At 32.3% G+C, this 72,089-nt stretch overlaps 4 protein-coding genes across 6 annotated transcripts in view; 3 read left to right on the forward strand and 1 right to left on the reverse strand.

The window, feature by feature from the left end:
* Positions 1-935: 935 nt before the first annotated feature.
* On the reverse strand, positions 936-4,561 carry LOC114195982 (protein CPR-5). 2 transcript variants are annotated; one of them, XM_028086442.1, is made up of 6 exons: positions 4,471-4,561; positions 4,063-4,338; positions 3,705-3,761; positions 3,149-3,184; positions 2,204-3,028; positions 936-1,678 (listed from the first exon to the last, which is right to left on the reverse strand). In XM_028086442.1, the coding sequence occupies exons 2-6, from the start codon at positions 4,318-4,320 to the stop codon at positions 1,145-1,147; spliced, it is 1,710 nt and encodes a 569-aa protein (XP_027942243.1). In that variant the 5' UTR covers positions 4,321-4,338; positions 4,471-4,561; the 3' UTR covers positions 936-1,144. The 2 variants fall into 2 exon arrangements, with proteins under 2 accessions (XP_027942243.1, XP_027942245.1); XM_028086444.1 differs by lacking the exon at positions 4,471-4,561 and adding an exon at positions 4,431-4,456.
* A 6,255-nt stretch (positions 4,562-10,816) lies between these two features.
* Positions 10,817-23,672, forward strand: LOC114164065 (protein ACTIVITY OF BC1 COMPLEX KINASE 8, chloroplastic). Of its 2 annotated transcripts, none has more exons than XM_028048545.1 (21): positions 10,817-11,439; positions 11,526-11,661; positions 13,745-13,911; positions 15,026-15,146; positions 15,242-15,342; positions 16,121-16,219; positions 16,997-17,107; positions 17,201-17,280; positions 17,410-17,479; positions 17,748-17,821; positions 17,938-18,007; positions 18,107-18,195; positions 18,997-19,121; positions 20,047-20,127; positions 20,206-20,266; positions 20,367-20,421; positions 20,499-20,597; positions 20,693-20,782; positions 21,909-21,968; positions 22,045-22,172; positions 23,056-23,672. In XM_028048545.1, the coding sequence occupies exons 1-20, from the start codon at positions 10,978-10,980 to the stop codon at positions 22,159-22,161; spliced, it is 2,268 nt and encodes a 755-aa protein (XP_027904346.1). In that variant the 5' UTR covers positions 10,817-10,977; the 3' UTR covers positions 22,162-22,172; positions 23,056-23,672. The 2 variants fall into 2 exon arrangements, with proteins under 2 accessions (XP_027904346.1, XP_027904345.1); XM_028048544.1 differs by having other exon boundaries at positions 10,818-11,439; positions 23,109-23,672.
* A 15,252-nt stretch (positions 23,673-38,924) lies between these two features.
* Positions 38,925-44,373, forward strand: LOC114162752 (probable inactive receptor kinase At5g10020). The gene is made up of 3 exons (XM_028046719.1): positions 38,925-40,084; positions 41,001-42,605; positions 43,529-44,373. Exons 1-3 carry the CDS (start codon positions 39,136-39,138, stop codon positions 44,104-44,106), a joined length of 3,132 nt encoding a protein of 1,043 aa, XP_027902520.1. The 5' UTR covers positions 38,925-39,135; the 3' UTR covers positions 44,107-44,373.
* Positions 44,374-71,021: 26,648 nt separating this feature from the next.
* Positions 71,022-72,089, forward strand: part of LOC114162553 (LOB domain-containing protein 15) — a 1,415-nt gene continuing 347 nt past the window's right edge. Inside the window, exons 1-3 of the mRNA XM_028046476.1 lie at positions 71,022-71,323; positions 71,499-71,748; positions 71,840-72,089. The exon at positions 71,840-72,089 is cut by the window's right edge and continues 347 nt beyond it. Coding sequence (XP_027902277.1) covers positions 71,310-71,323; positions 71,499-71,748; positions 71,840-72,089 — 514 coding nt within the window. The 5' untranslated portion in view covers positions 71,022-71,309. The remainder of the gene's footprint in view (positions 71,324-71,498; positions 71,749-71,839) is intronic.

The following is a 72,089-nucleotide window of genomic DNA, read 5'->3' on the forward strand; positions in this document are numbered from 1 at the left end:
CTCAGTGAAACTCAAGGTTAACAACAACCTAAATCAACTCAAGTTCGCTTAGACTCGATTCCATAGTTGACTTGTAATACAAACTAATTAAATTTAACTTAGAGTTAAAATTTTAGTTTACTACATACCAAAACTCAACTTTTTATCAATCACATTTAAACCTGTTCCAAGTTAATAGTCTAGCATCATACTAACCTTAAAGCATAAAAAACTACAATTTCTAAAACAGTTTCATATTCTTTACTATTTATTGAAATTTATTAAAATTTACATTTCTTTTATGTCTCACTTTATATATTACGATTTGCTCTCAATTTTACAGATTTCTATAAATTTTTACCATATTTTGAATACATTATGCCCCTGTTCATTTTAATGCTTGCATTTTCTCTAATAAAAACACAATAGTTTTGTATTAAAATAGAGTGACTTCCCCTGCCGTCTCATCCCTAGGTTTGTTAAAAGAGTTCCTCATTTCTTCAAAACTATACTCTCAATCTACCTAAAAACATTGAGATGATGTTCCAATATATACAAGTCCCAAGCAAGATTTTATTGTAATAAATAAAATTGAACAAAAATTGAGCAATTATTGGGAGATTATATTCCAAAAATTGAGCAATATAATCTACAATCTATAACATGATTCCAAATTACATAATTAGAACCAATATTTTAAACTGGGTAATCCAGAAAAGTTACATAAATATAAAATATAGTTATAGATTATATAATTCAAATCAAATCCAGATATTTTCCAGATTATAAATTGCAAAATGTATTTCTAAATTAATTATTAAGTGTTGTTATATGAAATATGTTGGTCACATCTTATATTACGAGAGGGAAGATAAGAAATTATGGGATAAAAGAAGGAAAACACTCCTTCAAATGAAAAAGACATCTAATATTCAAATTTCTCCCACTGAAAAATATTCCCAATCTAAATTCCAAGAAATTTGACTCCAACCATGAAATTATAAAATGTAACATTCTGTTTACAACTTTAAAATAATTGTTACAAAAAAATGATAATTAACTGTCATACATTTACATCATTCTACATAAATTTATACCTCCAAAAAATTACATCTCCCTCAGTAAGAACTCATGAACAGTCTTAAATCCACGACCAAACAGTGCTTTACCATTCCGATCCGTTAAAATCTGACCCCTTCAATGTAAAATGGTCTTTCCATTGACCTAGGGTAGCAAATGGCATGAGACCACAGAACAGTGGTAGAAACACTAGCAAGATGGTATAGAAGAGAACTCTGCGAATCCAATACTGAAAAATTGTTTTTTTATGCGTTGTTTGCCATGCAGTGACTGGTCCATGAAGGATTTGGAACAATGCAGGGGTCCAGCATAGGGAAAAGAAATGAAGCAAGCATAGGATCTCCCAGTATAAGAGCCACACATTACCACTACCACCTAGTGTCTCCACACACAGCTTGCCACAATAGCCACAACCAATTCCCAACATTAAAAGGATGAAAGTAACAGGCATAGTCTGTGATGATGATGTTGTTGATCGCTGCAAGAGCAAATATGCAACTGCAAAAATCATCAAGACACCAAACACCATTCGGCTCATAACTTGAACCTGGCACCACAAAATATGAAACTTTGAATTGAATGAGGTCACTGACTTGGGAGTCCACCAGTAGGAAGATTCCTAAAATGGAAAGAAAAAACATCATTAATACCTTTCAATTGGGCCAAGGCAATCCTGGAGTAATATGCATATGAAATCACTGAAGTACAGTGAGAAAAACATCTTACTATACATGGTGTGCATCTTATCTTAAATTAGAGTACAGACAAAGGAAAGACGATGCGTGGATCTTTGATCATGCATGACAAAGACTTACTTTTAAGAAAAACATGGAAATCTTAACAAAGATCAGTTTTTTCACTGAATAAAATTTCAGCAATATGCTCACTGTTAGTTATTTTTCACCGAACACTTTTTGAACAGGGCTACAGTGACTAAAAATACTACTAATGTAGCTACTACAAACAACAGAAAAACAATCTGCAGCATCCAAAAAAAGGTTCCTGATAAGAATCATAGAACCAAAGACACAAGGCAAAAACTCTGATTAAGTTTTTCTGCAAAACCAGAGCATGATGCAGTAGCCTCAATATTTCACGTGCACCAAAAACATGTAACCAGCGAAAAACAAAAGATTACACTTGCCTGGGTTGACGGTGTACATGATTCAGTAGCTTCAGCAATCCGTTCATAGGAATAGACATAAGCACCATAGAATAGTGAGGATGACATAATGAGCAAACCAGTGATAAGACAGTCTATGCACTTCTTTTTGAGTTCACCATGCCTGGTATCTTCTAACTCGGTCTTAAACTTTTCAGCCTTGAAAGATGCCTTTGATTCTCCCATGGCTAATTTCGATCTGCTTAGACTATTCAAATCACGGTTGAGAGCCAATTCATCCTTTTTCATGTTCAATTCTTCCATTTTAAGGCCAATTTCAAGTGCCTTGAGGTCATTAGAACGACACTGCTCTGTGACAGACTTCTCAAAAATACTAACCATAGGATTATTTACAGATCCAAAAGATATTTGAGAAAAAGAAACCATTTGGTTTGATTGTCCATACAATGCGAGATCCCGACTAACTGAATCCATAAGAATTTTATCTCTGCTGCCCTCTTCAGGAGAATCATGAAAGTTATCCCTTCCCCTGTCATCTTCAGGATAATCACGACTGACTGAGTCAGTATGAAAGTTATCCCTGACCTCTTCAACAAGATCACGACTTATTGATGGATGGATTTCAGTATCATATGGTCTTGAAGGACCACTCTCTCTAAAAGTATCACCTGAGCATTCTCCTTTGTCAAGAGTCAATCTAGAACTCAGAATTTCCATCTTCATATTATTCAATTTATTTCCTTCATTGCACTTGGATGATTCATAAACTGATTGCAGAGTAGTTAATGTGCTACTAAAAGATTGCTCAAAGTTCCTTGTCAAACCATCTAGCTTATCTCCAAAAACCTGAAACCGAGTAGGAAAATGTCAAATCAAGAGCTGCTTAATGCTGTTGATATGAACGGCTGTAGAAACAACATAGTAAAACTGCAATTGAATGATGAATCACCAATTGATCTGGCTTACACTGGCAAGAGATTCCTTGATAGCTGATGTACACATCTGCATGCAGGATAGCATTTGTAAATTTTTCAATCATCAAAACAAGCATAACAAATATCTCCATGAGTCATTTCATAAAATGTTTTGCGTATAAATGGTACACACATTGGCATCAAATAGGAAAAATTACACTTCCTCCTACTGAAGTTCCATCAAATCTCCCAAATACCCATTTCATTTCTACTTACACTAACCTCCTTCAATTATTTGAAAAATTTTACATTGATGTCCTTGCACATTATACTCACAAGCACAGTACCCCTTCCTCTTTACCCTTACACCATTGTAATTTAATTAATTGTAAGAACATGTGATTGTACATTAAATGAATACCCCAACATACTAATTGTTCGAAAAGAAAGTATTAGACAGTATCAACCTGTAGATGAAGTTATTGTTATCAATAAAAATGAAGAGAGTCATGTGCAAAGTACGATCTAAAAAATCTAAAAAGGAGTTAGTGTGATATGCTTTATCAAATATTATTCAAGTTTGCTTCTAAAACAGGGAAGAAAATTACCATTGAAAGATGACTTGGAGATGTACTCTCAGCAGCTACATCTTTTCTATACAACACCTTCAAAATTAATAATAAATTAAAAAAGTTTCTCATACACAATATCAAGCAATAATATTAACAGATCAAAGCAATAATTAACCGAAAAACTTAAAAACACTAACTCATTAACCCTCACCTATGGTTAAATGAGTCAATGCTCATACAAGACACGAGTCATCAGTTTCGAATGAAAAAATCATATAATTAAAACCAATGTTGAGTAATGATAACCAAAATTAGAACCAAGAAAACTTCAAGAAGCAAACTTTAAAAGGAACAAAGAAAACTTCAAGAAACAAACTTTAAGATGAGCCTTTACCTGAGCCATAACTGCTGCAAATGACATTCCAAGAGGAAGGCCAATAGTGTCCACATTATTAGCCCTATGACGTCGAACAACCACGCTAGGGTTCCGTCTCTTGAATGATACCTTCTTACCTTTACCTTTTCTTTTCCGTGAAGAATTGGAGGAGGTTTCAGACATGTCTGAACTTTGCATTCCATTGTTCATCGAAATTTGACTCTGAAATTGGTTGATTGTTGTTGGTTCAGAGGAACAATTCTCAATCTCAGCCATGAGGGGTCCTCGTCTTTCCTAACAAATCCAGTGAAAGACCACACATTCATGAAATTTAGTATGATAAAAACCACAAAATTCCTCAAATTTTGAAGTGTAAAATATTGTACTGCAATGATTAGGGCGCTAGAGAGTGATTCTTTCTCTCACTTTTGGAATATTATGAAACTTTGCCGCCTTCCTTCCCTTATTCTCTTTCAGATCCAGCCCATGTGGCAAAAATAATTTTTACTATCTACACTACCCCACAAATACAATTATATCCTACATACATCTTAATCTTATCCTATAAAATAAAAAAATCAAATTTAAATACATATATATATATATATGTGTGTAATTTTGTAAAAATAACATTAAAAAAAATTATGTAGCCTGTTATTTAAAAAACACATTTATATATTTTGTAAAAAATATTCAATTATTGATTTTATTAAATAAATTATTCTATAAATGATTTATAATGTATTGTACATTCTATAAAATATTTATAATACACCATGTAAAATATTCGTAATATATTATGTATTCTATATGATATATTTATAAAAGTATATTATAATTTAGAATATAATTTATACCTTATTTGTAATTAAAATCAGGAGCAACATAATGATAATGATAAAGTAAGTAAAATATTCATTTTATGCCTTTAATTAAAAATCTAAAAAAATGTACAAAAATTTTTCGACTAAAATAATTATTAAATTATGTTTAGAAAAAATAAAAATAAAACCTATTTTAGGAATAATATATTTCGATTAAATTAATTATAAAATTATGTTTAGAAAAAAAATTAATTTAATTATTATTAATGTTTGTTAATTTTTATTGGCATTATAAATTATATTTAATAAGTTAAAATATATATTTTTAAATTATATTTTTAGGAAGATGAAAATGATTAATTATTTTTATTTTCTTATAATTAATTTTGATTATATTTTCTTATTTCATTTATATTATATGATTTCAGTTTTGATTATATTTTCTTCTTTTATATCCATGTGACTTTAACTTTGATTCTATTTTCTTTTATTATATTTATGATTTCAATTTCCTTTAATTTTTATTCTTTTATCTCTATGATTTCAATTCTGATTTAATTTTATTATTTTATCTCTTTGTGACTTCTCATCTACTTATTTTACTTCTTTCTCCTCTTTGATCTTTTATTCTATAGTTCTTCTTTTGAGGATTTTAACAATTTTCATTTTTTGAAATTCATAGTGCAGGTGTATATAATTTTTTTTTCATTTATGGTTTATATGTTTTTTTTCTATTCGTGTTGATATTCTTTTTATTTTATTTAATAAATTTATATTAGTATTAGAAATGTTATTTTTTTTGCCTGGTTTTGTTTAGGAATTAGGATTTAGAGTTCAAATCGAGAAAAATAATATGTTTTTTAACTGTTTATATTAATGATTAATCAATCTAAAAAAACATTGTAGATTTACACTTTGCATATTTACAAGTAAGTTGAGACTTGAGAAAAAAAAAAGATATTTTAAAATATTACAAATATATTCTAGAGTTTATTTCCTTAACAGCTCAAACTATGTTTTATTGTTTTAACTAATTCCTTTTATATATTTATTTTTTAGTAGTATTTTATATATTATATTTTTTATTTTATATAAAAATATATAGATATGTATATGTTAACTAAAAAGTTAGAATAAACTATTCAAACATCTAGAAGAGAAAAATTAAGACTTTAATTGCATGACAAACAAGAGTTATGAATAAATTTATAAAAATATATAAGAAAAGTGAATTAGAAAATACAAGTGGGGTGTCCTTTGAATTAAAAATATAAATATTATGGTGAAAACCGTAATAGAGAAAGAGAAATCTATAACAATATATAAAGAGAATCTTCTTTTGTGTCCACATTTCATAATACCAATTATATCCTTTACAATATAATTATTTATTAAATTTTTTAAAATTAATGGTTATTATTACTTATTTTCTATAAAATTATTTTTCTTTTTTTATTTTTTTATTCATCAACAATTAATTTTTCTATTCATTTCACTTTATTTTTAATATTTCACTTTATTTTTAATAAATATAAATTTATTTTATATATTAACTTAATAACATTACACTATTATCACCAACTAATAAGAAAATATTATTCATATTTTAAAAAAATGCGTATACACAGACGTCTGTATGTATACTAGTAGTTACTAACGAGAATAAGTTTGATTCTCAACCTCGTAATAACATGTCAAAATATATAAAAAAGATTAGACAAATCAATCTTATTATTTATTTAAAAAAAATATTAAATAAAATTAATTTCGACAATTTAATAAATAATTTTATATAAAAAATTTTGAAAAATAAATTTTAAATAAAATACATCTTAAGTTTGTTTTAAGTTTTCAAAATTTTGGATCAGTCTTCTATAATTTATTTTATTGCATTTTCAATGTCGTATAAGTTGTAATTTATTTGAAAAATATTTTATTATTTTCTGGAATATTTATAAAAACAAAGAAAAATATGATGATTGTTTCTTACATTAAATATTTACTATTTATAAAAAAAATAGAAAATGTCCTAAGGAGATAAGTGTCTTTGCAAAATTACTTGTCCCTCTTTCACATTCTTTAATTTGAAACAGATGAAAAATATTCTTTCTTTCTGTCATTTATATTTTTATTTGAATTCTTTTTTCTATTTTTCTATTAAAAGTGACAAAATCGCATTTCCTAAAGAAAGTTAATACATTTATTTACATCATGAGATTATTTGGTAAGTATTAAGACTTCGTCATGTCATAATTTAATGACTAAATAAAAGCAAAAACATCTAAAAAAATCCATTTTATACATTTAAAAAGATATCAACCATTAAAGTATTTATATGAAAAATAGTAAAAATTATTATAATTCAAATAAGACAATAGAAGTAAATAGTATAATACAGAGCCATGTTTATTTTAATGAAAGACATAAATACATGAATTTATAAAAGATGAAAAAGATAAAGAAAACAAACAATGGGAACAAATTAAACTTATATTAAAGAAAATAACACCTATCCAAGAGGTTAACCAAATCATAAATTTTGAAAGAAAATAACACTTATCCAAGAGTTCATTAATAATAACTTACCATCGATTGATAATAAGATATTGACTAAAATATATGATAATAAAAATGTGAAATTTCATAAATTAATAATTTTTATTTTCAAAGCACATAAAAATTAATCAAGAGAAAAATTTTTTTTTTTCTCTATTTCATAAAATTGGAAATGGTTTGAGTCAAAATTGTGTCACTATTTGCTCTCTGTATATTTAAAGACATTGTTGACTTTGGTCCTTATTTTTCAATGATATTAAAATTTATCTTCCATGAAAAGTAATGTTTCAATTCATTATTAGAGATTGTAACACGGGTGATGACACTTATACACCACGTGTTGTTTTATTTTTTTAATTAAATATTTTTTTCCAGAAAACATCATTATTTCGTTTTACTCATGTATTTTTTGAGAGTTTTTATTTTGGTGAAATTGAATGGCAAAGAAGGTGAGTAATCACTATAAACATTCTGATTCAATTCTAATTGACAAAAAGAGGATGATAAAAATTGTAAATGAAAATAATGATAACCAACGGTTCTATTTAAAAGAGGTTAGTTTGTTGAATGAAAAGATTGAGATTTAGGGTGTATTTCATGAACAAAGGTGAAAGTGAATTTTGGAGATTAAGGTTTTATGTTGTTGTACCTTTCGAAATATGATGGGGCTGTGGATCCAAGTGGTCGATGTCATCATCTTCATCTTTACAATTAGGATGTCACAATTTAGATCAAAATTTTCTGGATTTAGAGAAATATCATTGCTTTTGAAAACCATTACCCAGAAGAACAATTGAATATTTCTTTAAAGATGTGGAAATTGGGCAATTAGTAACAAAGTTATTTGTACTTATTAGATTTGGGGTACTTCTTTTTGACAATTTTTTTTTTTATTGTAAAGTGAAATACATTGTAGCTTCTTCTAATAGGTTAATGAGGTGGAACCTCAAAGGGGAGGACTAACAGAGAAGGAAAGAAGAAGAAATTGTTTGTGTTAATGAAAGAATGCTTCTAAAAGTGCCTTAAAAGTTGAAGAAGAAGTTGATGGAAGAGAAAAATGGGTCAAATTAAGATGTGATTTTTTGTAGTATCATGAACGTTTACTGTTATATTTTGTGAATTGTAAAAGGTAGTTACATCACAGGTAGTGTGTAATGAATGTTATCAATTACATTAGGTCTATTATAATACATGTGTTATATATTTTCTCAAAAATATGAAGTTGTTGTTAGTCCCTCTATTGTTGAAGTCAGTTCTATTTGGTGTAAGTTTAAGTTGTTATTTGTCCTTCTTATCGTGTAAGTTGGAGTTGTTATCCATTCTTGTGTTATTAATTTTAGTTGTAATTAATCTCTCTATTATGATGAATAAGTCACATATATCTCTATAACTTTGACGTGTGTATTAGTCCTTGTGATGCAATTCTCATTCATCATATTGAAACGTCACAAACACATATATTAACAACAACATCACAAAAAAGATTTCATATTATATATAATTCAATCATAAAGATAACAAGTGACCCAAACAAATTGGCCATATTTGTCCCATAAAGTCTAAACAAAAATTGATACAAAGTTGAGTACAACAAAATAACATAACTCTAAAAATTACAATTCAAAGTAAAGGTGAAATATCTCTTTCTACAACAAAACAATGCAGGTCCAATATAGGTCATATGGGTTGTCCAAGGGGTTGTTGAAAGTGGCTTGAGAGCCTAAAACTGTTGTGGTCGCTACTACTTTCTTAGATCTTCTTCCTCCCTTACTTGTTGATGCATGTGATGTGGTGGTTGTGGTAGATCTGAACCTGATTTTCCTTGTCATCCCAAATGCATTAGTACCTTCATTTGCAACATTCTTTTTTTTTTTGGTTTCCCCCCTTCAAATACAATGTACACAGTAGAGATTTTATACTTTGTCGGTTTTTGTAGTTCTACAACCTCTAATGTTGTGTCCATATTGGTTACATTTATTGCACTTCATCTTAAGTGACTTTTTCCTTGCTTTGGAGTGACCTACATTTTCATTAACCTCTCTTCTTCTTGATTTCTTAGGCCTCCCTAGGGGAGTTATATGTTGGAGGAAGGAGTGAGGTTGCATTTGTATTTGGCCATCATTGTTATCCAATAATGGGTGAAATTTATGGCCGATAACAAGCTTCATAGGCCTTTCTTTTATAAAAGGGATGCATACATCTTAAGATTGTTCTAATCTATTATTAATTACAGGCATGTCTACAAGGTATTCTTACTAAATCCCATAAATAACATGAACACCTATGGTTTGTAAGGTCAACAACAAATTTTTCCATTGTAAATTGTTGAGTCACTTCAAATATACCATCTCCAATCCAAACAACAATCCAATTCCTACCTTTTTCAACTTCCTTAGCCTTTTGCTTGGCTTAGGCATCACAACTTCAGAATATGCAACAAACTTTTCTTTTAAATGAGCAAATGTACTAATCAAATAACACCTAATCTACTTTATCATAGTAATTATAGGTTTATCCATAGCCAACAATGCAGTGCTATTAAATGATTGTGACAAGTTATTCATTACCACATCACACCTAATATATACATTAAATGCATGTTTACACCATGATTGACGTGAAATACCAACTAACCACTCATATGCCGTGAGATTGGCCTGCTTCAATTCCTCTATTTTTTCTTCCCAACCTTGGTAGTAGGTTGCTTTGACAACTCCCATCATCAGGTTTTGAGTGAGTGTCCCTCTTCCTAATTTTTTGTTGTAATTGTTGTATAAGTGTCTTAAACAAAACCTATATTCAACTCTATTACAATTTCATCAGAGACTTGCATTAGTCCATACAAAGAATGGGAAACAATTATTTTGACATACAAATACTACTCACCAAAAAATTCCTTTCTTTATCGTAATTTCAGTAATTTTCTCATTCAGATGGATCTTCACAATTTCTTACTTTCTCTATCCTTCAATTTCACCATTGGAAAAACCCCCAAAAAAAACATGAGTAAAATGCACATTTTACAATGACTTTTGAAAAAAAAATTAGAAAACAAAGCAACACATATCACACATGTGTTAACACACGTGTTATTATCTCTGATACTAAGTTAAAACATTATTTATCACGATTGACGCAGTTGAAATATAGAAACAAAAATTAATATTTTTGAAAATATAAAAAACCAAATGGTAAGAAAATTTTGACCAAAGAACATTTCCAAATACATTTTTCCCAAAAATCAATATTCTCATTTTTCTCCATCCTCCATTTGTACCAAACCCATGCATACTTTCATATCCACGACATTAATAAATTAATAAATAAGCAAAAATAAAATAAGATTATGGCTCATCTTTCTTTCATAATGCCACGTGTTCCCTTCCTCTCCACCCCTTTCCCTCCTTTGTCTGTGTTCCACTCCACTCTTCCTTTGTCTCCATCTACTTCCGTTTTCCACTGTCACATTGGTTCTTCACTCCCCACGCCATGAAAATCACGCTCAGACTATAATCCTTACCAATTCTCTCTCTACAAACTTCCATTCATAGCTATGTCTTCTCCTCTCCATTTGCCCGAACTCCATTTTCTCTCTCCTCAAATCACCCACAAACGCCGTATTTCCCTCTCTAAACTCCCCTCCTCAGCTTATTCCTTTTCCCGCCACGCCGCCTCCAACGTCACTCTCCGCGCCGCGCGAATCCGCGCCTCCAGAGATGATTCAGCGGTGGCTGAGCGAGTGGATGACGTCAAATGGAGCGGAAACGGCGCTCCTGCCGCTAATGGAAAGGACCGAGATGTTGCCGACGGCAATGGCGCTGTCGAGCGATTCGCTAACGGCGCCAGTAATGGGAGCTTGGTGACGTACGGTTACGAAAACGGAAACGGAGTTGCTACGGAGGTGGTGGTGGAGGTTGAAGCGTCCAAGCGGAACGAGGATGGGAGGAAGAAAAGGTTGGAGGAAATTGGGAAAGAAGACGCGTGGTTTAAACAGACCGGGAGCGAACAAGTCGAGGTTTGTCGTTATGATCATTTTGATTGCTTATGAGTAGGTTCTTTGTGTTGCAATGAAATGAAGTATGGGCGTTTGTTTTTTCGCAGGTGGCAGTTGCGCCTGGGGGTCGTTGGAGCAGGTTCAAGACTTACTCTACAATACAAAGAACTTTGGAAATTTGGGGATTTGTTGCCACGTTCGTTTTTAAGGCTTGGCTGAACAGCCAGAAGTTCTCTTACAAAGGTTTGTCCACTCAAGAGTTCAGAAATTATTTCGATCCACTGGAATTTGTTTTTATCATCACCATATTTTGGTTATGGTGGTGTTGTATTTTTTGTTTAACTTCATTCGACTAAGCTTGTAGGAGCTTTGGTCCTTCTGTAAACAAATTTCCTCATACAATACTGTGTATGAAGTGCTCAAAAATCTGTTGGGTTCCTGGAATTTAGTTTACTTATTAGACAGATACAATCAACCATGACTCCTTACTGGCTGAATTTCTAATATTATGTTAATCAAGTAGTGATTGCAATCATAAACCAAGTTTATTGGGATGTTAACATGTTATGTTATAGTTGGAACATTTATAGTCATATGAAAACTAATTTAATGACTTGAGTATAGAATATGTGAGGTCTGTGTGATTTGTTGTATTATTTTTCACCACTAACACCTTTGTTTTTTTATTTAATGTTGGTATGGTCTATATGCCTTTGTAACTACTTTAGAATATGTGCAAAATTATGTTATTGAAGTGTAGAAATTGGAGTGCATGTCATGGTAGGTTAGTTGTGTTAGCAGTGTTGATGATTAATACCAAGTGTCATTATCATTTTTAGAAGGACAACGTATTAAGATATTGCTCATATTACGTGTTGATGAGATCTTAATGCACCCTGTCACGTTTTGGATCAGACATTTAGATTGCTGACAAATGCAGACGACCCAATAAAAGTCCCCTTACACTTCAGAACAAACATCTATTCTAGAGTGTAAAAATATAGGGGACCCAATAACAAATTTTGGATAGACTCTTATATTACCTTTAAGAATTTGGACCTAGGGTAGAATTCAACCATATATACACTAATGAGGCGAGGATTGGCAAGCTTTTTAAGAACTTCTTTAGAGACTTTCCGAAACATCCCTTCACGCCCATGGCTTCAAGTGTATTAATGTGGTTGGCCGAACAACGAATCTAAGATATACTTTGATATATCTTTGAATTTGGATTCAGGGCCTAATTCAACTCTACTAAACTAGTTTATGAGGTGAGAAATACCTAAGCCTAGTGAGAAAAGAAATACATTAGCCACATCTCTGGTCAATGTGAGATCGCAACACAATCCCTTACACCCAAGATTGGACATCTAGATCGAGGAAAAATGTGGGTCATCTAATAACATGCCCTCAAGCATATGACTTGACATATAGAGCGTAGGCAAATATGATGACCAATAATTGATTTATGATAGGCTTTGATATTATTATCATTCGAGTTTAAGGCATAAATCCTACAAAAGTGACTTATATTGTGAGTGTTGCCCAAGCTTTGCAAAGACTACTTTGGCCCTATATCTTAGTTTTTGTGGGACTCATCATCCCCTCTCACATCCAACACAATGAAAGGGGTTCAAAGAGGCTGCACTTAAGTTGAACTAGGGGTGATTGGCAAGGAAAAGTTTCAACACACCCTTATGCATTGGGCTATGAGCCTGAGTCATGGTAATATAGGTGGGCTAATAATGGATCAAGGATAAACTCTAATACAACTTAAAATTTAGATTTAAGGCCTGACATAACTCCCAAAATGAAGTCGTAAGGTGAGAATTGCCTAAACCTTATAAGGAATACATTAATGGTCATATCTCTTATAAATGTGAGATCTCAACACACCTCTTCACATCTAGGATTGAACATTGAAGCATGGTGGTTCAATAAGAACAGGCGTATGTTCAGGATTTAATATCTAGTAGTGTGTGTGTACATACATGTAACTTAGTTACAAATTTAATATAGGCTTTTATACCATCTTAGAATTTGGGTTTAAGGCATAATGGAACCCATAAAATTGGGTTATAAGGTGAGGATTGCTCAAGCTTCGTAAGAGCTAAATGAGCTAGAGGTTACTGCAATTAAGGCAACCTTTGAGAAAACAACTTTTGTTATTGGTCTTTACAATGTTAATTTATTGTATTTATGATCAACATGTGTTTAATAGCCTACTCCTAACTACAACCGAAAGATCTATTAATCTATGTAGTGTTTCTGTGTTGAATTTGTTGGATATCAGTTTCTGTTTTCATTCTGAAGGTATTATTTGCAGGAGGAATGACTGAGGAGAAGCAAACCTTAAGGCGGAAGGCCCTTGCCAAATGGCTGAAGGAAAGCATCCTGAGATTAGGTCCTACATTCATCAAAATTGGCCAGCAGTTCTCCACGAGGGTGGACATTCTTCCTCAAGAATACGTTGACCAGTTGTCCGAACTTCAGGTAAATTAGAGTGTTGAGCATGATTTATGAGATTATTTCCCTGCATTGAGATCTTTGAATTAGTTTTTGTTACTGGTCGTATTTATTGTTTAAAAACAATATGAAAGACTAAAAGTGTCACATATAGAGTTTCTTAACACTTGTTTCTGTATGCAAGGGACATGGCTTTCTAATTGTATTTGAGCATTCTGTTGACTGTTCCTTATTCTACTATGGTCTCTTTTTGTGTCTCACAGAGTATAAGATTATCAGTAAAGTTGGGGGTGATTATGTGACCTCCCATAAGGTTAAAAAATACACTTACACCTTTTCTGATTGAAAAATTATACCTCCCTCCATTGCACATCCCTTGCTTTTGTTATTTTTAAAGATACTGCGATATAATTTATATATAAAAAGGGGGAAATATATGTACTTTAAAAAATGGGTAAGCAAGACTTTAATATAAAATAAAGGAGGAGGTTGGTGTAATTTTTCAATCAAGAAAGATGCTATATTATGATTTGCGCATATAATGGGGGAAACATGTTTAATTTTTTTTAATAAAACATGTGCGTGAACAAGCAAGACTTTGATTTATAGGAAGGTAAGTCAGTGCAATTTTTTAATCAAGAAGGATGTAAGTGTAATTAGTGCTAGCTACTGAACTTAAGGAAGTTCAATGTTTTAATTTTGTAAATCTTGAAATGAACTTTCAACCTAGTCAAGAGTAATTCTAGATTGAAGTTACATCTACACTTTATTATGCAAAAGTACATTTTCATTTCTTATCTTAAGTTGTGCCTACTCAACCTATGTTCATAAACGGAATGACAAATGATCTAGACACATTTTGATGTAATTTATTATACGAGAAACAAATTTTCTTGTTATAATAAGATTGAATGGTTTGTTTGTAATTCTTGTATTCTTGTGGTCCAAGATTTGCATCTTGCTGATGTACTTTGGCAGCAAGTGGTAAAAGAACTGTTGAAAATGTTTCCCTTTAGTTCTGAATCTGATGACAAGATGATCTTGACATAAATCTACGTGTAAAAAAGGCATAAAATTAAATGGAAACAAATTAGAGAGGGTTGTATTTTGGTGCCTTAGTCACTTTGTATTTTGGGTTCAGGATCAAGTTCCTCCATTCCCTTCAGAGACCTCTGTAGCTATTGTTGAAGAAGAGCTTGGATCTCCTATAGGTGATATATTTGATCAGTTTGACTATGAACCAATAGCTGCTGCTAGTCTTGGTAATCAATTTTTTACTTTGCCCATCCTTGTATTTAATGTATCATATTTGATGAGAAGATGGGAATAGGCAACTCTTCTATTTTTACTAATACAGGTCAGGTTCATCGTGCAAGATTAAAGGGACAGGAGGTTGTTATTAAAGTGCAAAGGCCTGGTCTGAAGGATCTTTTTGATATTGATCTTAAAAACCTGAGGGTCAGTGTAATAACATAAGGCTTTCCTGTTATGCTTATGGTGTTTTTCGAAAATCTGATTTTACTTTTTGATAATTCTGTTATTTTATCTCAAATTTATCCTCTTAATAATTTTTTTTAACACTTCAAAACTACCAAGTCCTCTTAAAATTTTTCCCCTTTTCCTTGCGTAGTGACTTTCTTGTTTGCATATATATGAACCCATATATTTTTATTCTTTAGGGAAAATTTCACTTACTTATTCTGTGGTTATGCTTAGTGACACTTGCATCTCCTCTAGTTTTAAAATAAACATTCATCTCTTTTATGTTTTAATAACATAACATTCACTTGTCCTCTAGTTTTTAAAGAGACACTCATTCACCTCCCTTTTGTATTTACTAACTGACACCCATCTCCCTTATATTTTTAAAAATATCATACGATGAAAAATTATGAAACTAAAAATTAAAGATCTAGAATATCAAAATCAAAGAATTTATAAACAAAATAATTATAAATAAGATAAGGGAGGTTAGTGTCACTTTTTTAAAAACATAGAGAGAGGTGAGTGTCACTATTTATAAAAACATAAGAGAGGTGAGTGTCACTATTGAAAACATGAAGGAAGTGAGTGTCATTTAGAAGTCTAGTTGAAAGTTATAAGAAGTAAACATAAGCGAGTGTAAGCGCAATTTTCCCTATACTTTATGGAAGTTACTGGTAGCAGCACTTCCATCCTCGTTTTTTTTACCACTGCATATAGAACACCGTTACCAATATCTTTTCTTGAACCCCAGGTTATTGCTGAATATCTTCAAAAGCTTGATCCAAAATCAGATGGTGCAAAGAGGGATTGGGTTGCTATTTATGATGAGTGTGCCTCTGTCTTATATCAGGTGATGATTTCTGGAATTGCTTCCTTCTTATGTTATTTGAGTTTACTGAACTGAAATAAGTAATTTGTCTAGCTCTCCATTATCTTGGTCTAATACTGTTAGAAAGTGAGGTCCAATAATAAGGTTGTAGAGAAACGCTTCTTTTTTAGAGCTTAAGATTTGTCCAAGGCTTGTAAGTGTTATGTCCTATGGAATTGCATGTGAGAAAACTGAAGAAGTTCCTCTAGTTCATGGGAGGTTTTCATAACAAAGATCCTAGAGTTCTGCAGGGTGTAAGTTGTCAGAGACAAAAGATATAACTATATTTCATTTGCTTGGAGAGAAGGGATTAGGTAGCTTGCAATGATACTTTGTTATGACCTGCAGCTGTAATCCTTCAAAAAAGAGGCATACTTTTTGGTTGTCCCAGATTTCATATTTCATTAGATGTTTTCAAAATTTCAAACAGTAATAGCGTTACTGTGCTACATTCTAGTTGATGTCATTGATGCCAAGATTGGGAAGACATAAAGAAGTTTTAGAGAATTGAATGCTTGCATGTTTACCAGAAGTTAGATCATAGTTTTGCATTATCATAGTACGTATGAAAAAAAAATTGGTGTAAGAACTAAAAAACCCATTTAAATAATACAAACCTGAACTTAGATCATACATAAGAGTGGTCATTCCGGTCACTTGAGTTGCCTATCTGTTCTTGTTTTGGTATGATGTATGCATGGTTCTCAGCAAATTGCATTCTCTGACCCTTCTACTGCAACATGAATTAATAATTTTCAGGAGATTGATTACACGAAGGAGGCTGCTAATGCAGAATTGTTTGGTAGTAACTTTAAGAACATGGATTATGTGAAAGTTCCTACAATATACTGGGATTATACAACACCACAGGTTTAACCTTCATTACTCTTGTGATGTTGTAATACACATTTCCCATTTTAGGTCTGCTAACTTATTCATCTGTAATCTATGTTGCCAATGCAGATTCTGACAATGGAATATGTTCCAGGAATTAAAATAAACAAAATACAAGCTTTAGATCAATTGGGTGTTGACCGCAAAAGTTTAGTAGAATCTTTATTTATATATGCTGGCAAAATCACTATGAACCTATTGTTATATTTTACTTTTGTGCATCTCTGTTGAGGATGGCACCTAACTTGATTCAAATTGTTATTTGTTATGTTCTACAGGATAGGAAGATATGCCGTTGAGTCATACTTGGAACAAATTTTATCACACGGTTTCTTCCATGCTGACCCTGTGAGTTTTTATTTTTAGAATTGATATCATAAATTTCTATATATTATGTTATATATGGATTGACTGTCTGGTAAATTGTATTGTAAAGCCAAATGGTTAACTGTCTTTGGACTTGTTCTTATACTGCAACAATAGCATCTATTTGTTGAGAAATGAGATTGGTGCTACCTGTTTTACAATTAATATTCATATCTATGAGATGAATCCGTTGTATTCCTCTCAGGTGATTTTTGTGTTTAACCAATAGATGTTTACATTGTCCTTGCAGCATCCTGGAAATATTGCAGTTGATGATGTCAATGGTGGAAGATTGATCTTCTATGATTTTGGAATGATGGGGAGGTAAGTTCTTTGTCTTTTGTGGCTATTTTATTTATGAAGTCACCAGCAGCACATACTTAAAGTTGTGAGATGAGATGGTTTTCCTTTACAAATATGTCTGGTATTGTGCCTTACAGTATCAGTCCAAACATTCGAGAAGGTTTGCTTGAAGCATTTTATGGGGTTTATGAGAAAGATCCAGACAAGGTAAATTCTTTTCATGATTGGTGCCTATTCGAATACCAGATCATATCACATTATATACTCAGATACTTACCAAATGAAGCTTGTGTTCTGGTATATTAGGTTCTACAAGCAATGATTCAAATGGGAGTTCTTGTCCCTACTGGAGATATGACTGCTGTTAGAAGAACAGCACAATTTTTCCTTAACAGGTATTTATAGGCCAATTTAGGGGGAATTTGTCATAGATGAAACACCTCCAGTACTTAAACAATGATATTACCTCAATTTAATATTATTATATAGAGAAGTACAAGGGTTGTACTGTAACTTGTGAATTGTTGATTGTAATACACATTACAATTCAGAAACCACCTAAAAGTGTTTTAAATTGGAGATCTAAGTCAAAACTTTTCATCTTGAAAAAGACAGGTTTTTGAAGATTCAATATATTTTCTTTAGATAGTTCTTTGGTTTGTTTCATTTATGACAGTAATGTCAGAGGCTGAAATTCATTGCATCTTGAATGGGGTTTGTGCAGAAACACCTTGTATACTGATTTATTATGATTTTAGAAATAAAACAACTTCTACCTGAACTTTTTTACGGCATATTTATGATCAGTTTTAGATTTATCAGGTTATCTTTTTGTTGCTCACTGATAATCTTATTTGGGCGGAGAGGAAGGAGAAGTTTGTAAGGAACAGTCAGAGTAATTAGCTGGGGACAGTTTGAGCAACTAAAGGGGGTTTAGTTAGACAAATAAATAAGAGGATGTATGGGATGTGACTATTCTGTTTTGTGTTGTTTGAGAGACTGAGCATTAGCTCTAATGTAGAAAGGGAAAGTCCTTTGGAAAGGGGAAAAAGTTTTAAAAAAGCTCTTTCATTTATCATTCTCTCTGCCATAAAAGTCAACCAACTTCTTCATTCCTAGCATTTTTTTAGCTCAAAAACAGCTTAGGGTACTGATTAGTTATGTTTATTTAACCTTGAATGAATTCTCTTCTACAGTTTTGAAGAGCGCCTCGCTGCACAGAGGCTTGAGAGAGAAGCAGCAACAACTGAACTTGGATTCAAAAAACCATTAAGCAAGGAGGAAAAAATTAAGAAGAGGAAACAACGTCTGGCTGCTATTGGTAATGCACCTGATGTAACTTAATACATATAATAAGTTGGGTTAAATATGTTTTTGATCCCTTAACTTTAAGTGAATTTTGGAATTAGTCCATTTTGAAACTTTGGACCAATTTAGTCCTTCATCTTTCGAAATACGTGAATTTACTCATTTTAATCAAATTTTATTAAATTTATTTGACATTTCAAGTGCGTTTCATAATAGTATTTGACTTAACATTAAAATATAAATGTGTCAAACAGTATAAACAACTAAAATGCAACCCCTGAAATACGTATGAAACATCAAATAAACCTAACAAAATTAGATTAAAATGGCTAAATTCACATATTTCGAAAGATGAATGACTAAATTGATCCAAAGTTTTGAAATGGACTAATTCCAAAATTCACTTAAAGTTACGGGACCAAAAACATATTTAACTCTAATAAGTTTAGGCTATATAAATGCCCTTACAAGTATTGCTGTTGATTTATCCCCCATATGTGAAGATAAAATATTAATTTGGTCAGAATATATAATATGTGGGCTATCTCCTACCCAGCTAAAATAATTTTAATTACAATTAAAACTTTATGACTGTTGGATCAATAACACTTGAAGATTATTATGCAGTAGCATACAAGTAGGTGAAAATTGAAAAGTCCATGCTGAATTGCTTATACTTTGGTTTTATATATGCATTTTTATCATTTATTTGTTTTAAGTTTGGTTGGTTTTTCCTTATTTGTTATAATGGTTTTTGTTTTTGAAATTTGGCTTTCACTTGCCTCAAATAAAAGAATTATGCATCCAAACATCCAGTACTTAAAATTATTGAATATTGTTGTCCATTAATTTAATAACATTATGCAACCCGTGGCCTTATTGCTTGTTTATTTTGAAAAAGGGAGGGATTATGATACCAGCTGTCTTGCTTTAAACAGGTGAAGATTTATTATCTATTGCGGCAGACCAGCCATTCCGGTTTCCTGCTACATTCACATTTGTTGTTAGAGCCTTCTCAGGTAAATGTAATTAATGCATAAATTTGAATATCCTATGTGCGTGGTTGTAAGGCAATAAGTCAACTTTTGTCTCTGCAGTGTTGGATGGCATTGGAAAGGGACTCGACCCACGCTTTGACATTACTGAGATTGCCAAACCGTAAATATTGTCTTCAAAACTATTAACTTTTGAATTATTTTCAATTGTTTGTCAAATTTATGTTTTATGTATCTGACAACTAGCCGTCCTGACCATGTAGTTACGCCCTGGAGTTGCTGAGGTTCCGTGAAGCTGGGGTTGAGGTTGTCCTGAAGGTAGTCACAAACATGTTCTACTGTAAGTTAGTAAATATGATGATTACTTTCTCTCATATCTGTCTTATGACGTACAGGACTTCAGGAAGAGATGGGATAGACAATCTCAAGCATTTTACAATTTGTTCAGACAGGCTGATAGAATTGACAAGCTTGCTGAAATTATCCAAAGACTGGTATTTTCCCTGATTTTCGTAAATATAATTGAAGTTGACATGATTCATACCTGTTGTTTGTTTTGAACTTTTTCTATTCTAAATCACTTACACAGGAGCAAGGTGATCTAAAACTCCGAGTTAGAACTTTGGAATCTGAGAGGGCATTCCAACGAGTCGCTGCAGTCCAGAAGACTATAGGAAATGTGAGTTGAGCTAACACGTGACTTATTTGAATTATAAAGAAAATAGGGTTTGAGACTAATCTCTCTTGTATAGAAAATACACATAGGGGCTGTATTTATAATAAAAAACATATGAACTAAGCCCAAAATATATATGAAGAATAATAACAATAGAAACAGAAAATAAGATATTAAAGATATCTTAACAGTTTCATCCTTTGGTTAAAGTTTGTTTTACTGCTGTAAAACATTGTCATTCTTTGTGGATAGGATAGGACCTCAATATCTACTATAAGCAGCTCTAGGCTCCCTTGTTGTATGGTAGCTCTTGCAAAATCTAAGTTTTCTGGAAATGAGAACAGCTATTTTCATGTGGTTGCAATACAGTACTATATTAAATGGAGTTGTATATGCGCTTGTAAATGTATGTAACTCATTTATCAGTGTTTTTATACTTTTCTTCCTGTAAAATAAGATGAAAAAGAGGTTTTGGGATTAATCTCCCTTGTGTAAACACTACACAAAGGATAGTTTATTTATAACGATAATGGGCCAAGTCCAGAAATACATAATGGGCTAAGCCCAACTACTAAACAAAATACTATATCATCTAACAGTTCCAAAAGTTTCTGAGTGCCCAACTGCCCATGCTTCCAGTAAATATTGCAAAGGTGTAACTGTATGGTGTCTACCTTATAACATACTGGTAATCAACATCTTAATATTTCTATTTCTCCCATGGCTTTTAAATGTTTGATGGATAATATTACTGGAGGAGACCATTTGGAAAACCTGTTGGGATGATATGGGTTCTGTATGTTTCTTGGTTTTGAAAACTGTTTTCTGTTCTTTTTCTTAAATAACCTATTTTTACGAGTGGGTTTTGAAAGATGTTTTCAAATTTTTTATTTCGTTTTTAGTTTTAGAAATTTGAAACTAAAAATCAAGAACATCTCAAAGTTGCTTTGATTTTCAAATTTCAGTTTTCTATTGTTCATGTTCTTCATTTTGCTTTCATATCTTCCTTCGTATTCCTACTATCAAAAAATCAATTTTTAAAAACTGTTTTACGAATAATTTTTAAATATTAAAAAAGGAACTATGAAAGACATTCTTATATTCATGTTACCCTTTTGTCAATTAACAGGCAGTGGCTGCTGGGAGCCTAATCAATCTTGCAACTGTTTTGTATCTGAATTCAATTCGTGTAAGCTTTTCCCCATCTTACATCTCTTTTTTATCTGGTGTGATATCACTACTCAGTCACGGGTTGTCTTTTTCAGGTGCCTGCCATTGTAGCATATATCTTCTGTGCAATCTTTGGTTTTCAAGTGCTCTTTGGCATTGTAAAGGTCAAGAAGCTAGATGAACGGGAACGATTGATAACAGGAACTGCATAAACAGCTACATGGTGAATCTTGCTTTATTTTTTCTTGAAAAAGTGCTATACGTAGTGTGTTCTATTTATCATGTCATGAAAGAATGTTTACGAGGTGGTGAAATAGATCATTTACCAATTTTATGGCATAAAAGTTTTTTCCCACAAATTGCTATACAGGTTTTGACAATAAGCATGCACGCTGTAACCTTTAAGAGCTGAGAAATGTGACATGATGGCATCACCCAAGTACTATAGTATTTAGTCCGTCTTCCAACAGGGCCTAGTCTTTTGCTAATGTGATCATCATTTTCTTGTGTGTACTATTCTGGTATTTTTTAAAAAAGAACTACGGAAAATATGTAACTAGTTATAGAAAGCACTTTTTACCCAATCCTCTATATCTTCCCTTTTTCTATTAAATTTTGGTGTCATGAAATTCTTTGACACTATTGTTATCATGGAATACAGGTTCTCTATGCCATGCTGGAGGGAAATGAAATGATATTAATTTAGTAAATGTTGAATATTGCTAATATTGATATAATAAATGCTAATTCTAATTTATTCAAGGTTTAGGATTACTGTTCCATCCATTGTAGTGTCTGTATCATAGATTCATAGCACATTAGGGGGCTTTTGGTTTGTTGGTGTACTTTCTCCTTGGTATCTAAGAAACCTTGTGTTCGATATGATAATTAACTTACGTTCCTAGGCATCATACAATTTCGTGTCCTATGATGGTTTCATACAAGTATCTGGTATGCTAGCATCCCAGACTAATCTTAAATTCTAACGTGAAAGTACTGATGTGTAGAGTTAATTATATATAACTGAAATGCAAGATAGGGTATTCGGGGTACTTAAAGCTATGGATGGTTTGCTATTTTAAAGTAATACTATGCTGTGCCTGCAGGTCTTTGCCATGTCCTTTATTTATCGGGTTTTTGCTTGGGCTTATCATTGCAGATTAACGACCGAGAAATAGCTCATGTTCATTCATGATTACAACCTCAACAACCAGAGCATGAAAAGATGAAATGATCCGGAGAGATGATAGAAAGCAATACCAGTATTTCGAAAGACTTTCAGTAAGTACACAAATTTGAATTAGCAAGCGATGGGGTGTAACTCCACCTAAATTACCAAGGCTCTTATAACCAGGAAGTACTTTAAGGAAGAAGAGCACCCTGTTGATTAACAGCGAGTGCGATTAAGTAGAGAAATATCACAAGTACTTAGAGCCACATTTTTGTCATTACACCCAACCTCACTCCCAAAACAAAATAATAAATTTCATGTAATAGCCGTATAGTAACTTGTATAGGCATGATACAAACTTCGCATATATTCACAGTTACATTCCACTCCCGCATTGAACCGAAATTTGTCAAAGTTTAGCTATTTTCTATATAGCATGACTGTTGTAATAACTATAGTGTATGATGCAGCTTCCAACAAAAGTTGTAGAGGAAGCTTTGCCCGAAATTGACTTCCATGGATTTGTTCAATGAAAAATGTCTGCATGTGTCATCGTTGTGCGTGTTAGATTTAAATTGCAGATAAACCGATATACTTTTTTGTAGGTGGTTATGCACGTAATTAACGAATTTCATATCCGAGCACCTTACTGCAAGGTCATCATTGTGTGCAGAGTGTATTGAATTCACCTTGTCTGTTTCACAGCTTCCAAGGTCTTTATTTTCCGCTGTTGCTATTTAGCATTCTGAGTGTTGTCCATGGCATGAAATTAATAATTTTCTTTTGTCTACGCTCGTGCTTTTCATCTACGTCCTTCTCCACAATATCAATACGCCAAAATCATATACTGTATACCAATAAAATTGATAAGGATATGGCGCAATATGTCAAGGAATCCCATATGGTAGATGGCTTCCAACCTTTCATAAAGGACGGCAATTTATTATGACATATCATCACATGGGCATGTTCTGTTATCTTCCTCTCTCTCCCTTTCTCTCTCTAAACGAGGACCTTCAGTGTCCTAATAATAAATAAACTCATTTGACTCTGGTATCTGGAACCTGGGTAATTGGGTTGCACTCGTCTATTCTTCATTAATACAATTTTCAAATCCAGATTCTCCTTACAGTGGTTTTGCTACTGTAAACAGAACACACCCCAAGTGGGAAGGCGCATGTCGTATTATTATATACATAAAATAAATCTTAACCTCAACAAGTATGTCTGTAATAAATTCTATTTCATGTCCCATTCACCCAAAATGTAAACTACCTTCTATGGATCCTGAAGACAAGCAAGTAGCGGTCAAAGAGACACATTCATTCCTTTCAAGATGATTACTACGCATGAATGAATAAGAGGGAGAAAAAAACATGGAAACAATAGGCATGTTAATAAAAGAATCGAAAGACAGATTGTCGGTTTATTTTTTATATAATAAAACCTTGCAATAATTTTTGTACAATTTTTTTGGTAACGGTTAGAAGTGGACTTTAAGCCTAATTCAATTTCACAAAACCGGCTTATAAGGTGAGGATTGTACTCACTTATTTATTTATTTATTTATTTATATATATATATATATATATATATATATATATATATATTGTGAAATTGACCTTATCTATTGTTGACGTGAGATTTCTAACCCTAATTATAACAAATTATAACACAAATAAAAAGAAAATAGGAAAAGACAAATACTATTTTGCTTTAGAGCTAGCGTGACTCCGATGGTGGAGGGATAATCATCGTCACTTTTCTGAGTTAAGTGGCTTGTTAGAATTAAAAATGGGTCAGATAGATGGCTTTAATTAAAGATTTCTACAAATGAAATAATTACTTTTTTTATATCAGAATATTATTTAAAGAAAAACATATACTGTTTTTAAAAAATTTCAAGAGCACGCAATCAAGATTTTAGCTATAAATTGTACAAAGCAAGGAAAGAAGAAAAATACAAGAGATAGTTAGATTCAGCTGTTTAATCACTTCAATGAGATCACACCTTTAAAAATATTTTATTTAGTGTGTGAATTTAACTTTATACCAATTTATATAATTATTTTAAGTCTACACTTGTTTTTTACAATTTTATCTTTATTCTTACAATATTTGGATAACTATTTTTTTATGAAAACTGTTGTATTAAATGTTATTTTATTTTGACAGTTGTTTTTAGTACGTCAGACTAGTATGGACATTTATGCACCACAGTCACTATGTTTCTACAAGTTAACATAAAGGGGATTATATTATAAACTAACTAAAAACTATATCGCAAATATAAATTTTAAAATAATTACATAAAAATCGATAATTTTGTTTATTAATGAGAGCTGGCTGAATGATACTGTAAGTAAAAATCACTTATACTACCCGTGCATTTAAATTAAATAACCATTTTTTTTCACTTTTAAACTTAAGATAGTTATATAAACTTTTATTCCTGCAAAATCTTAGTGTTGTACACTTTTTTTTTCATGTTTGTTATACTGTAAAAATTAAATTCAAGAAGTGAAATCTGAAAAGCTGCTTGCCCAACAATAAACAAAAGACGATGTAGATTTCAGTATTTTGTTCTGTGACGACAATTGGCATATGTTACATGAAAAAATAATAATGGAACATTGAGTATTTGTCCTCGCCATTCTGGCATGTTTCTGCATAGAGTCAACGCACAATAATTTCCAGAAAGTTTTGGACAAACAAAAAGTTCCGTACGCTACACTGTGCATAAACTTTTTATAGAAACTATGATAACTAATCTGAAAAACACTTTTTCCTTTACATAGTTTTTGCAATTGACGGATATTGGATAACATAATTTAACTGCACAATTTGCAGAAAACACAGCAAGGAAATAAGCATATATTTCTAGTTTCAGACAAAGCACGAATCATTACAACTTACAACTACAGCACACTGTTGAGGAAAGAAACAAATTAGTGAGAGATGAATGACTTCACAACACAAACAATGAAGCAAAGTGTGTGATCATGTCTAAGGCAAAGAGTTGGTGTAGATGTAGTCTTCATTCTCCGAAACACTTTCTTCCAACCCACCATTTTTTCCTTCCTTGCACTCAAAATCTTCTTTTTCACTGCACCCACCTTCTCCCCTCTACACAAATAAACATGATAACATTAATTTTACTTTAAAAGACCTTAAGAAGTGAATCTTAATTTTAATTTACTCTTGTAAAATTGATTTATAAGACGAGAGTCATATTTACTAATAGATTGTAAATCCGGCTTATTTTCGGTTGATGTGAGATCTCTAATGCATTCTATTTATATTGAGACATATACATCTTAAACTAAATATTTAAACTGAGACATATACTTAAAGTTTTGGGTTGAGAGTGATGTTACTGTCTTATATAATTAGGTTCAAGTTTGATTGGTGTTGTATCTTTCCAGTAAAAATCTCCTCTGTAAATCTAATAAGTGGTATCAATTAGTAAACCTAACACCTGCAACCACTTATATAGTTGAAAATTTATCTTAAACGATTTGATTTGAGATCTCTCCCTTATAAGCTTTTTCATTTCTTAAAAATGCACAAGCTTAATGAATTACATTCAAGAAATAAAAGAAAAAACAGCCGATGTATATATATACATATGAAGAGTGGTAAAACTCACAACAGTGGTAGAACTCTGAGAACCCAGAAGTCGTCCGTTGGTAAGTTGTTGTCCTTGAACAACAGTGAAGATGAAAAGCAGGAAGAGAAGCAATGCTGGTTTGAAGAGTCTCATTTTCATTATTCTAACTTTGGAACCTTTAAAATGAAACTATGAAAGGTTAGAACTTGCTCAGATTAAAAGCATGATTCATCAAAAAAACAAAAAACAAAAAAAACAAAGAACTATAAAAGATTAGCTTGTTCTTATCACCATGTACGGTTACTTCAAAATTAGCGAATTATCTGTCTTATACAAATACATGAAACCACTCTTAGTATTATATCTTTAAACCTAGGAAGAAGAGCCTTTTAATCTATTAACTTTGCTCTTTATACCTTAAACTTTAATTTTATTTTTATTAGTACTTAAATCTTAATTTTTTTTAAGTTTAATTACTTTTTTATCATTGCTTTTGTTTAAAAATGTCAAATTGGTCTTCTAATTTTTTTAAATTTCAATTTAGTCTCAAATTTTAAAAAATTGATACTATTTGATCATTTTCGTTAATTTTTTTGAAACGGATCAATAATTTTTTTATCAAAATTGAAATTGTTAATAAGGATAATTTGTTTTATTAGCATAATTAACATAATTATAGTGTCAATTTTGATAAAAAAAATTATTGATTCGCTTCAAAAAATTTAACGAAAGAGACCAAATTGCATTATTTTTTTAAAAATCGGGACCAAATTGAAACTTAAAAAAATTAGAGAACCAATTTGACATTTTTGAACAAAAACAGGGACAAAAAATAACTAAACCTTTTTTAAATAAGCATTTTGAAATTTTATTTTATTCTAATTATTTTTTAACATTAATTAACCTTTTATAAATAGTTTTTTTGCTATCATGAGTTAAATATTTCCATTGAAGATCAATAATTTTCTTCTATTTATTAATTTTTACCTATTAATATATAATAAAGTAGGATTTTGTAAATAAAAAAAAATCAGAAACTAATTAAATACGTGATTCGTCTGAATTTTTTTTTCTTTCAAGAGTTTATTTTTGTTGTGTACTTCTTGGGGATATTTTACCATGCATTCAATTCAATCAAGAGAAACACAATCTTAGAATAGACTTACAAAATAAAATATTATTATTTTTTAATGTAATAGTATAATATACTAAATAGTATAATAAAAGTAAAATAAATTTAAATTTTCTTAAAATGTCACTAAAAATAAAAAAATAAAGTCATATATGAAAATAAATAAATAAATCTAATACATAGCATATTTAAGTTCAACCACTATACTGGTTCACGCTCATATGGACAAAACCAATCTCCCCGATTAACAAGTTTGATTATTAAAACATAAAGACAAAGACAAACTTTAACAATAAAAAAATTTAAGGAATCTATAATAAATTTTGTTCTTAAAAGCACAATAGATTAATGATAGGTATTTTATCTATTAATAAAAATTTAAGTTTTAATGTGGGAATCTTGTTACTTTTGAGTGAGGCATACAACTCATTAAACTAAAAGATAAATAATAAGAGTTAAGGAAAAATCAAGAAAATATTATCAATTCGGATATATTTAAGTTGCTAACTTGGGCCTCCATCCATACTTGAACGTCTTCACTATTAAAGCCCAATTTAGTCTATTGCCATGCACTGTGTTAAAAATTAAAATATAGTTATCTACGACAAAAAATTGTTTGGTCATATTTGTTATATATCCTAATTTTCCTTATAATTTTACCAATACTTTAAATCCTAATACACAAATTATTTTGTATCTGCTAATTTGCTAAATATTACAAATTTTTCTACCTCGTTTTTTTTTTCTTCACAAGCCTGCTTCGATGAGTTTTTGCATATGTTATGTTTGTTGAAGTATTAATTGAAGTCGTAAACTTGAAATTGATAATATTATTTGCTGTAGCGGTGTTCCAATGTTAGTACAGATAACACTAAGGTAAATTATTAATGTTGTAATATTAGTAAATTTCATTTTCCTTTCATTTTCAAAACTTTGTATATTTTTAAAATTTGAAAAAGTTATGCATAGTATACAAGGTTAAGTGTCCTGATTTAATTGCTATTTATCCTAAGACAATTCATGTTATTTTTAAATTTATTGATGCATTTTTTTTTTGGATTTTTGAATTAAAATTAAAGTTACTTAAAAAAATATCATCTCATGATAAAAGAAAAAATTGTAAGAAATTTAATTATTAAAAAATTATTTTTCTTTTAAATTATTCTTTTGTTACGCAAATTTTCTTTTCTCTCAAATGACTGGTGTACTTTCCCCTCGAATCATTTGCAAAAGTAATAGATATTTAATTGTCATATAATTTCAATTATAATTTGATACTATATTCTATAAATATTTATACAGTTATAATTTTTCTTTAAAATTTGACTTAAAATTATGTAATTTTTCAATTAAATTTTTATTTTATTATAATATTCTTTGAAAACAAATTATTTAATTAATATTTAAAATAATGTAAATACAAACACAAATATAAATATATCTATTACCCAATACAACAGTAATAAGTACGATTTTTTCATGAATAAAAAAAAAATCAAATTCACTAATAAATATCAACTATTATCAATTATAATTTTAAATATTTACTTCTCAAATAAAATTACATTAAACATCACTATAAATACTTACTTTACATTTTCCTTACATAATCTTTGAAATTAAACACAATATTAACTATAAATATTTACTTTACATCTGCCTCACATGATCTTTGAAATCAGACAACATCGACAACGTTACCCTTAAATTTCTTCCAATCATGCAAGAGGTTATAGATATCAACATGGACATAACATCACGAAAACAAAATACAAATACGAAAAGAATAAACAGCATTGACTTATATTGTCTTATCAACTTTTTATCTTGATAAACAATTTTTTTTTTTTTAGAATGAAGTATTGAATTTACTATTCAAGCTTTGCGTAGTTAATATGATCACCTACATGCTTATGCCTGATAATAAAATAATAAAGATCAAAATATGGAGTAGATAAATAATTTAAATGTTATGTTAATAAAGTTCGTTACATACACAAAAAGACAAAAAAGAAAGTGTGGAATTGTATATTTTAAACAAATTTGTACTTGATTGTTTTTCTTCTTTTTCTTACAATATTTTAAAGATCCTTTCCTTAAATGAGTAAAAGAAATAGAAAGATAATAAATTTTATATGGATTTGTCTCAATCACCGAGCACTTGTCACAAAAAAATAAAAAAAATAAAATCGTATTATTCTTTTTAGTTGGTTTCCAAGCATATACTCTAAGTTAAAGTATTTTTAGTAGTCTCTCTATACACTCCCAATAAATAAAGAGAAAGTGTTAAAACCCAAACTTTAAAAATAGACAAATATAACATATAAGTTCAAAGTTTTCGGTTAAAACAATTGGAGAGAGAATAATATAGAACTTTTGTAAAACTTGAGTAGTGAATATATTAAGTGGGATTTTATTCTTTATTCTCATAAGTCCAGATTTTTTATTGATTTTTTTTTATGTTATTCTCTGTTGATCATTAAATATACACTGTGTTGATATTTTAAATATTTTTTAATATATTTTAAAACGTCAAAATTAACGTTAAATAATAGATTTGTTTCGCACAATAAAAAAACAACACATAAAAAAATCAACAAAGAATCCAAATTCACCATTTTTAGTCTAGGATATTTAAAATAGTAAATGTTAAATAATTAATAGATTTAAGATATAAATATTTATTGATAATTGATTTTTGAATGTCAGTTCGTATCTACCTAAAATATAACAAGGATAACGTTAATTAATATCTTACAATAACTTCTGAAAGATAAAGAAACAATTGATTAAAATGCTTTTACATTTTTTTTTTTAATGAAAACTTATATTTTTACATAACTCATATGGTGATAAATTGGGTAATATTGATATAGACTAGAAACTTAACGTCATGAAATGAGTTATTTAATTGCGTACCTGACATTTTTTTTAAGGAACATATTGAGTTAATGAATTTTCAGTTTTTATAAACTTATTATCAGGTTTGGATGTTTCCCAATAAGTGGCTTATTATGTTTTCTTTTTACACATATTAGATATATTATTTTTAATGAGCTTACAAGTATCTTAATTTCATTTTATTTTTGTAATAATACTTGATATGAAAATGCTTATTTTTATATAAAAAATATCAATGCTTATATGATATTAACTTGCTAACGAATGTTTGAAGACACTTGCAGATAATTTACAAAAGAGGGGTTATATCTAATAAATTCCACATCGCATAGGAGTTGAGGTCAAGTGAAGTTTAAATACTTCTTCCTTCCTCTATCTTTCGAGGTGTCTTTTAAAGACAAAATCGTGACAAAACTCCATACAAAAAAATGGACAATACCTCAAGAATGCAGTTGTTATTCTTAACAATGCTGCTGGACTTGTTGTCTGTTCCGGTACGCTCCAAAGCGGACGGGAACACGTTGGTTGAACCTAACGATGCTGCTGGACGTGACGAAGTTCCAGGCTCCAAAGCGAATAATACCTCGGAAACATAATGGTTGAACGATGGATGTTTTGATAGGTGGAAGGTCCTATTGATCATGCAATTAAGCAGGTGGATTGACTTCCTCATACCGAGCCATCCAACAGACAATTTGGTTGTCTTAGCAAGCTGGTTTTATCAGGGTTTGGGCCCGAGGTTAGTTTGTCCCTTTGAGAGAATGTCAGACTGGGCTTAAGGCTGATCCATTTTGTCTAAACGGTAACAATTTCTGGCGAAGGGTCGCGTCACATTTATCAAGGGCTCTACACTCCCTTACACATGAGTGATGATGATGAAAAGTCTTTTCTCTCCCTTCGCAAGGGTGACATGGCGCGATCGCGTCAGTGGATACGCGACTAAGGAGCGTTGGTAGCTATTAGAGCAAAATGTCATCAAGTGAAGCGTTTTGACTTTCAAGTCGTCTAAATATTGAGTGCTTTGTCCTCTTATTCACTTTTCCAAGTTTCTCTTCATGCCTTTCTTTCGTCTTTCGACTTTTGCCTCCGTCTCTCTGCTTGTGTCCTGTGCTCCCTCACTTTTGCGTCTCTATTCTTCTCTTTCTCTAGGTATGTCATTTGATTCATCTTCTGGGAGTGATGAGGGTAGGTCCCCGCTAGACAGGGAGATTACCCCTATATATGAGGGCTCTACTACCGAGACCTCTTCCTCTTTTGATAAGAGTGTTCCTCATTGGAACACCTTTATGTAGTTCCTCCCTTTACGAGGGCTTTATCGGGGGGTCATGTTCGCATCTCCTTTTTCGAGGAAGAAGGTGGTGACCTCTGCTCAAAAGGGTAAGGTTGCCGTAGTCGGGCGTCCTGCAAAAGGGTTTTGTTACCCTTTACTCCTGGGTGGCAGACGATGCTTTCAAGTATGACTCCGAGTACTTGATAGAGGATAGAGTGGAAACTTTCTTGGCCACCTTCCCTCTTTGCCTGGTTGGGCTTGAGGTCGTCCCATGTACCCCTAAAGATGGGGTTTACCATCGGCCTGGAAAGTAGGAGGACAACTTTGTTTTTGCGTACGAGTTCTTCAAGACCCTTGGGGTTTCCTTCTCGTTGTTTGTGTTTTAATGCGACCTTCTTTCCAGTCATTTAGTGGCCCCAAGCCAACTTCATCATAATAGTTGGGGCTTAGCGCCAAAAGAAAGTTGTGAGGGAGAACCCACAACAATAATAGATTTCATCCCCTCTACACAGCTATTTGTACCATCTCCTTCTGCCAATCATTGAGGAGCACCCTCTAGGCTTTCGCCTGAGTTCTCCCTCATTGTTAGATCCATAAAATCCTGCTCACCTATCGCAACCTCAACCGTTAAGGACTCTTGTAGGGGCTCTTCAAAAGGAATCCCCTTCCCCTAAGGAGGAGGTTCGGGGGTAAGCCTCGTTGTCGGGACAACGATCTCACCAATCACAACTTTCTCATATAATGAGTGCCACCCCTGAGGGACCCCTGTTGCTCCACCTTAACGGCCTCTCCAACAACCTTGACAATAGAGCTCGGATCCGATTAAATCTCTTCCTTTGTCTTCTTGGCAATAAGGAGTTTCACCATAGGAGGAGAATAAGCATGTTTAGCAAAAGCGTGCCTGACTTGTCCCGAGCTCACATGACCCTGGTTCATCCTAGCCTGGTCTGTCTCTAGACCTTGACATTAAAGATTTTAGATGTCATGATCCTGCAAAACATATAAGATCAAATCAATATACAAGCAGAGAAGAATGAAGATGCAAAAGCGAGGGAACAGAGGCAGTGGCGAAACCTTGAGAAAAAATTTTAGGGGGGCCAAATTATATTTGTTATATATAAATTATTTTCAATAATTGAATCAGAACTAAAGCTTGGTGCAATATCCTTTCAATATAGATTATCATAGTGATTGCTAAAAATCTAGTCTCCATCTTATTTTCCAACCTGTTCTTGATTATTTTCATTGCAAAAAAAAAGATCTTTAGCTATAGATTTTTCGGTTGTAGATGTAGAATTTTTTGTTCAAGTTCTATCACTGATGACGTAGACACATTTTCTTCATCTTCATTACAAGCCCTCCTCTTGAAAAAAGAATTTTTTTTCTCTTTACCCATAATTTTTCTAATATAAATTTGTCACCTCTCACCTATTTAGAAAAAGATAAAATTATGAATACCCCAAATTAAATCTTAAAATTAAGACTCGATATTTTAAGAAAACTAATAGCTTCTAAATTATTAATTTCCCTTACCTTATAGTAGATTCCTAATCTTGCTTTTCCCTTATACAACTTCAAAACCTAAAATAGTTCTATTTACACAAAGAAGAGTTTGATCAACAATTAGAACATGATTTTATGATCTTTGACAAATATAGATATGCCTAGAGTGTAAAAAAGTCACAAACAAGAGAAAAACATACTGGTTCAAAAAAAAATGGTAAAAAAAGAACTTACTCAAAAGAAGAAATTGTTTGGTCTAAAATGTTTCTTAACTCCTCAATTTTGTCGTGGTACAATTTGATTTTGAAAATATAAAAAAATGATGGTGAAAATTGAGATAGAAATAAGAGAAGAGAAAGAGATAAAGACACGAAAGAGAGAGAAATCAAATATAAAAGTAGAAGAAATTATAATAGAGAAAGAAAATATAATTTTTAAGTTTTAAATTTTTTTTAAACTAAATTAATATAAATAAAATAATAATATATAAATATATTTTTAAAAAATATATATAAAATATAATAAAATAAAAAATTGTGGGGGAGACATGGCTCCCCTCTGTCAACATAATGGTCCGCCCCTGAGCGGAGGATGCAAGCGGAGAGAGGAAGGCAAAAGTCGAAAGACGAGAGAAAGGCGCGAAGAGAAACTTATAAAATTGAATGAGAGGACAAAACACTCAATATTTAGACGATTTGAAACGTCAAAACACTTCACTTAACGTTTTCCTCCAACCACTACCAATGTTCCTTAGTCACGTATCCACCAACGTGATCATGCCACGTCATCCTTGCGAAAGCAAAGAAAAGACTTTTCACCATCATCACACATGCTCAAGGGGGATAAAGCTCTTGATAAATCAACGCAACCCTTTGCCAATAAGTGTTATCGTTTGGGCAAAAGGGATCAACCTTGAGCCTAGCCTAACGTTCTCTCACAGGGAAGGATTGGCCTCGAGCCCAAACCAAGCTAGCTCGGTGCAATCACCAAAAGCTCAGCTTGAGAAAACCAGCTTGTTAAGACAACCAGATTGTTTGTTAGATGGCCCGGTCTGAGAAAGTCGATCCACCTATAGAGTTTCAGGCTAACCATGAGACCCGTCGTGATCACGATCAACACCACACCCCTACATATCAAACTTTTGAGCTAAGGGGCTTATGTGCATTCCCAACTTAATTTGGCATGAAAATAGGTCCATTAATCATAATTAAGTACCCATTAAGTCTCCCCCTCATCAATTAGGATTGTGCATTAATTGGCCATATCTCGACAATTTAGATATGCCTTAATGACAGGTAAATAATTATTGTGATCAGTCCAACTTAATTGCAGGACCAACAGGTAGACCCTATTTATATTGGCTCCACTTTATGACACAAGGCATTGATCTTTTAAACACATAACATCCCTTGCATGTCATAATTCACAACTCTTACTAACTTGAGCATTGGAGAGTTTTCTGCAAGTGGATTCCCTCTCAGTGGCATCATCACGTGAAACACTTGAAGCAATCAGGACCTTCCACCTATCAAAACATCCACCTCAAGATTTGGGTAAGAACATTTTTCATATTACCGATTTAGATTCGCTTTTAAAAAAATTACGGATGGGATGAAATACTCAACTATAATTAAAGTTGTCAACGCCATTGGTAACTTCATATTGAAGTCGTAAATGTCATTGGACAATTCAATTTTAAAAATACTGAAATTGTATGTAACATATTTAACATTGACGACTTCAATATAATGAAGTTACGTACACGAAAAATAACTTAACCCCATCCGTAATTTTTTTAAAAATGAAATAGATCAATAATACAAAAAAAAATTTAACCCTTTTGTAAATTAACCCACACTTGCTGAAGTGTTAGTATGCAAACATAAAGTTGATACTAGGAAAGTGTTTATAAAAATTATCGATTACAAAATATTTATACAAAATATTAAAAAAATTAAACTTTTACATAAATACATTTTTGTCTTTTTCATCAACATATATTATTATCTTTATGATTGAGCTGGTTTTATTTTATTTTATTTTTTCATTTTCCGTTTTCTAATTTAAATAGTCAACTTATTATTTTTATTATAGAATTAAAATAAGTTTTGAAAAAAAAGAATCTTTAAGAACTAAACGTATATTATTTTTAAATCAGAATACAAAAATAGTAAGTTTTAATTTGAAAGGAGAAGAAAAACCGCCTAAATTGAAGGGAAAAAGATAACTAAGATTGAAATTTATTTTAATATCTTTTGTGAAAACTTATTTAAAATTTTTAAACGATATAACTATTTAATATAATATGAATAATATTTAATTAACCATTGAGTGTTTCGATAAAAGAAGAACTTTATTGTGTACACTGGTACTGTTAGAATAATAATAAAAATGTAAATAAATTTTTTATAATAATACCTTTTTAGGGTATTTTTTCAGTTAGTCTTTTCTAAATATTGGTCCTTGCCCGTGACATTGGATAAAACTAATTAATTAATTTTATTAAAGGTTTCAAATGAATTTATAAATAAATAGTACACAAATTAGTTTAATAAATATATTCTTTTAATGTTTAACTAGTAAAAGTACTTATAATGTAATGTGTGTTTAGTTTTTTTTATAATAATAACAAATAATTATTGTTATTGTTAGTAATATAATGTAAGATTAAATACAAATAATTTTTATAATCTATAACAATATATAAAGAGATTCTCTTCTTTTGTGTCTACATTTCAAAATACCAATTTTATCCTTTAAAATATAATTATTTATTAAATTTTTCAAAATTGATCAAAATTTTTACAAACTTTTTTTATAAAATCGTCTATATCTGCTTTCTCTTTTTCTCTATTTATCAACTGTCATTCTCTCATTTCTTCTTATATATTTCACTTTATTTTTAATAAATATAATTTTATTTTATATATTTTATATATTAACTTAATAACATTACATTATCATCACCTTTACTAATATAATATTACGTATATTTAAAAATTGTGTACACACATGCGCAACAGCGCTTGGGTGTGCGCTAGTTTTATTATAAATAACTTTTTATTATTATTTTGTAGGTAATTCTTTAGAAAAGAAATCTTCTTTTTATATAAATATAGATATTTCTTTCTCCAAAGTTTATGAGTATTTTTATTGTAAATTTGTGAAAAACTAAATTTAAAATCATCTTATAAAAATTAATCAATTAATTTGATTTGTATTTTTTTTGTAAAATATTAGGGTGTAGGATTTTAATAAATTTATTTTTATTTAATTAAATTAGTAAAAATAATAATTTTTATAAGTGAATTTCTTAAAATAACTAATATATATAATTTTATAATTTTTAAATTTTAAATACAAAATAGAAATGACATGACTCTGAACAGAAAAAAAAACATGAAAAAGAAAATGAAGGAGAGAGCTACTTTTGGATGAATTGGATGCGAATAAATGAACTACTCAAGATTAAATAGAAAAAAAAATATGAATAAACAAGTTCTTTAAAAGAAACATACACAACATGTAGTATCATTATTGAATTTTGGAAATTGAAATTAACAAGGACTATGGATTATGCGGGGTGACCAACTAAAATACTCAATTATGTCACGTTTTTTTGACTTACAAACTGATTCGTATGATCCACCCCACACTATTATCCTTAAATTTTTTTCTTATGATGATTTTTTTAATGCATAATTAATTAATTTTAATAAAGATATAAAGTAATTTTTTATCAAAAGAAAGTTTAAAAAATAAATTAATTTTGATTTAATGTAATTAACGTGGAAGTTCATGACACATGATATTCGAAAGTCAAATGATTTTATTAGAAAAAAAGACATGATGTAGTTTCAAGGAAAGATGGAATAATATTTTAGTGCGGATAATCTGTAAGACACTTTAAACTTTAATAATTCAATTCAAGCTCATTGAAATTATTCAAGGAAGCAAAGTTCCTTTATTCATTTTTTTTTTCCATTCACAATGAATTTTATTTTTCTCAATTTTATTTACGTTTTTTATCCTAAATATTGTTATTGTTATTTTTTTGGGTGACATGCAAATTCAAAACTACAAAAGTTGACAACTAATCAACGTGGTTTAATAAATAATAAATCTTAAATAGTGATACCCAAAGATACACCAATGTCATTTTCTTTATTAAGGAAGTGGTAGCAATGAATAGGAAAGAGTATATAGCAATGACTTTTAGGATCTGTTGATGGAGAATGAGATGATTGATCATTGAAATCAATGGTCGAAGATACAAACCCCATAACATGTGTTAATGGAAGATAAGATAGGAATATAATATAATAGAATAGGTGTGTCATTATTCTATTTGCACCCTCCCACTCCTTATCTGTCACTTAACGCCGTTTCTTTTCATCTTCTCCCGTCGTCAAGTCCCTCTCTGTATTTAACTTCATTCTTTACCGTTTCAACCCTTATGCTTTTGGCCTTTTCTGTATATTCATTATTCATAAAAGCCACCATCAGAATAAATAATTTTAATTATTTAATATAAATGTAATTAGGCAATTACCCAATCAGTGCACTGTGTGGTGAATCAAGTTGACATAATTAAATTGAACAATTTTGTATTAATTGATTGACATTTATTATAATATTATTGTAAAGGATAGTTTGTGTAGGAGTTAGCGAAAGACTAAAGAAATAAAATATTTGGCAACAAGCTGTCATTACCTGTAGAGTATAAGTATAAAAAATGTTGATTTGTTAATAAATAACGAAGACATTGATTCAGCAATGAATGAGTAATGCGCTGGTATAGAAAGTGTGTGAAACTTAAAAAAAGGGAAGCATTAAACAGTTATTAATTTTGTATTGAGAAGTTAATTAATTAATTAATTAAATTTGAGATTTACCTTTGGAAGAAGGACCACAGAGTATTAAGAGAAGAGGGATAAAAAGGGAAAGGAAGAAGAAGATGGTTAGGCGGTTGGGTTTTTATTGAGGATGATTCGTAGTGAAGTGTAACCACTGACTCTGTTCGGAAAAAGACGAAAAACATAAGCACAACCCACGCCCACAAACCTACATAACAAACACAACAAATTATTAAGGCCAGACACACGGTGACGCCGTTAATTGCATGTGACACCAGACATACATGGACGGAGAAACGGAACAGAAAGTTGCCGTTGGTAACCGAAGAGAGAGGACGAAGAGGTTGTCCTTTACAGACTGTAGTTACTCGGTCGCCCCCACCAACCAACACTCTCCACCTGACCCCTCCCATTCTCATATTTCTCTATCTTTCTTTTATTTTTTAAATTTTTAAATCAAATATCAAATATCTATAATAATAATAATAATAATAATTAAAAGAAAAACCAAACCCTACTCCTGCTACTACACTACACTTTCTCTCTGCTCTTCTTCCTCCATCTATCATCCAATGTTAATGTTGTTGATGTTAACTTCTTACCCCTAGGGTTCCTCTTTCTCTCTCTACCCTCTCTCTCTTTCTCTCTCTCTCTCTCTTTCTCTTTCTCTCTGTAGATGAATAATTAAGGTGTCTCTGTCTCTCTTTCTCTTTCTCTTTCTGCTTCCATCCACATTGACTCCGATGAATTCCCCACCCAACCTCTTCATCCCGCTTCTTCTTCTTCTTCTTCTCTTCTTCACTGTCTTTTCCGCTTCTTCCTCCGCCTCACTCCCGGAGCTTCGATCTCTCATGGAATTCAAGAAGGGGATAACTCATGATCCGCAGAACCTTCTAGAATCGTGGGCTCCGGCGGCGGTGGCCGAGGCCAACGCCGCCTGTCCTTCTACTTGGCAGGGCATTGTTTGCGACGAGGAGTCCGGCAACGTTACCGGAATCGTCCTCGACCACCTTCGCCTCGGCGGTGAGCTCAAGTTTCACACTCTCCTCGACCTCAAGATGCTCAGAAACCTCTCACTCTCCGGCAACGATTTCACCGGAAGGTTGCCTCCTTCCCTGGGGTCGCTCTCCTCCCTCCAGCATTTGGATCTTTCGCTGAACAAGTTCTACGGCCCCATCCCCGCGCGGATCAACGACCTTTGGGGTCTTAATTACCTCAATTTGTCCAACAACCAGTTCAAGGGCGGCTTCCCCAGTGGCCTCTCCAACCTTCAGCAGCTCCGAGTTCTCGATTTGCATGCCAACGCTCTCTGGGCGGAAATTGGGGACATCCTCTCTACGCTCCGGAATGTGGAGCGCGTGGATTTGAGTCTTAACCAGTTCTTTGGCGGACTTTCCCTCACTGTGGAGAATATTTCTGGATTGGCCAACACAGTACATTTTCTTAACCTCAGTAACAACAACTTGAACGGTCACTTCTTTAAGAACTCCACCATTGGCCTGTTTCGCAACTTGCAAGTTTTGGACTTGAGTAATAATTCCATCACTGGGGAGCTTCCTTCTTTTGGCTCATTACCCGCACTTCGCGTTCTTAGGCTTCCACGGAACCAACTGTTTGGCTCCGTGCCCGAGGAGTTGTTGCAAACTTCAGTGCCACTGGAAGAATTGGATCTTAGCGTCAACGGGTTTACCGGTAACAAAATCTCTTTCAAGTTTTTGTGGAGGCAGAATTGCCACCATTTAAAGCTCTGGTTATGGGAATTAGATTCTTGAAATTTTATTATTATTATCTTTTGTTATATTCCGCCCTCTTACTGCTTGAACCTACATGGGAAACTGGTAAGGTGAAACTTGCGCGGGTGTGCATTTGATTGGTTGTTTGTGTGCATGCGCATGCAGTGTTGTAATGTTAGATGCCCGAGAACCGGAGACCTTTATTTTTATCTTAGAATTTCTTTTGCCGAAGAGGCGACTGGCTGTGAGTGGAAGGGGACAGTTTTTTTAGTGAAAGTTCATGATGTTTTGCATGTGCTTGAGTGGAAACCATGATGCATGCAGCTAGAATCAGTATGTGTTTGTTAGTAGGGCGAGAGAAGGGAGGTCCGGTAGGAGATGGGGGCAGAGAGAGAGAGAGAATACTATATAAAAGGAGAAATGGTGCTTAACTCAATTACGTTTCTTTTTATGAAACGTTCTTTATGGATGGTCTTCCTTATCTCCAGTAAGGAACAGTTAGTTTGACTTCTCTGCATACCTGGTGTTTGGCTTTTTTATCACATTTGCTAGTGCAGTGATGACTTATGGTTTTAGAATTCGCGTGCTATATTTTCTCTCTCTATGAATTTATAGTGTTTACTCTTGGCTTTTGCAAGTGCCTTTATTCTACTGACTATATATCTTTTAAGGCTACTGTTTTTTCATTTTGCAATTGAATTTACTTGTTTCAAGTGTATACCAATTTGGTTCCACAGTTGTCGGGAAATTTTGCTTGAGTATCTTTTAACTAATTAAATAAATGATAATTTATCATGGTTTATGAAGAATTTGAGAGAAATAAGACGGTAAATTCAGTACTCCGTTAATTTATTTGCGTTTCTTTTTGTGTACAGGCTCAATAGATGCAATCAACTCTACAAGTTTAAATATTTTGAATCTTTCATCCAATAGTTTGTCAGGATCCTTGCCAACTTCTTTGAGAAGATGTACTGTCATTGACATTAGCAGAAATATGTTATCTGGTGACATTTCTGTCATACAGAACTGGGAAGCCCCACTGGAGGTTATTAATTTGAGTTCAAACAAGCTGTCAGGATCCTTGCCCCCTACTTTAGGAACCTATTCAAAATTGTCTACAGTTGATTTAAGTTTAAATGAGCTCAAGGGATCCATTCCACGAGGTTTAGTTACTTCACCATCAGTGACAAGACTGAATCTTTCTGGAAATCAACTTACAGGGCAACTTCTGCTTCAAGGTTCAGGAGCCAGTGAGTTACTCCTTATGCCTCCTTATCAACTAATGGAATATCTTGATGTATCTAACAACTCCTTAGAAGGCGCCTTGCCTTCTGAAATAGATAGGATGAGTGTCCTCAAACTGCTGAATGTGGCTAGGAATGAGTTTTCCGGACCACTGCCTAGTGAATTGAACAAACTTCTTTATTTGGAGCACCTTGATTTGTCTAACAACAAATTTTCTGGAAATATTCCTGATAAGCTTTCATCCAGCTTAACTGTATTTAACGTGTCCAATAATGATCTATCTGGTCGAGTTCCAGAAAATTTGCGGCAGTTCTCTCCTTCATCCTTTCGCCCTGGAAATGCAAAGTTGGTGTTACCAAATGATTCTCCTGAGACTTCTTCGGTGCCTGATAACATTCCAGATAAAGGTAGACGTCATAGTTCAAAGGGTAATATCAGGATAGCAATTATTCTTGCCTCTGTAGGTGCTGCTATTATGATTGCTTTTGTTTTATTGGCTTATCATCGAACACAACTAAAAGAATTTCATGGAAGAAGTGAGTTCACTGGTCAAAATACCAGAAGAGACGTCAAGTTAGGAGGACTTTCGAGGTCTTCCCTCTTCAAGTTCAATACAAATGTTCAACCCCCAACAACCTCATTGAGCTTTTCTAATGACCACCTCCTGACTTCCAATTCGAGGTCACTCTCTGGTGGACAGTCAGAGTTTGTAACTGAAATTTCTGAGCATGGCTTAATGCAGGGAATGGTGGCTACTAGTTCAGCATCTGTAAATCCTAATTTGATGGATAACCCTCCCACTTCATCTGGAAGGAAGTCTTCTCCTGGTTCCCCATTGTCATCCTCACCCCGTTTCATAGAGGCTTGTGAAAAGCCAGTGATGTTGGATGTTTACTCACCGGATCGGTTGGCTGGGGAATTGTTTTTCCTGGACTCTTCCCTGGCATTCACTGCAGAGGAATTATCTCGAGCACCAGCTGAAGTTCTTGGTAGAAGTAGCCATGGCACTTTATATAAAGCAACTTTGGACAGTGGTCATATGTTGACTGTAAAATGGTTACGGGTGGGATTGGTGAAACATAAAAAGGAATTTGCTAGAGAAGTTAAAAGGATTGGTTCTATGAGGCATCCAAACATTGTTCCATTGCTAGCATACTATTGGGGGCCTAGGGAACAAGAAAGGCTTCTTTTAGCTGACTATATACATGGGGACAATTTGGCCCTTCATCTCTATGGTAATAGTTTGCTTTTCTGTCAACATATCTAAATTCCATCCCATACATTTTCAATTTTGTGCCTTTTTCATGGATATTTTTCTTTGCTTGCGTTTGTCATGTCCTATGGTCTTTCGTTGTGCTATACTTATTATTTTTGGACGTTTTCCGTTTAGAAATTAGAAGTACTTTCTGGACAGAACTTGGGTTTAGTTAGTACCTTAGGTTCTTTTAGTTTTTTTTTTTTAATCAAAATTGGAGTATTACCTCAGTATCCGTGCAATAAAGGTTGGCATTACTTATTGGCATTGATTGTCTTGGTGAAGCTTTAATTTTAGTTAGAGAACATCAAGACTCAATAGCACTTAAGACGAAGCTTTAATATCCTTATACCTAAGCATCCAATTATATTTCTTGAATTGTGTATAAGAATCATTGTGTGGATTTTGTGGCCTTGACTTTCATTGCCTCTTCATGCTGCTCTGGGTGTAGATATCATATAGCTTGTTCAAATTGGACCTGCTATAACGTCTTGTTTCTTTTTTCATTTGAAATAAAAAAAAAATGTTAAACAGCATGATGCTGCCTTCAATCTTATGTCATTTGTCAATTTTCACCTGCCTTCTCCCAATAGCTGGCAGACAAAGGGTCATCTCGGATAGTGGTTTGTAAGTCTTGCTGCTGTACAGGCTCCATGGCTCTATCTAGGTGTATTGTAGAGTTTTCCTTGGCTATTTCTTGGTCTATTGCAGAGTTTCAGCCTTCAGCCTGTGTCTGTCTAAGTGTTGGGGGTATTTTTTTGTCATGGTATCTTTGAGGTACAGCTTGTCAGACAGTTAGCATAAATCATATTTAAAGCTCTCGAATTCTCTGCTCAGGATTTTTTTGACACGATATGAGCTTTTTGTTAGCTGAATGTAATATCAATGTATCTGTTTGCACAGAGAGCACACCCCGAAGGTACTCCCCATTATCATTCAGCCAGAGAATAAAAGTTGCTGTTGATGTTGCACGATGTCTTCTATACCTTCATGACCGAGGACTTCCCCATGGAAATCTGAAGCCCACAAATATAGTTTTAGCAGGCCCTGATTTCAGTGCTCGTCTTACGGACTATGGTCTGCACCGGCTGATGACACCGGCTGGAATTGCAGAACAGATACTCAACCTTGGAGCACTTGGATACCGTGCTCCGGAACTTGCTGCTGCATCCAAACCGGTTCCATCGTTTAAGGCGGATGTGTATGCTCTTGGTGTGATCCTAATGGAATTGTTGACAAGAAAAAGTGCAGGTGACATAATATCAGGGCAGTCAGGTGCTGTTGATCTTACAGATTGGGTTAGGCTGTGTGAGCGAGAAGGAAGGGTAATGGACTGTATCGACAGAGACATTGCAGGTGGAGAAGAATCCTCCAAAGAGATGGATGAATTGCTTGGAATATCTCTCAGGTGTATTCTCCCTGTAAATGAGAGGCCTAACATCAGACAAGTTTTTGACGATCTGTGTTCAATATCCGTTTGAAATTTTTGTACATGCGTCTGGGAATTAGTTTTTATTTTTGGTTCCTCGACCCATTGTTGTTATTTGCTCATTCTTTGTATCCATCTTGTCTCTCCTCTTAATTGGTTTCTTGCCTTATTTTGGGCTCATCATTATATTCTTTTCTCCTATTTTTCTCTTTTATTAGAAAAACAAAACAGTATTTCTTGTAAAGCGACAATCATTGATTAATCGACAGTGTTTGTGTTTTGATTTGAAACGGATTTGTTTCAATTCTTTTTCTCTTTACCTCCAGTGTGTACTCTACTTTTTTGGACCTTTTCTTTTATGTTTTCTCGTTGAAATCTTCGAAAAGTAAATATTCGTTGTTAAATTCTCAGTCGATCGGATAATGGTGAATCAGGCGTTTCCTGACCAATACGGCCGAACAGATAAGCTTTGTCTTTATTTATTTGATCATAAGAATCATAGCATGTGCGGTTAGTTATGTAAAGTCTTCGGTGACAATTTCAGGAATTGATTTTTCAACATTGTGTATGTTTTCTTTAGACCATAATTTACGCATATTACAGCCAATCACGCCTAATTCAAATATTGATGGCTGAATATGTATTCAATTTTTCTAACAATCATCGATTAAAAACGGTAGTCAAAATAGATTACTATTAGTATTTGGTCTTAATATAGTAGACTACATTTTATATATTTCATTTAGTACAAAAGATGGAACTGATTGATAGGATTTATGACCCTAGTTTGTTAGTTGTTAACATTTTTTCTGCTGTCTAAGACCTACAGAATTGTTGAATAAAAGTGAAATTACGCAATTCATATTTCGCAGTTTTTTCTAGCTTTTATATTTTTAAATACTTAACAAATTAATGTCAATAGTACTTATCCGTTACTTGTCGTTTTTAAATGTTGTTTGGATAAAAATACGTTGTCATCTGCTACCCGCTATTTTAAATATAGTTTTTTTTTTTTTAAAAAAAAAACATCAATCCCATTTGAAAATAACATTTTGGTCACACAAAATATTGATTAAAATTTTAAAAAATTAACTAAACTTAATATAATATAGCTAAATCATATCAAATCTTACAAGGATGTAATTGTAAGAACATATTCGTTACTAAATATTATTCTCTAAAAAAAATAGTAAAGAAAGTTAGTTTATATGACAATGGATTAATAATTATAAAATAAAGTAATAAAAGTAAATTAAAACAAAATAATGAAAATTTAAATAATTTTTTTTTTAATAATAAAATAAAAGAGTTATAAATAACTTGAAGCAAAATAATAAAACGTTGGCTAATAAATAACGGTTACACAAACCATGGTTATCACTGAGAACTCTTTAAAGAAGTTGAAAAACCTACATTTTCTAAGGTAGAATTGGTAGTGGAGTATATTGCAATAAAAGGAAAAGGAATAGTGGTAATTGAAGGTCAAACTAGTTTGAAATTGATTTTAGATGTTTTATATGTTCCTTAAATTAACCAAAACCTTTTTTAGTGTTCCTCAATTGTTTGAAAAAGATTATAGGTGTTGGTTGAAGACAACTGCATGATTAAAGATTCAAAAGGCATAAAAGTATTTAAAGTTTGAATAAAAGGCAAAACCTTTGCCTTGGACTTCATGAGCGAAGAATAAGTTGCATTGCACAAAGAGCTCAGCAGTACAATATTTTGGCATAAAAGATTGGACCATTTTCATAATATTGTTCTAATATTCATGAAGAAGAATAATATGGTGAAAGACATGCTCGATATAGAAGAAGAACTCCCTACATGTATTGCCTGCCAATATAGAAAGCAAATAAGACTCCCATTTCCACAAAATAAGACTTGGAAAGGCCAAACAAAAACTACAATTGGTACACACAGATGTTGGATGTCCTGCGACACATTATCATTGAATGGTAGTAAGTACTATATTTTTTCATTGATAAAACAAAAATGTGTTGGATTTATTTATGAAGCTTAAATATGAAGTTGTTGACATTATTTGGAAGTTTAAAACTTGGGTGGAAATTCAATCATATCTGACAATAAAACTAAATATACCTCTAAGAAAGATGCATGTGTAAAACACCAACTAATAACCCTTTATTCACCTCAACAAAATGACATTGCAAAAAGGAAAAATAAAAAATTATGGAGATGACTAAGTGCTTGCTTCACAACAAAGTGTTGCCAAAAAATTCTGGGCGGAAGCTATAAATAGGACAATATTTTTATTCAATAGGTTACGACAAAAGCTTTACAACAAAGAATTCATTTTGAAGCATGGTATGATTACAAAGTTGAGCTAGTTAATTAAAGACATTTAGTTGCTTGTGTTTCTTTTATATTCCTCATATTAAGAGAGACAAATTGGACAGGAAAGAAAAACCTGAAATTTTTGTGGACTATAACTTAATTTCAAAGGCCTACAAAATCTATATCCCACACAACAACAAAGTAATTGTTAGTAAGGATGTAAAAGTCTTGGACTTTGATTGTTTGAGCTAGGAAGGCAACAATAAGCTTGAACTTCAGGTGGAGAATGAAGATGTGGATGATGAACATGTTAGAGGAACAATATTACTTTCTTACATCTATTAAAGGTATGTAATGTTGTTATCATGAAACTTGTTGGATATGAAGAGGCTTCGACTAACTAGAGGTTGATAAATGTTATGAAAGTGGAGCTCAACATGATTGAAAAAAATAAAATCAGATGTGGGAGTTGGTGGTCAAACCTAATTATAAAAAAACCATTGGAGTAAAGTGGATTTATAGAACCAAGTTTAATCATGACAATTCTATGAAGAAGTATAAGGCACGACTTGTTGTCAAGGGATATGCCTAAATGTTTGATTTAGATTTCTCTAAAGATGAGGTTCTTGCTATCCCACTCCTAGAGGTTGGAATGTTCTTATTAATGTACTTCATGAAGGAGATAAAGCTAATGAAGATCCTTTTTTTTTTTTAATTTGAATAATTTATATTACATGAATTAAGTTTGATGAATTATTTAGAAATTGATTAATTTTGTAAACTTAAAATTTGATTAAGTATTGTCAATGAATTAATTTTATTTTCATGGATGTGTGTTTGGTGATATTATATTTGTATAAAAAATAAAATCTACGATTTGTGTTACAATTTCACGATTTACGATTGAGATCTTCACGATCCTAAACATAATCTTGATTTTAATTACCTTGCTTGAAAGGCAGTGACAATGGAATTCATAAGTCTCCTAAGATATGTAGCCATGAATCCACATCACCTTTCCATTGGTAACATCTGTTAAGTTCTTTACTTTTTCATTGCAAAGCTATGATCATCATGCTCTACCTTGATGGTAGTGTTCTTTGCTACATGTCTATGTGGAGTGACCGTCTTGGTCATGATCTATCTAATTGTAAAAAATTACAATAGGATGCCACTGTAATTTCTAGTAGGAAGAAAGCAATTGGTACAAAAATACAACAACATTATCGTCCTAAGGTAGTGGACCCTATTGTGGGGAAGATATTAGCACCACACAATGTTCGTCTAAGATGACTTCCTTCAATTAAGTGAACAAAATAAAAGTAAATTTTTAATATATTTGTTTTCCCTAAAAATTAAAACAAAACCATGCAAATGGTGAAGAGAAAAAATATTTATTTGGAATCAGAACTCAAATTCGCATATTAAAAAGCACTAACAAAGGACAATAGCAATTGATATGGTGATTAAGTGATTAAGCAAGTTCAAGGAATATTCCCACTGAACATTAAGATAACCAAGGTTATTTAGATGTAAAATGTCCATAGATTTATATTTTAATAATTTTTTTTGTTATTTAAAAATATTAATACATATATACATACATACACACATGCATGATGGTTCAAGAAATGACAGTTAAAACCATCATATTTTGCATATAAAATATTGCAGTTATGTAACTATCGTATTATGCTGTAAAAATTGACGATTTTAAACAACAACCATATTAAGACTACTACAATTTACATTATTTTTTTAATGAAACCTGAACAATAGCAAACATATTGTTTAGAGGAAAAGTAAAAAGCTTGAAGAAACTATTGTATAAAAAATAAAAAGAATACTAATATAAATATTAAAAATGACTATCATCCATTGTAGTTGGTAAAAAGTCGACAATTTTCAAGAATTAAAAATAGTCTCAAATGTTAAGATGAGTTGGTATCAAGATTATCTATGCAATCTATCTTTTCTTTTTATCATGTAAAGTTGTTTTCATAAAATATTGTTTCAGATAGAAAAAATAAATCCTTTATGACTAACTTAATTAACTTTATAAAATCGGTTATTTTTTAAGATAAGATTTACATCTACCTATAGATGGTAAATTTATTTTATCTTTAATCGATGTGAGATTTCAATATAGTCTCTCCACTTTGAAACATAATTGAGTAAGAGAAATATTTATGAGTGATTCAATAACGGTCTGATAGCTGATAGTATGATAATCCAACAAGTACTAAGTTCTCATAGGATATGTTTTAAACAACTTTTATACTATTTTAAATCGTAAACCTAATTTAATCTTATAAAATTGATTTATGTACCGTGATTTGCACCTATTTATTTTCTGAATTCAATGAGAGAATTGGTCTTCAACCTCAATTTTGGCATCGTTGTTACCTTCCTTCAAACTTCACTCACTTCTTGCTGAATGAATAATGCTTACAACACTGCTGGTGTGACAGACATGTAAGGAAACTGTCATCCTTTATACAATTTCTAGGTTCTAAATGTTAAAGTGGTCCACTTCATTTACGACAATTACAAAATAAGTCCAACAATTTTTGCCAAACTAGTTACCACAATTGGGCCTCAAGTTATCTTTTTGGCCCAGTTATACAACATTGTTTTAGTATGCTTTATCTATTTTGGGACTTCAAATTTAGGTTAGGAACAGATAAAGGTGTAGCGTTTGTCTTTTTTCTTTTTTTTTTAAATCTTTTATATGTTATGAAGAGGGTAAGTTATAAAAAAATAATTGTTTCTATTCTATCTTTTTATACTTCCATTAGAAGAAATCAAGTTCCTAAACCAACAAAATCTGCATCTCTCAACTATATGTTACTAAATTTTAATGGCTAAACTAATACTTTCAACACATAATTTTGAAAATAATAAAATAAAATAAAATTGTACCAATGTATAAATATTACATATTACTAGCGTAAACACAGGCGCTATCGCACCTGTATGTACGCATTTTTTGAATTATGTTTATAATTGATGATATTGTAATGTTATTAAGTTAATAATTGATGATATCGTAATGTTATTAAGTTAATGAACAAAATAAAAGTATATTTATAAAAATTAAAGTGAAATGTATGGAGAAAATATGAGAAAAATAATTGTTGATGAATAGTAGAAGAAAAAAGAAGAAGGAGATAAGTAAATAATTTTATAAAAACTTGTAAAATTAACCATTCATTTTTAAAAATTTAATAAATAATTAAATTGTAAAGGGTAAAGTTAAAATTATGAAATGTGGATACAAAAGAGGGAATCCCCTTTATATATAGTTATAGATAATATTATTTGGGCTTCTTACTAGTTTTACTCATCTATATTGACTAATTTTTTCAGTAGCTTCATACCTTCTTTCCTTGTTTGAAAACATTATGGACTGCATTATTTGGAAATTTATTTTAGTTTGTACAAAATTTAAAAATATATTATACATTGTATAATTTTGAAACGTATTATAAATTAACAATTTAAATGAATTTATAGAATTAATAGTATATTTTGGAGTACACAATTTATAACATATTTTGGAGCGCATAATTTAGAATATGTTTTTGGGTTGTGTAATTTGAAAAAAAATTGCATTTTACAATTTATAATAAATTTTCAAATTGCATAATCTAAAATTACATGTATAATAATTTAATTAAACTTTATTTTCAAATATAATTTTACACTTAATTTAATAAAAATATATTACACTAATAAATTGTTTTTTGGAGATTATTTTAGTTGACCCAAAACTAAGATTTAACCTATTTAGACCTTAAATTGACGTGACCTAACCTAAGTATCTTAATTGTGGTAAACAGTAACAAACAAAATCTCTCAAATATAAATTTTTATACCTTCAAAAGTTAACTTTAAAGTCTGTATTGTCAATTTTAAAATTTGGCATAATTGTCCCTTTTTTTCCTTCCATTTTACTTATATAGTTTAAGTTTGGTTCCTTAAATTTAGAATATTTCATTTTCAATCCATAAAATGTCTCTATTATACAAAGTTGATTTTGTGGTCGCTCAGTGAAATAACAATCCCAAGAGCTTAGAAAAATAAAAGGCATAAATTAGTGTTCAAATGTTATTTATCAATTAATCGATTAAAACAGAATTGAATATATTAAATTGGGTAATTTAATATATTAAGCTTAGTTTAATTAAATTGCTCCTTGATGTTTATCAGAACTCCAGAATAAATTTATAAAAAAAAAATTGATTTATCACAGATCAATGCCTGAAAGTTGGAACTCTGTTTCTCTTATTAACGAAAACAGTTTTACGAGAAAGTCTGGTAGAAGCAAGATTTTTTTATTAGTAAATCAATATAAAAATATGGGTGTTTTTTTTTCTCTCTCTTAAACTCAAGTATATCGAAAATTGTAATTTATCTCGAAATGTTGATGAAAAAATATCAATTGTTTTTTTTTTAATTTAAAAGAATTTGTTGATTTTACTATCCCATTCCTTTCAATTTTTAAAAGAAAAGAGTTACCTTGTTAAGAAAATAATTTATTTTAACAATTTTTTCCTTGAAATTTTTGGAAAAATTCAATCCTCTTGAACCAACCAACTAATTATATCATGGAGTATAAATCTATTAACCATGCCTATGTATAATTAAGTAAAGGATCAATGACATTTTGATTCAATAAAAATTTTGTCATTTTATTCAAACAACAAATGTGGTCCTCGGGTCAATTAAAATGTCAAGTTGAATTAAAACCTTCGGCACACAATTGAAGTGTATTTATTGGTTCTTGTTTAGGGGAAACATGCAAACATTACTAAACCAAAATAAAAGAGATGTGAAAATGTAATAGTTTTGGGTTAGGGTGTGATAGCAACATCCATAGGTACACTTATTATTTTCGTCTTAATTACGTGTGTGTTCCTATTTTGATTTGTTTTAATACTTCTGCTACCATAAAAATGAGTGTGAAGCCAATGTTGTTTTGATTGTTTGTTTCAACATTGTTATTTAGTAGATTTTATGTTTTTGTTGGCAGTCCCATACAGGGGTGGCAATGCGGGCAGACCCGGCCCGTTTAGGCTCGTCCGCATAAGGTCCGCACAACGCGGGCTGGTCCGTCTTGTTCTGCACACTTTCTGCGGACTGCAAACACTGATTTGCCCTGCATATTTTTTGGCCCGCGGGCTGGCCCACTTATTTTTATTTTTTTATTTTTTTTTAATTTTTATGATAAAACTTTCAATGTTTAAAAATTAGGAAACTTTAAGAAGTTCACAAAATTAAGTAAAGACTTTGGGGTATTGGATGATAAATTGATAATTCAACATTTTCATCATATTCATACTATGACATACACAATGTATTCTTTAAATTTTAGCACATTAAAAAAATACATAATACTTGTCTTTTCCAGTTATACAAGAATTTGAAACGTTAATGCAAGAGTCCATAAAAAAAGTAATTAATATACACAAATGCAAGTTTTTTTTTAATTTTATGCGGACTTGCGTCCAGCCTGCGCGGGGCTGCAGACTTATGCGGGCCGGGCCACTGCGGTCCTGCGGGTTCACTACCCTGGTCCGCCCCGCGTTTTTTCGCGGTCCTGCGGGCCAGGCCCTAATTGCCACCCCTAATCCCATATCAACTAGATATAAGATTAATTTAGAATATATAAGCGGGTGCAAACCTGATCTTTCAAACCAATTTTTTAGAATTAAATTAGGCTTAAAGTCCAATTCTTAACATGGTATTAGAACCATTATTAGAGCTTATCCTAACAAGATTTGTCGAGCATATGGTTCCACTCACCATCGCAGACCACTCATTAATGTTTTGAGTTAGGTGTAAAGTCCAATTCTTAACATTTTGAATCATGATTTTTTTCATATAGGGTGATGAAGGTCCTTTTAGTGGTGTTTAAAATGTACCTCACAATGTTTTAATTAAATCCAAATTGATTTAATCGGATAAAATTAGTTATAATATAGTTTAAATTTGAATTTAAATTTGAATTTATTTAACTTTTATAAAACTATCAATAAAACTAAGGTTATTGTATCTGATAAATTTAGTTGTCATATATTATTTTTATTAAATAATAATTAAAATTTGTTTTAAGAATAAATTATTAAATTTGGAAGATGAGTGAGAGTATGTATTTACTAATAAGAGGATGATTAAAGAACCAATGATTTAAATTGGAACTTTTCCATTTTTTTATGTATTGTTTTTTCTTGCTCTTAATACTTTTGTTTAAACATTTTCTCATTTTTTTTATCACGTGATAATATGAACACCTATGCATGCTTCATATATTTGTCTACTTTGAATAAGACTTATTGTCCTTTTAGGCTAGTTGTCCTAGTTAAGTTTTTTAACTTGTCATAAGTTTTTTTTATAAACCAAACTTCTTCATAAGTTTTTCTAGACGAAAAAATAAGAGGGTGTTTAATGTCAACAACTATTTCTATCCTTGTCAATGAGAGCCCCATAGATGAACTCAGTCCAACGAAAGATCTTAAACAAGGCAATCCACTTGCATCTTTCTTATTTTTGATAGTGGCCGAAAGATTAGCAGGGCTAGCAAGACAAACTACAAAATTGTATGTCTTACAATATATTATGGTGGTAAGTAATACCACTGAAATAAATTTGTTACAATTTGTTGATGATACCCTCTTTCATATGTGAGAATACAATGCAAGATGTGATGATAATAAAATGTATTTTAAGGAGTTTTGAATTAGTTTCATGACTAAAAGTTAATTTTTTTAAAAGCAAACGGGGAGGGATAAAGGTGGATACCACTGAGTTAAGCCACTATGATGCCATATTTAACTGCATTAAGATGACAATACCATTCATGTATTTAGGAATCCCAATAGGGGGTAATTCTAGAAAGAGGAAGATGTGGAAAAGTATGATTCTTAAAATCGAGAAAAAACTAGCAAGGTGGAAAGCTAAAAAATTATCGTTTGCAGGAAGAGTTACCATGATTAAATCTATAATTATTGTGTTTCCTCCTTCTTTCTTTTAATATTTTTCAAAGCACCAAATTGATGATTAAAGAAATCACAAATATTCAAGGACAAATTTTATGGGGTGAGGATCAAAGGGAAAGAAAATATCATGGGTGAAATGGACAAACATTTGCAAACCAAAAGATAAAGGAGGATTAGGAATAAAAGACATACAATTATTTAATGAGGCACTCTTAAAAAAATGGAAATGGAGGCTTGCAACTGAAATCCCCGGTGTGTGGATGGATACATTATTGTCAAAGTACAACGAATGGAGAGAGCTTAATAAGGAAATTATAACAAAAAATGAATCAATGTGTGGAGGGATTTAAAGAGTGTAACATGATTAGAGTTATGTCCAAATTGGTTTGACAATAATATAACATGAAGATTATGAAAGGGGACAAAAATTAAATTTTGGCATGATAAGTGGAATGGAGGATTATTGTTGGCACAAAAATATCCTAGAATGTATAACAATTCAATTGATAAGCATCTTTTGGTCTTAGTGATGGGCAATTGGAATAATATGATATGGGAATGGAAATTTAGATGGAGAAGGGAATGGTTTGAGTGGGAATTAGATTAAGTTAATGGATTTAGGGAAGAAATCTCACAATATAGATCATTGACTCAAGAACAAGACACATGAGAATGGAAAGTAGAAGAGACCAAAATTTTTACTATTAAGTCAACTTATAATATCATACAAAATAATTACAATACAGAACAAATTGATTTTTTTAGAATAATTTAGGAATTAAAAGCAATTCCTAGTGCATTACACTTTGTTTAACGAGTAGATTTGAATTGCATAGCCACAAAAGATAATTTAGGTAAGAGAGTGGTGCAATTGTCTTACAATTTATGTGTCTTGTGTGGTGTATGTGAAGAATCAATTCAACATTTTTTCTTTAAGTGTATGATATCTAACTTTGTTTAGAATCTTTGTTTTAAATGGTTTGGGGTCTTAACAACACAACATAATCAAACTTTACAACATTTTGGTCAATATTGTATGCCTGGTTTGAATATAAAACGAAATATGTTTTGGAAGGTGATGTAGGTGATTATGATTAAAAGTATATGGGACCATAGGAATTCCCTTGTATGTAGAAATGAAAATAGGAATGGTAAGAAAATTTTTGGTATAACACACTTAAAAGCTTGGACATGGTTGAGAAACAAAAATATTAAAGGCAAAATTTTCACTCTCAGATTGGTGTCTATGTCCAAAAACATATATTCAATCTATTATAAATTAGTTCAGAAATGAGATAAAGTTAAGGGTCTCATCCGCAATAATGTTATTATCTTTCATTCTAACCCCTTGTTGCCATCACCTATACTATGTGTTATTTTTTTGTTAAGGTTTTTAGGTAACTTATTGCAAAGGAGGTGGTTGTCTTGAAATTATTAGAAACAAACTATCTTGGAAAAGAAATCATCTCTTGTTGACTTTAGTAGAAAAGATGATTTACTGAAATTTGTTTAGCCTTAGTATTTTTCAAATGTATTATATGTTACATATAGGTTGTTAGATTTATCTTGGTATGAGACGATCCTATAATACAATTGTATAAATAGATTTTGTTTGTGGATTTTGAATGTTGAAAAGGAAACGTAGTATTCATAGGTTTCAATTTATCATTTCTTATGTTTTTATTGATATTGTACATGAGTTGATGCATCTAATATCTCATTTTTTTTATTTATATATTAGTTATTGTTAATAAAAAAAAGAGAAAATAAGAAAAGAAAAATCAAATTAAATTATTCATTTGTTAGAATTAACATACGTACGGGTTCAAAAATAAAAATTGAAGAATCTATATGAGAACTCATATAAATTAATTCATGCAAAAGTTAATTTTAGCTTATTCAAAAATAATTTTAATTTGTTTTCTCTCTCAGAACAAACTTAAGGAGAAACTTAATAAGCGCCACGTTAAAGTGAAAAAAAAAAATCTTTTAGTTTAGATGCAACTTTTGAAACATACACTACTTAGACTTAAGAAGAGGTATGCAAATCTTAATCACAGATTTCTTGAGAAAGTTCATTTTGATTTTTTCAAATTCAAAAACATAACTTATTGAAATTCAATTAATTAATTTAGTTTTAAAATAAAAAATATGGATCGAATTTAAAACGACACTACAAAAACAGTTTTAAACATGATAATTTTAATTTGACAGTTTTTTAAAATTGTTACTATTTATAATAATAAGATAGTTGTAGAATTGTCATTTTTGCCATGAGAAATATAACATTTATAACAAATGTTTTTTTTTAAATGTCATACCTTTCTTGAAAATTATGACATTTGAACAGCAATTTTTTTAACAATTTTTTAGTTTTGTTGTTGGACCAATTTTTTATCTTATTCGCTGCACCCCACATTTAACACCAACATCTAACATTTTTTGTTTATTGGACCCCGTGCTTTACCACCCGCACTTTTCATTTTGGGTTTTACTGATGAACCCTATACATTTTATTACTTCACCTCCACTTCTTTTAATTTATTTTTGGGCTTTTGCTGATTACATGTCAAGGTTTACTTACCCATCCTTATTTTTAATATTCTCACCATCTAAAGATTTGGGTTTCTCTTTTACTCTTTACGATACTTATTTAACTATTCATAGTTCCACCCTTTTTTTATTATCCCATATTTTGAAATACACACCAAACTTTTTATTAAAATAAAAAATATTTTTTAAAATTATAATAAAAACAACATTCTTTAATAAAAAAATACAATAAAATATACAAATTAAAAAAATATAAAATAATTGTTAGATACATATATGGTTGTTCACATTGTTTTGTATTCAATGTATTCAATATTTTTCTTCAAAAAATGTTTTTTTTTTGGTATTTTTTCTTTTTAAGGTTTGTATAATCTTTTGTATTCGCAACGACGTTTGATATCCCAACATAAAAGTATGAATACCCATGTGACTGGACGTATCATCCTAGTACTTGGTACATTTATTTTTTTTATCATCACAAAAATACCAAACAATATAAAAGTTTTATAGTTAAATTTTTTTCATCAACATTCAAAAAGTTCTTTTTTAGAACTACATAAACTCTGATTTTTCATTGAGAATGAAAATATGTAAAAATAATGATTAATCCTTGTTGTGTCATTTTTAAAAAAAATGTCTTTTTTGTTTCTTTTATATAGTCTTTTCTTTTTTAATTTTAGGAAAAAAATAAGTATTTTAAAAAAAGTACATTGTTTTGTACATTTAATTAAAGGTATTGTATTCAGATGAATATTATAGGGTACCGATACATCCTTTACATGTAACCAATTTTTTAACACAAAATCAAACTTTTATAGATCACATATTTATCTCATGGCCTTTCCATAGTTTTTCAAAATAAACTATGGTGACAACTCTAAATCTTAATTTTATCTAAACTTATTTTTGATTCAAAGTCCGATTGCGATTCCGGTTGTGACAAGCGTGAAAGTTTTCACTTTGGACTTTGATAATGTTGTGGTAAGATTCGTTGGTAAATCCATCACTTATGGATTTTCCTTTAAAATTCATTGGTAAATCTATCGATAATTGAATTTTTTGAAAATCCATTGGTAAATCTATTGATATTTGAATTTTTTGAAAATCCTTCGGTAAATCCATCGATAATTCTATTTTTGAAAAATTCACTCGTTATTGTATTTTTTTTTTCAAATCCATTAGTAAATTCGTTAGTAATTCCATTAATAAATTAGTCGACAATTCCATTTGTAAATTTGTCAGTGAAATGGGTACCATTGTTATAAATTAATTAGAAGTGGGTGAAAAGAAGAAGAAAACAAGAAGATGAGAAAGAGAAAAGAAGAAGTAGGAGGTGGCACTTTAGACATGTGATTTTCTTCTTCCTCTGTCTGAGAAGATTGCCTTTTTGAGAACTTTAAGTGAGTTCCCAAAGGTGTATTCCTGGTTTTAGCATTTCCAACATTGAACCTGCTAAGCAATTTTTCTATATATTTTTCCTGAGATAAATTTAGAATACCTTTAGATCTATCCCTAAAATTCTCATACTAAGAATTTTCTTGGCTGGACCAAGATCCTTCATTTCAAAATTTTCTGACAATTGTTTCTTCAACCTGTCAATTTCTGCCATATTAGCACCAGCAATCAACATGTCATCAACATACAAGGCAAGAATGATATAACTATCAACATATTTCTTCACGTAACAACAATGATCTTCTTCACATCTGTGAAATCCTGAGTTTCTCATAAACTCATTAAACTTCTTATACCATTGTCGCGGTGCTTGTTTCAACCCATACAAACTTTTATGAAGCTTGCATACAAGATTCTCTTTGCCTTGTACTTCAAAACCTTTTGGTTGTGCCATAAAGATTTCTTCCTCAAGATCTCCATGTAGGAATGCAGTTTTCACATCTAACTGCTCCAGATGAAGATTTTCTGCAGCTACTATACTCAAGATAACTCTGATGGTAGTCATCTTGACAACAGGAGAGAAAATTTCTGTGAAGTCAATTCCTTGTCTCTGTTGGAACCCTTTCACTACGAGTCTGGCCTTATATCGTTTGCTGCCATCTGGTTCTTCTTTTAACCGATAGACCCACCTGTTTTGCAAAACCTTCTTGCCTTCTGGAAGCTTGGTTAAAGACCATGTCTTATTCTTCTGAATAGACTTTATCTCATCTTCCATAGCTAGCTCCCACTTAATAGATTCACCTCCCTGCATAGCCTCAGCAAAATGCTCTGGCTCACCAGCATCAGTCAACAACAAGTAATGCAATGAAGGGGAGTACCTTTGTGGTGCTACAATTGTTCTGCTAGACCTTCTAGTCGGTAATTCAGGAGTTACTGACTCTTCTATCTGTTCAGATTCTGACCCAAACTCTGACTCGGGCTCTAACTCAGGCTCTACTTCTGTATTCTGCCTTCTGTTGGCTATATCACTTTCTGAAACTTCTTCTAATGATACCTGCTCTGGCTTTTTATTTGCATTTGAAAATTCTGCAGTCCTGTCCTTATAGAACATGTTTTCATTAAAAGTAACATTTCTACTTTTGATAATTTTCTTGTTTTGGTCATCCCAAAACCTGTAGCCATACATGTCAGATCCATAGCCAATGAAATAACATCGCTTTGCCTTAGGGTCCAATTTATCTCTACTATTAGAGTTCAACAAAATATATGAAGCACAACCAAAAACTTTCAGATGTGAAAGGTTTACCTCATTTCCAGACCATACTTCTTCGGGTAATTGATAGCCTAAAGGAACTGATGGTCCTCTGTTTATGAGATAGACTACTGTGCTTATTGCATCTGCCCAAAATACCTTGGGTAATCCTGACTGGATTCTCATACATCTTGCTCTTTCATTCAAGGTTCTGTTCATTCTTTCTGCCACACCGTTTTGTTTTGGTGTTCCTGGAACCGTCTTGATCATTCTGATCCCATTCTCTGAACAAAACTCCTTGAATTGATTACTGTCATATTCTCCACCATTATCAGACTTCAAACATTTAATCTTTAAACCTGTTTGAGTCTCAACCTCCTGTTTCCACCTTTTAAACACAGAAAACACATCAGATTTATTTTTAAGAAAATAAACCCATACCTTTCTTGTAGAGTCATCAATGAAGGTTACGTAATATTGTGAACCTCCAAGAGATTTCACTGGAGCTGGCCCCCAAACATCTGTATGCACTAGTGCTAGTCTTTCAACTTTAGACGACTTACTTGTTTTGGAGAAGCTAACCTTTTTCTGCTTTCCAAAGATACAATGTTTGCAAGGTCCAACGTCAACATGCTTCAAGTTAGGTATTTTACCTTTTGAGACCATGAGCTTCATTCCTTTCTCACTCATATGCCCAAGCCTCTGATGCCACAAAGAGGAACTGTTGCAAACTTTTGCAACTGATATCATATCCTCATCTGCAATCATGTAAAGAGATCATCGCTTCTTCCCACGAGCAACAACAAGATTACCTTTCATTACTTTCCAGTGTCCATCTCCAAAGGTGGTGTAATGACCTTCATCATCCAACTGCCCTATAGATATTAAGTTTCTCTTTAAGGCAGGAATATGTCTGACATTATTCAAAGTCCACACACTTCCATTAGAGGTTCTGATATTAATATCACCTCTTCCTATAATATCAAGAGATTTCCCATCTGCAAGGTAGACCTTCCCAAACTTTCCTGGAACATAGTTAGATAATAGTTCTAAGGAAGGTGTAGTATGAAATGACGCACCTGAGTCCATAATCCATGAATCAATAGAACTATCTAGACTACATAATAGTGCATCTTCAATTTCATCAGTTGCTGTATTTGCTGATTGATCATCATCTTGCCTCTTGTTGTTGTTCTTCCTTGGAGCCCTACATTGATTTGTAAAGTGACCCCTTTTCTGACAATTCCAACAAGTGATATCATTCCGAAATTTTGGTTTTGATTTCTCTCTAGACTTTGATCTGCCTCGGCCTTGATTACGACCTTTCTGGCTACTTCTTCCTCTAGTTTCAGTACTCAATGCTGAACCGGAACTAGAACTGGAAGATTCCCCTGAACCTTTCCTGCGAACATCTTCGCTTAAGATCAAGTCACGAATGTTATCAAGCTTCAACTTACTATTACTTGTAAAATTACTAACTGCAGTAACAGTTGCACTCCAACTTTCCGGAAGAGATGATAATAAAATTAATGCTTTCACCTCATCATCAAATGTTATCTGCACTGATGTCAACTGCGCAATAATTGTATTGAATTCACTAATATGATTAGTAATCGAGTTACCTTCACCCATTTTTAGGTTGACTAGCCTGTGAATTAAATACACTTTATTGGCTGCAGATGGCTTCTCATACATATTTGACAATGCCTTCATCAAATCTACGGTTGTGTTCTCGTTCATGATGTTGAACGCAACATTCTTGGCTAATGTCAACTGGATCACACCGAGTGTTTGCCGATCTAACAAATCCTATTCCGCCTGCTCCATGTCAGTTGGCTTCTGCCCTGTTAAGGGTAGATACAACTTCTTCTGATACAGGTAGTCCTCTATCTGCATCTTCCAGAACCCGAAGTCACTGCCATCAAACTTCTCAATCCTCACCTTCCCTTCTTCCAATGCCATTGCTCTTGCTGCTTTGACGAAAGCTCCTGCTGCTTTTGACCAAAGCTCCTGCTGCGGCTTTTGACCAAAGCTCCTGCTGCCTTTGACCAAAGTTCCTGCTGTCTTTGACCAAAGCTCCTGCTGTCTTTGACCAAAGCTCCTGCTGCGGCTTTTGACCAAAGCTCCCACTACTTCTCTAAACTAAGATCCCCAAGAAGAAAAAATAGAAACCAAATCTTTTCTGATGTGGAAGATCAGACAATGCTGCAACCACAGAGCATACTAAGAAAAATGACTCTTGATACCAATTGTTAGGAACAAGGCAATAAAGGAAAGAATAAAGGAGAGAAAAATAGACACAGAGAATTTAACGTGGTTCGGCGTACAATGTGTATGCCTACGTCCACGACTACACTAGGAAGTATTTGTATTTCTGGTGTATCTTAAAGCTTTACATAGAGTCTCTTATATAGTAAAATAGAGAACCACATCTCAATATTCTAAGCGATGTGGGACTAAATCAAGCACCATAATTCTAACAGATTGTAGCCACAAAGGTGACCATTGTCAGAGCCCTAAAGGCAACAATGACAACAATGGAGGTAGTGGTTGTTGATGGAGGAGTAGGAGGAGGAAAATGAGAAGGAAGAAGAGGAGGGGGAGAAAGAGGAGGAAGAGTTGGCGATGATGTCAGCGAATGCGATGACGACAATGACGATGAAGGTAAGGAAGTAAAAAAACGAGAGGAAGAAAACAAATATTTATCGACAACTTTTACTGATGACCAAAATTTGTTAGTAATTACCGATGAATAATTATCGACGGATGTTTCAGTATAATTACTAGTGAATTTTCTTATTCGTCGGTAAAATTTTTGACAACAATGACAATTTTTTTATTAGTAATTTTCATTTATTTACAGATTTTGGTGATTTCTGACAAGTTGTCTCAGTAATTTTATTTTTTTAATGAGATCAAAACTAATACATCATAATATAACCTTTGCCTATTCAAAACTAGCTAGTGGTCTTAGTTTCTGTTCCAAACCAATCTCACAAGCACTCCTTTGCCACACCTGCATTATCATCTACTCACATGAATTATCATGATCACGACAGGCATATACCATCATAAAATACGCAAGGTAAACTAGAGATGATTTAAAACTTATAAATTTTAAATAAAAATAGAACAAAGCTAATAATTCATAAATTTGGCTATTCATAAACAATGTCAAACCATCTATCATCCATATTCATGTTACCAAAATTTTATGAATCATTTAACATATATCATTACTAACACAACTTTCGAAGGACTGACGTATTGACTAACACCCTACGATTTTGCACCTGTCATTGCTTAGTCATTATTGCTTCACAAGAGCTATAACTATAACAGGTTTAGGCTTCTCCCTATCCATAGAGTATGTCAGCGTGAATTTTACGCCTATCAAGCTCGACTTCTACAAACACTCTAGACAAGAACTTGTTTCGACTCTCACCTCTAACCATTTTCTTCTATTTGATTTTAACGATTAGTAGAGTCAAGATAATCTTATTTAAGTCCCTATCGGAAATTCATCTCACACAAACCACAAACCACACGCTAACATGAAAGTATTCCCCCTTGGGAATAACTAACTTCACAACCCTTACATACAATCATTTGTAGTAAAATCTCAGATTTAATCAATTGGTCCCTTTTGGTAGCTGTCAATCTATCATAAATTATTAATTGACATAAAAATATGCATTTAAATTGCACCAATAAGGACTAATTGCTCAAACATCAATATCTTCAAATAATTTCTCATAAATTACCCGAATTTAACAAATCAAACAACCACGAACCAAAAATCTCCAATTTTACATATTTAACACAATGGACTTCATCAATTGTAGTTACAAATTCAAAATTAGTAATGTCTAACCAAAACTAATTTGCTTAAACAATTATACAATGTCAAATCAAACTAACTTCCCTTACCTCTAGTTGAGTTCTCAACGAAACCTTCACCTTTACGTCCTACATATATTCTTCCAATGGTTTTAAAGACACAAATATGAGTTTTGATTTAATGATCTAAACACACCTTTGAATTTATAGAGGATAATTTTTTTAAGGAGTTTGTTACAGACACATGAAACACCCTTAGAGTCACATGATGGTCAAACACAAATTATCTTGAGGAATAAAGCAAAAATAGAACTTACTCTATAATTGAAATTGATCGGTTAGAATGATTGCTCTTGTTGGTAGATCACAAGATGTGTTCAAATCTACAAGAAGATGAGAAACACAATCAGGATTTTAGGATTTTAGAGATAGGTAAGTGTTAGGTTTTACAAGGAGGGGGTTTCACTAGGGAGAACAACACCAATGAGATCTGAGCCTAACCACATAAGACACTGACACCACTCTCAACCCAAAACCTTAAGGCAATGGGTTTATGGGCCTTGATCCTTATATGGTGCTCTACTTTCTCAATTCTGGTCAATGTGGGACTTAGACTCACACTTAGATTCCTAACATTCTCCCCCTCAAGGGTGAGTCCCTTCAACCACATTGGTACACTCCCCCTCCAGCGGAAGCATTCCCAACCACGAGTACCCCTTCTCGTACCGCCGTTCATCTTAACGGGACACGCTTACCTGGAACCCTTGCCAGGAAGACTTTCGATACAGGGACCATACTGTACTCGTCTGAGCCGGTTTTCAACCATCGGCTCTGCTACCACTCTGATGGGGAAAACAACAACAAACAATATACCAGAGAATGCAGCGGATATAATTTCCCCTAACTTGCAAGAATCTATGAGGAGCAATAATCAAAGAGCAGCAATAATAAATCACCAAAAGCACAAATAAAGGCACCAAGATTTTTAACGTGGAAAACCCCTCAAATCAAGAGTAAAAACCACGAGTCGTCCAGACCAAAGAAATAGCTCCACTATGATCAACAAGAGTACAAAAGAGTCTCAATCAATAGCACAAATTAGTGCCAACACCCAACCTAATAACAAAGCAACAAAGCTTTCAAATAGAGAAGAACAAGAGAGGAAAACCTCTAAAATCACTGCTGCAGTGCGAAATTAATATCTCCCAACTCAGACCTCGTATAAAAGATCCGACCGGTCAGAATGAAGAGCAATGAGTTCCGAACCTGCTGTAAAAATTTCAGCCCGATCCAACGGTGAACGAATCCGCCGCGCCGAATTTACTGCGACAGCTCTATGAAAAACGTGAACCATGAAGATACCTCAAAATCCATTTCACAGCATTCCAATGCTCTCTACCTGGGTTTGACAAAAATCGACTAACTGTACCAACAGCATGTGCAATATCTGGTCTTGTACACACCATCGCATACATCAAACTGCCCACCGCAGATGCATAGGAACTCTACTCATATTGGTCTTCTCAACTTCATTTGAAGGACTCTGTTTAACACTCAGTTTAAAATGAGTAGCAAGAGGAGTACTCACAGCTTTAGCATTTTCCATCTGGAATCTCTGCAACACCTTCCTAATGTATTGCTCTTGTGATAGATAAATCTTCTTTTCTCTCCTATCACGTGAGATATGTATGTCAAGAATCCTTTTAGCAGCTCCTAAGTCTTTCATGGCAAAAGACTCGCCAAGTGTCTTCTTTAACCTGTCAATTTTGGAAATATCTTTTCCAACAATAAGCATGTCATCAACATATAATAACAGGATAATAAAGTCATCATTAGAAAAACTTTTAACAAAGACACAATGATCAGAAGTAGTCTTCTTGTAACCTTGCTCACACATAAAAGACTCAAACTTCTTATACCACTGCCTTGGGGCCTGCTTCAAACCGTATAGACTCTTCCTTAGTCTACACACATAATCTTCCTTGCCTTTAACAAGAAAACCATCAGGTTGCTTCATGTATATCTCTTCCTCCAAATTACCATGAAGGAAAGCTGTCTTCACATCCATCTGCTCAACCTCCAAATCAAGAGTAGCAGCTAAACTTAGCACAGTTCTGATGGATGACATTTTCACCACAGGTGAGAAAATCTCATTGAAATCAACACCCTTTTTCTGTCTGAAACCTTTTACCACTAATCTGGCCTTGTACCTTGGAAGCGTAGAATTTGAATCTTGTTTCACCCTGAAAATCCACCTAGTTTCCAATGCCCTTTTGCCCTTAGGCAATTTCACCAAGTCGTAAGTGTGATTATCATGCAAAGATTTCATCTCATCTTGCATTGCATCCAGCCATTGTTTCTTCTCTTCACTATCCAAACTGTTAATCATCAACATCACCATGTTGCTCATTGTCTTGAGCTTCCGTTTCAACATTCTCCAAATTGTGAGCGGGCAACTTCATCGGATTACCATCAGTGAGATTACTGTCTTTCTCGGGTGTGGTCTTCTCCACCTTATCAATGTCTTCAATGGTCTGGTCTTCCATGAATTGTACATCACGGCTTCTAACAAGCTTCTTCTCAACAGGATCATAAAACCTGTAGCCAAATTCATCCTCACCATAGCCAATAAAGATACATTGCCTTGTCTTTTTATCTAACTTGGATCTTTCATCCTTAGGAACATGAACAAATGCCCTGCAACCAAAGACACGCAAATGATCATATCTAACATTCTTACCAAACCAAATTTTGTCTGGCACCTCAGTATTCAAAGCAACTGCGGGACTGAGATTAATAACATGCACAGCTGCAAGCAATGCCTCTCCCCAAAAGTGCTTAGGCAACTTTGCTTCTGAAAGCATACATGTAACCCTTTCAACCAAGGTCCTGTTCATCCTCTCCGCTAGACCATTCAACTGAGGAGTTTTAGGAGGAGTTTTCTCGTGTTTAATACCATGCTGCCTGCAATAAACATCAAAAGGTCCACGGTACTCACCACCATTATCACTACGGATGCATTTCAGCTTCTTGCCTGATTGCCTCTCAACCATAGCATGAAATTCCTTGAACTTTTCAAGTACTTGACCTTTCCACTGAAGAGCATAAACCCATAGCTTCCTGGAACAATCATCAATAAAAGTAACAAAGTAAAGTGCACCACTAAATGACTTTACCTTTAATGGGCCACAAACGTCAGAATGCACCAATTCAAGCAATTCTGACTTCCTTGAGGGTGGATGCTTCTTAAAAGATACTCCGGTTTGTTTACCAGCCATGCAATGAGAACATTTCTCCAATTCTGCATTTCTCAATCCCATAAGCACATCCTTTTTAGCTAAGCAGTTAAGCCCTTTCTCACTTATATGACCAAGCCTCCGGTGCCACAAAGATGCCTCCATATACATAGCATTCACACTGTCTTTAGCAACCAAAGCTTTAGTCCAATACAATTTAGATTGTTTCTCCCCTCTGGCCATAACCAAGTTACCTTTAGTGAGCTTCCATTTACTAGAACCAAAGTGATTGTCATAACCACAATCATCAAGCAACTGCACAGAGATTAGATTAAAAAGAACATCTGGAGCATGTTTGACTCCTTTAAGCAACAACTGCACTCCCATGTTGGTTTGCAGGCAAACATCACCAACACCAATCACTTTAGACTCACCATCATTACCCATCTTCAACACTCCAAAATCACCAGAAGTGTAAGATGTGAAGAACTCCTTCCTAGGTGTAACATGCAGTGTAGCACCACTATCAATAATCCACATGCTCTCATCAGATACAAGATTAACGGACTCAAAGTCACGAAGAAGAACAAGATCACCATCTGTAGCAGTAGTGACACGATCATCATCAGCATGGTCATTCTCTCTCTGTTTGCCCTTCTTGTCTTTGTTCTCCTTTTTCCACTTAAAACAGTATTTCTGAATGTGCCCAGTTTTATGACAAAAATGACACTCTAAATTCTTGTATCTTGACTTGGACTTGCTCCTACTCTTTTCTCTACCACCTTTATGTTCCTTTTTCTGACTTCTCCCCCTAGCTTCTGTAACAAGCATCTCAGACTGAGATGAAGAACCATGTGCCTTCCTCCTCATCTCTTCATTAAGAGCACCGCTCTTTGCCATCTGAAAAGAAACAACACCATTCGAGGCAGAGTTCGTAATTGAAACCCGAAATACCTCCCAAGACTCTGGTAGAGTATTAAGCAACCATAATCCCATAACTTTATGCCCATTCCTGACAATTGATCTAGGAGCCCTTGAAACTCATTTAAGTGATCAGAAATAGAAGAATTCTCCCTGTACCTCAAATTCATCAAGCAATTTAACAAATACAATTTATTATTGCCCGACTTAGAAGCATACAAAGACTCAATCTTCTCCCACAAAGCTCTGGCATGTGTCTCATTAGCAATATGATTATAAACATTATCTTCAACATATTGTCGAATAAAACCACATACCTGTTGGTGCTCAAAGTCCCATTCTTCTTCAGACATAGAATCTGGCTTCTGTGTAGCAAAGACCGGAAGATGCAATTTCTTGACAAATAATAAATCTTTCATCTTGCCCTTCCACAAATGATAATTTGTACCATTCAAAGCAACCATCTTTGCATTTGCCTCCATCATTCAAGCAAGTAAATATAGCCCAACCAAGAGCTCTGATGCCACTTGTTAGGTTTTACAAGGAGGGGGTTTCACTAGGGAGAACAACACCAATGAGATCTGAGCCTAACCACATAAGACACTGACACCACTCTCAACCCAAAACCTTAAGGCAATGGGTTTATGGGCCTTGATCCTTATATGGTGCTCTACTTTCTCAATTCTGGTCAATGTGGGACTTAGACTCACACTTGGATTCCTAACAGTAAGATGTTATCAAAGAATTATACTAAGGAGTTAGAAACTTTATAAAAAATGTGAGTGACTATGCTGAAAATCTCTATTTATACCTTTGCTTGCTTTTATTACTTATTGATAATAGTATATGCATACACATTTTATAAAACCATTTTCTCTTCTAATTATTTTATTTATTTATATTTTGTTTAGGGTCTCATAGTAGTTAGTGAAAGTTATAACTCACATAATTTTCCTTTTTTATATTATCAGTCACATTTAACCTATTTTTTTTTATATTGTATATATCTATTAAAATAGACATATGTAAATTGATGAATTGAATTTGAATATTTATTTATTTTTAACTCCTTTAAATCCTGTACTTTAAAACCAAAAGAAACTCTATTGCAATATTAACCCTTTTAAATGATAACCAAACAACTAAAGGAAATAGGAAAACACATAATAGTTTTATCAACCATATGCCTAGTTCTGAGCAAAATTTAACGAATAGAATTACCAAAAATTGCCAAACGGTCTTTCTTTTCAAGCCATTTTATGAGTTCGGACAAGTATATTAGTTCTTTCCTCCTCTGTATGAAATAATCGTCAATGTTGTAAGACTAGGACCACTCATTAATTTAGTTAGAATAATACAGGAATAATTTAATCAATGAATCACTAATTGACCAACATGAACATGAATTATTATATTATCAAATATATAACTTTGTATTCCCCATTTCAAATTTTAGTCGTCTATAAGGCCATAAAAACAATGTAAATTTTGGGGATGAAATTTACAATGGTTCATAAGACCCCTAGCTAACCTAACTCTGCGTATTGAGGGAAGAAGTTTATATATATATATATATATATATATATATATATATATATTTATTTATTTATTTATTGTGGAAAATGATTTTGGGTGTGTGTGAGGTCATGTTAGATGGGTGTTTGTTGCGTAAGACAAAGAATAGACCAAACTGAAATTAAATAATAAGACGAAAGGACCATATGAATATTTTATCCTTAAAATTTTAATAGATATGAAACCATATTTTAAATATTGTGACTCCCTCAATCATTTTTTTTCTTCTACAACTTTAAATTTGGTCTCAAATAGTAACTTAAATCTAATTGCTAATGGTACGTAATAGTTTTGGGAAATAAAACATTTAACCCTAAAGTTCATTTACATTAAAATAAGAGTTAATTATGATAGTTCGTACAGTTCTAAATGAGACAGACGGAGTTGGAATTAATACAGGAGATATGAAAAAAGAAAAACATAGATGGACAAAATAATAAATATAATAAATAACTTGATCGAACAAGTGGAGTGTGATAGAAATAAATATTGGAGAAAAAAAATAAAATTTAAATGAAACAAACTAAATATATTTAAATAAGGAAATGTAAATTTAAAATAAAAGAAAAAAAAAACAATTTAAGTATTTTCAAAGAAAGGAGAATATAATTTAACAATGTTTCAAGTCACTAATGCATCCTTTAGACATGGAATCAATTTCCAAGTGCTGATTCTGCTTTGACTAAAAATATTCTTAAGGAGTCCATATTCATGCGGCAGCAGAAGGAAGAAATTTTATATTCCTCTTAAAATTCACGACTGAAGGAAAATTGTGATGAACTAATTGCGAACACATATATTATACATGGATGGTGTATCATTAGCTGCATGTATCGAAGCTACACACGTGACATTCTTCAAACATTGTGAAAAAAAAGAAGAAAATTTCATAGCAACCTGAAGAAAATATAGAGAGGGAAGAGAAAGAAAGCAATAGTAGAATAATGTCCTAAGACTGAAGGTGTTTGACAGGGTGAGTGAGGGTTAGGGCCAGTATTCCTTTGACAAGAGTTTGATGTGTGTATGATTATTGAGCCTTTTAAGCTTTGAATTTTAAAACGAATGAATGTTCTGTAGATGTTGGGTTGGTGCATATTAAATGTTAGAAAAAGATGTTAAGAAGAGAGAATCTGTGTGGTTGGAAGGCCAAGCTGAATATGGTAGTGGGGTGGTGGGTTCTGGGTTTTGGTGCAGTGATGCAGAATGAAGATGGAGTTTTTTAGTATTGTGAAGTTAGGTTGGCGGTGAGAGAACAACGGGGCGAATTCTAAGCCTCAAAATACGGGTCAAACAAGAATGGATGGTGCCACTCCCTTAGACTCTAAGCATTCCTTTTACGTAATTTAATACCACCACTCCAAATACACTCTTCTCTTCTCTCTTTCCCTCTCTTTCACCACCCACTTTGATACAACATTTCTCAAAATCCTAAATTATTACTCACTCTAATCATCCTCTCATTACACAAAATACACATTTAATTATGTATCTGCATAATCTAACTCAACTTCCTTTCTGTGGTATTAATTACTGCTATGTGGACTATAAGTGACTCTTTCATCTCACATGATTGTTATCTCAAGTTAATGATTCTAGACTTTACATCCAATGTATGCTGTTGAGAGGTGAGTTTTTGGTTTCTTTGTATTAAGTTAAGGTGTGGTTCAAGGGAAAATTCATATATATGTCATTTGGGTGAAGGACAAATTTAGTTAAGCAGTTAACTGTCTCAGTCATCCACAAGGAATTAAAATGTTAGATTGTTAAATGAGAAAATGATCTTCCCATATGGAAAAGCTTGGGTGAAATGTCCTATATCATCATACCTCTACATCAAATTATGAATCACACAATTGAAACAAGTCATTTTCTTCTCAAGATTATCAACTTATCTTGAAAGGTGTCCAATCTTTTTCCTTATTGCACTGACATAATATTAATTCAGGAGGATTCCTTTTCAGCTGAGTTCAAAGTTTGGAAGCAATTTCATAATCCTGAAATTAAGGAATGAATAAGTGTAGGTTTCTAATAAATCTGATCATGGTTGCTGTATATGTGTTTCCTTTAAAGATTGCCCTTACTTTCTTCATGCTGAATGTAATGTGCGTTAGCTAGGGTTATATCTATATATACTTTATTTGTCACACACATTTTCCCAACATAATAACCAGCAAATAAAAGAAGAAACTTCAAGTTTTTCGACCTATACAATAAACAAAAGATCAGCAGAAAATTATATGTTTATGTATAGTATAGATCTCCATTAATAAGAATATAACAAGAGGTGTAGTTGTTGAGGACTACTATAATAGGGTGAGTGATGATATAAATAAATAAATATATATATATATATATATATATATATATATATATATATATATATAGTCTGCACTGTCATGTTAAGAGTCAGCTTGCGGTTTCTACACGGTGATTGGATGCAATCTTTGATAATAATACAGTTTTTGTTCAAAAGAAGAGTAACTATATAGCATATTCCGATCTGAATGAGGGGTGTTTTGAATTTGACAAGATACGAAGATTTTAAATTGTGGAAGTGCAACTCTGGTTTAATGTTTGTTTAACGTGTAATCAATTACTTGTGTAAACAATGTATATATGGAGTCATTTTTTGGCAGTCAATAAGATGATATTAACACAAACATACTCAAATTACAGATAATATTAATTATATGTGAGCTTAAAAAGAATGGCACTTTGGTGGACCTGCCCTCAATAAGAAGCAAGAACCACATGCATGGCGGCAATTGAATCAGAAAGTTGATTAAGAAAGTCAAACACATTTAAGAACTCACACGTGAGCAAGCACTCAATGAGCTGGCATTTGTACAACATAAACAATATATTCTCCTCTTAATCAAACTTTTTCATTCTTTTTTTTTTCCTGAAATCCTCGATTGTTCATAAACCAAGAGAGGTTTAAAGCATTAGCAACAAACAAAACAAGCTTCTTCGTTCCATGTAATTGAAATAACTCTTGTTTGTTTTTTGTTTTAAATAAATATAGGTGGAGTTGTCCTTGTGTATACCTTGCCTTTTAAGCACACTCATTTTCTACCTCTATTTTCCTTTCTTCTCCACTTTCTGAACTCTGCAACCAGCACCTCTCTCTATATTCTCTCCCTAAGCCTAAGGTGAATCCTACTTCATTATCAGAGGGCATGCCTGAATGTCCAGAGAAAGGTAAGACACATAAATCTCTTTTCTATCTCTGAACTCTTATACTATTATCTTCTTTATTAGTAATACAAAATATGGTTTCTCAATTACCTAAATTGAGTCCCTTGAAAGAAAAATGATATCTGATGATTAATTAGTTGCGAAAGGAGGTGTGGTAAGTGTATGGTTTGTGGTGCAGGGAGAGATTTGATGAGATAGGGAAGAAGATCAAAAGGGAAGGAGATGTTTCTTCTCAAATGGGAAGAAGACACATGTTAGGTCCTCCTGGAACCCTAAATACCATCACCCCTTGTGCAGCATGTAAGTTGTTGAGAAGAAGATGTGCCCAAGAATGTCCCTTTTCACCATATTTCTCTCCCCATGAGCCTCAAAAGTTTGCTTCAGTCCACAAAGTTTTTGGTGCCAGCAACGTCTCAAAGATGCTCATGGTAATGGCTAACTAATTATCTATCTCATTAATAATATGTATATGTATTAGATTTTAACGATATATTACAATGTGTTGTTATATATATATAGGAAGTACCAGAGTGTCAGAGAGCTGATGCAGCAAATAGTCTAGTTTATGAAGCTAATGTTCGGCTAAGAGACCCTGTGTATGGATGCATGGGTGCAATTTCTGGTTTGCAGCAACAAGTTCAATCTTTACAAGCAGAACTTAATGTAGTGAGGGCTGAAATACTTAAATACAAACTCAGGGAAGCTCACATGATACCACCCTCTTCTCATCATGTTCCAATGCTTCCTTCATCTGGGGCTGTTTCAATCG

Source organism: Vigna unguiculata, chromosome 9 (genome assembly GCF_004118075.2).
Source record: "Vigna unguiculata cultivar IT97K-499-35 chromosome 9, ASM411807v1, whole genome shotgun sequence".
Taxonomy (NCBI): domain Eukaryota; kingdom Viridiplantae; phylum Streptophyta; class Magnoliopsida; order Fabales; family Fabaceae; genus Vigna; species Vigna unguiculata.

Excerpts from the sequence above, each read along its gene's own strand:
- LOC114195982 (XM_028086442.1), bottom strand. The coding sequence starts at position 4,320 with ATGGCTGAGATTGAGAATTGTTCCTCTGAACCAACAACAATCAACCAA. Across the intron at positions 3,185-3,704 it reads CTCCAAGTCATCTTTCAATG|ATGTGTACATCAGCTATCAA; the intron begins GTAATTTTCTTC and ends TCCTGCATGCAG. Across the intron at positions 1,679-2,203 it reads CATGTACACCGTCAACCCAG|GAATCTTCCTACTGGTGGAC; the intron begins GCAAGTGTAATC and ends TTTCCATTTTAG.
- LOC114164065 (XM_028048545.1), top strand. The coding sequence starts at position 10,978 with ATGTCTTCTCCTCTCCATTTGCCCGAACTCCATTTTCTCTCTCCTCAA. Across the intron at positions 17,822-17,937 it reads GATTTTGGAATGATGGGGAG|TATCAGTCCAAACATTCGAG; the intron begins GTAAGTTCTTTG and ends TGTGCCTTACAG. Across the intron at positions 20,267-20,366 it reads ATTACTGAGATTGCCAAACC|TTACGCCCTGGAGTTGCTGA; the intron begins GTAAATATTGTC and ends CTGACCATGTAG.
- LOC114162752 (XM_028046719.1), top strand. The coding sequence starts at position 39,136 with ATGAATTCCCCACCCAACCTCTTCATCCCGCTTCTTCTTCTTCTTCTT. Across the intron at positions 40,085-41,000 it reads TAGCGTCAACGGGTTTACCG|GCTCAATAGATGCAATCAAC; the intron begins GTAACAAAATCT and ends TTTTGTGTACAG. Across the intron at positions 42,606-43,528 it reads TTTGGCCCTTCATCTCTATG|AGAGCACACCCCGAAGGTAC; the intron begins GTAATAGTTTGC and ends CTGTTTGCACAG.